Below are 72,089 nucleotides of genomic sequence, written 5' to 3' on the forward strand. Positions count from 1 at the left end.
ATTTATTTTATAACAGGAGATAGAAAAAAGGCCTTAAAACAGAGTTACTTACTACACAGTTGTCCTGGGGTGACTGTGATGTTAAATTGTATTCCCATTCATCCACCTAGCCCAGAAATAAGTTTTGTATCCTTAAAACTTCATCTCAGAATAAAAGTGAGTGGAGAAAAAGCAGAGTCTGTTATCAGAGACTGTATTTGCTCCCCCCGCATTCCGGGATGGGGTTTTGACTACAGCACAGACAGACAACAGGAGAGAGATCACCTTGGCTTTCCTGCTAGCCGAAGCAGAGAGGTCTTCCTGGACTGTTTTCTTTCCCTTTTCTTGGAATGGTTCAAACCTGCTCTGGACTAGGGACTCAGGGGAGCACCAGGAGCTTGCACCCATGGATTACCGGGGGCCTAGCCTGTGCATTGGCATTTTCCAGCACCAGAGGGACTGATAACAGAGCAAACACCCACAAGAGGGAGACCCTCTGAATTTGTCATCTTGTCAGAGCAGCGAGAGGTTTTGTAATTTGGTATTGTCCATTCTTGTGCTGGGTAGTTCTTTGCCTATTAAATAAACATGTTTTTTCTACTTCTCTTGGAGAAATCTCTTCCTGAACCGGTTGGGGGTTGGGGGAAGGGACCATGCAGGTTTGCTTCCCAGAGGGGGCTCCATTGGAGGTTTTCTCCCAAATTTGCCCTAAACCAGGAGAACAGTATAAAACAAAAAGAACCCTACTCGTAGATTACATAAAACAGTGCACCATATCAAGGTACCTATATTATAGCTAGCAAAGAAATAGTATAGATTAGGAGTAAAATGGAACTTACCACCGAAATGACAATAGTGTACAGAGTCCATTAACTCAAACCCCAGGTGAGTAACCACAAAGGTCAGCATCCCAAACATTGAGGAGAAGGTCCCACACATTTTGAGGAAAATGTGCAGAAGATTTCTGCTTTGTGAAAGTATGGTGTAGCTTTTATGGCTTGTAAAGTGAAGTGTCTGTCAGTGAGAAATTCCAGCTTATCTTTCCACATCTCACTTTCCCAGCTGTAGGAAAACATTTTAACAGAGTAAAAGCATGAGATTTTAGTAAAAGCCTGTCTGCACAAGCCAGCCTTTGGTATAAGCAGTGATATTAAAGGTAGTGTCCTTGAAACTCTCCTGAAGCAGAGAATGAAAGAAAAACAATATCCTTGTGTATGGGGGAAAGAATGTAAACCATATGTATTAACCAATAGTAACTTGCTAAGCCTGCAGACCCTGCCAGACCCTATAAAATTGTGCTAAAGATAGAAATAAACAACGTTCGCTATACCTCCATGAGGACTCAGTGAATAGTCTGAGCGGTTTCTCAATGTCTGGTGCCCGAACAGGGACCCCCTGCGGGCAGAGGGATTTGGCAGGTCCGTGCGCGGAGAGACGCGGATGTGAGCTGGTGGAGCAGATCTGTGCGCGGGAAGACACGGATCGGTACCGGGTAGGCGAGTCCGTACACGGGAGGATGCGGAGGCAGGCTGCTGGGGGTGACCGAAAATGGAGGAGTTGAGGAGGGGTCGTGACCCTCCCTCCACCTGTGGCCACAAAGAATGGATGGGTTTGAGGCAGCACAAACTGCTTCTAAACATTATCATTAAACTAAGTGAAGCAGTCAAGGATATGGACCTTAAAAAGCCCGTCCTATGGGTTAGAGATAATAGGCGCAGGCGCCTCCAGGTCCCGCTGCTGCCTTTTGCAGTGGAAGAATGGAAAGACATAGGAGGTTTGTGGAAGAAAATTATTACAGGGAAAAGCAAGGACACTCTGTCTCTCTGTCCAACTTGGCAGATTGTAATTAATACCTTAAAAAACAGAAAAGCGAGATATGCTGAGGCTGTGAGCCCTGTAATTTTACCTGCGTCAAAGCAGCAGCCATCTCTACCTCCCACTGCTGGGTGAGCATTGCTGTCTATTCCACCCTTGGAGAGAGGGAGGGAGAGTCAGAGAGAAGAAAATAATGAGAAAGAAACTCCACAGCAAACGCCGAAACAACGAACAGAATCTGTCAGCAATGGCAGGATATGATACATCCTGAACTATTTGCTCCACTTTTGGAGACACTTTTAACACCACAATCTTACTTAAGTTCCAACTTTACTACCCTGGAAGAAGAGAAGCCAGATATGGATTGGTTTCCACCCGAACCAGGGGGACATGGGGGAGCACTGAATTGTGCGCAGAGAACAAAGGCACCCCCAGGGCAGAGGCACTGCAGAAGAAGCTTCAAGCCCACACTGGACAAATATCAGCAATTACAGAAACAGTTGAGCAGAAACAGGTGGCTCAGACAGCTTCAAAGAGAGACAAAATAGCCAAAAAATCGTTAACTATATGGTATCTAGTTCGAAATTCATCACTTGTCACTCTATTAGGAATGGCGAGAAGAACGACACAGACTCTCTTGGGAGTCGATCAGGAGAATTTCTCTCGGTTTATTACCTCAGGTCTTTTTTATAGACCGATACGTGAAAAGTACAGAAAAGAAACTCTTATTGGTTAGTAAACTAACACATCACCATCATTGGTCAGTGGGGTTCACCACCCCTCGACCTTCTCTTGCAAGAAAACAAGGAACAGACAAACAGCACCTGCAAGGTTGTTTTCTATCTCTGAGGATTGTTTTAATTCGTCCTTAAGATTTCCCAGGCTACTTTCTCAGGCAAGACTGAGAAAGCTACGTGGCCTGCAATTTCACAGGCACCTTGCTCCCTGTTTCACAGTTAGCATCCATAATGACTGTAATTAAAAGTTGATAAGTTGCAATGATCACGATTGTTACCACCCGGCCCTGAGAGGCTTTTCATGTAACATCACCTGCTTTTGTAAAATCATGCCCTTTTCCCTCTATCTGCAAACAAGAGAAATATTGAGAGAAAGAACTGCATTTGTTAAAGTTAACCGTGTGAGGTTTTTTTCCTTTCTCTCCGTTTTTCCTCTCTGCGAGAGTATGTGGGGGATGTGAAGAAAGATAACAGCAGCAGAGACCGGCAGTGAAGTGGGCAGTTTAACCTCCCCGCTCTTTCACTAAGAAAAAGCACCAGGATAATATCCAGTTTGTTAAAAGGTCGTGATTTATTGGTTTTTGAAAATGTTTTTAGAGTTAATTTTGTGTTTTAAGTAATTATGAGTTGATGCAGTTGCAGTTTTTAGAGTTTTACTAGAGAATTTATTGTGATTCTTTGAAAGTTTAAAAAGCACCTTTTTAAAAAGTGTTTGAGGTGAATATTAACAAAGTAAAAGTTACCTTGCAATAATTAGTTTTGAAACCTAATGTTAAAATATTGAATGATTTACAGCTACTAATGAAACAACCTTCCAATTAATGTTATCTACAAAAGAGATTTATGGTTTAAAAAATAAATAGCTAGGAGAATTTTACTGTAGAAGACAAAGTTAAGTTAAAGCATATATTACCCATTTGCTTGTTTTTTCCACAATTTTAATAAGGTAATTTCAATGTGAGTCCTTTCGTTTTAAAAAACATATATAACAGCATATATACCAATTTTGATTTTGGGTTTTAGTTAAAAAATTGGACTTGATGTTTTTGAAAAGTGCTACAAAAGCTCAATGACAACTTTCCAAATCCTGTGATGTAGTGGTTTTTCTCTAGTAAAACTGCACTTTAAAATCCTAACCGATTTAAGCATATACTAGGCAAGCTTCTGTTATGAATAAGTATTTTAGTAACATTTGCAATTATTGTGAGTTATTTTTAAAGCCAAATGACATGGAATTGTGATGTATTTGTAACATTTTTATAATTTCTTATAGTGAATCCATGTTATTGTTATATTGTGTTTAAAAAGTGTGATAAATGTAACCTTGGATAAAAATTCGTGAAAGAATAAATAAGTATATAACTGGATTTGTAACAATGTAAAAATTATATAAAATATAGTGTGGCCGAAGAATTTCCCCAAACCCAGCAGTAACTACCCATTCAGGCGGTAACGACCCTAGGCGACGTTCATCAGCCTGAAAGAAAGAGCAGGACACGAACAATTAAGCTAAACAAAGAAAGGAGCCAGGTCGAGATGCCCATCTACTCCACACCGCACCGGGGCACCCCTTCCTGCAAGCCCCGACTGAAGATGCAATCAGGCCAGACAATAAGTGGAAGCCCAGCCGAGATATCCGTCGACTCTGCACCGGACTTGGACACTTCACCCTGAGAGCCCAACCGAAGATACAATCAAGAAGCACTCAGAACCTTTCACATGCGAGTGGACTCTGCCCAGTCGTCTATTGATTCAGTTCCACGGTTCCAGGAAATTCATTCAACCAGCCATCTAAACTCTTTGTTGAACAGTAACTGCTCAGAGTTTTGGCCTCAGGACACAAAATCCCTATAAAAACCCCGGACAGTCTACCCTCCTTCGTGGATTTGGGTAAATCTGTACCTCCGGGTATAGACGTCTCCCTGTCCACCCAGCGCTGCGCTGATTTATTGTGGTTTTTTCTCTCGTTGTTTGTGATTAAAATTGTTTTATAATAAATCGCTTTTTATATTAACCCTATTTTGCCATTGCATTTATAACAAAAAGTATATGCCAAACTTTTAGTTGCCTTTTTGTAATAATAGAGTAAGATTAAGTTGTTTTTATCTCATATAGAGTAAGTGTTAATAGAATTAAGCAAATTCAAGTTTCATTATGTTTAAGTTTGAATGTTTTTAAGTTAAGTTTTATAACTTAGATATTCTTTTAAGGTTTTGTTATTTCCTTTTGTTAAAATTAATTTTTACCAGGTTCCAATATTGTTTAATTTAAATTGTTTTATGTTTTATGGGAGACACTTGTTTAAACTGCAAAGTATAGTTATTTTTCTAGAGATGAAGATGACTACAACTGAAACAGCTGTCATAGAACTCTGATAAACACCTCCTTGTGGATAGACGTATATGCAGCCTGTGACACCCGTGACTTTATTGGAAGTTCAATTGGTTGTTGCAATATCTGCAGTTTTTGTCTTTTATAGCTTTCTTATTTTTCAGTGTTTCCAGAATTCCAAGAAAATGTACCATTGCTGAGAGTCGGCTGCCATGGGAGAGGCTTCAGATTAAACCAACTGCTGCGTGGTTTAATTGGTCTGTTACTTAAGGTTTCTGAACATTTGCTTTGTACAAATGCATTTTAACAGTTTGCTGTGCTGTAAGCATCTCATAGCTGCTACTATTGAGAACCTTACTTTAAAAATGAGTTAAGAGGCATCTTTCCAGTTTAAAGCCTAGGCCCTGGCCAAGCCTTGACTTTACCTGGACAGAATGTTTGCCAACAGATCCAGATGTTTTTTGCACATAATCAGTATTTGAGTCACTTTCTGACTTTGCAATTTGACCCTATTAATATGACAGCTGGATCAATTTTGATGTGGGCTTGGAGAATGATTTCCTGAGGTGGTGATTCAGTCCTTCACTGATTTTGTTGTGTGTTTGCAGACAATGAGATGGTGGTGCAGTGTTTTAGTGGTTAATGGTAGTTTTATATTACATGTGTTATTAATAATGCTTATGATTTATTGATTTTTAACTGCCATAGGTATTTTTTTATTGTGTATATGGTTTTCTGTTAATGTTGGTGTACATGATGGAAGTATATCTTTTTATTTTATTTTTTTTTAAAAAACCAGGGGCAATTGATGACCTAAAAGCATTTGATTAGCGCAATATGTGTATTAAAAATTTGGACCACAAGAATGAAATATTTACATCAAAGTTTTAGAAAGATCATATAAGCTGAATTTACAATTAAGTGTACCACAGCTAAGTAAAAATAATTTATTAACTGCAAGGGGACAAGTGCCTGTGTTTTGTTGACAGGTTCAACAAGGTCACCTGTTCATCTGACCATATTGTCTGCCTCTGAAAACATGAGACCCAGTAAACAGAGAAGTCACCATACAACCTTAGAACTCGAGACAAGATCAGCAGTGGAGCTGCCAGGACACAGTTGTGTCTGAAAACTACACAGACATTTTGCCAACAGAAATTTTATGTTGTTATTATGATGTTGTGTCTCTACCAATTTTTTTTCAGTTTTTAACTGTTTTAAGATGTAGAAGGATGTGAAGAACAATCTGAACATCGATGCCCTCAGTCAGTCATCGATCAGCTGCCTGTTGACATCACAAGAGCAGCAGACGTTCCAAGACTGAATCGTGTTAAATTATAGTCTGTTTGTCAGAATAATTCTGTAAAACATCTAAGACTATAGAGACTCCATCTAACTGTATATAAAAGCAAATTGTAATTGTGTTTTTACCCTTTAAGCAAATTGCTTTCACGCTTAGACTGCATAAATACCAGAGCACATGTTAAAAGTAGTTAGATAATAGTTTAGGATACAGAGTTTAGCTTGTATGATAATTGTTATTTGTAGGTTATTCACAAGGTTAGAAAAGAAATTAGTATAAAGTGTAAGTATTCCACCTTCAGGAGTTATTGCGAGCATAGCTGTAAGTTCATTTAACTTTAAAGCTTTAGCTGTGATACTGCATGCATGGTGTAATTTGTGTGGAACAAACTGCTTATGGTAATTGTACTGTGTATAGTCTCAACTGTCTGGTAGCTAACATCCAAAAGCGACAGAACATATGGGTCACTCTGGCACACTTGACAGGCCAAAAATCAATGTGTCTAAGTCTAGCCACACGTAGAGGTCCTTTTCGCACCTGTCTCATAGGAGTCCCTGAATGGGATCCTCAAACATTTAAAAGTTTAGTTAGTAATGAAATTTGATTGAATCAATTGGCGATGTTACGAGAGTGCAATCGCACTGTTGGCTTCACGTCAAGACAAATTGAAGCCTGCTTGCAAGCAAAAATTACCAAAATTGTCAGTGTTGCCATAGGGCCACTCAGAAGAATTGGATTTGTTAGGCTCCACCAATACCTCAGATGGATGGATGATGTTTGAACCCCCGACAAAAAGCCACTCCAAGAAAGTAATGCAACACTGGGCTACAGTTAACCCTATAGTTGACCTCATTACTAACACTGAAAGTAAAGCTTTTTATTCACAGTGCAATCTCACAGGACGATCACCAAGGTGATCACCTAGTTCAATATTCTTAATTTGTGGAGATAGAGCATTGAATGGAATTTCTGCTAGTCCACATGGAGGACCCTGTTACCTTGGGAAACTTACTTTGTTCCCTCCAAACTTACACCAATTGCTGAATATAGCTGGTAAAATAAAAAACATCAAACGGTCAAAGTGAAGCCTGAATGAATTACAATGTGATGATGTTAGAGACTCAGACTTTTGGAGTCGTGGTATAATATGGCTAGCCTCCTTTTTTACTCCAGGAGCAGCTGCTGCTAAAGGCTTCTCAACTCTAAAAAGGCTCCCTTGCTGGACCAGGAAAGAACTGAACTTAACATCAACAATGTTAAGTGAACTTTCAGCCGATGTGAGTAGTGTATGTCATGCAGTATTACAGAATCGAGCTGCAATTGACTTTTGCTCTTAGCACAAGGACATGGTTGTGAAGAGTTTGAAGGCGTGTGCTGTTTGAATCTTACTGGTCATTCAGTTTCCATCCACACGCAACTAAAACAGCTACAGAATGGGTTACATGCCCTGAAAGAAGATAGTGACCCCATTGGAAGTTGGTTAGCCAACTGAAGCATTACTGTATGGTTAAAGTCTCTTGTTCTAGAAGGGGAATGAATTTTACTTATGGTGTTAATTGAGATAGTGATTTTAAGTTGTATGTTATCTTGTCTCCATAGAGGTGTAAAACGAATTGCTTCTAAAGCCTTTCTTGTGCAAAAAGAGAAAGGGGGAATTGTAGTAAAACATTTTAACAGAGTAAAGGCATGATATTTTAGTAAAAGTCTGTCTGCACAAGCCAGCCTTTGGTATAAGTGACAATATTAAAGGTAGTGTCTTTGAAACTCTCCTGAAGCAGAGACAATGAAGAAAAACAATATCCTTGTGTATGGGAGAAGGAATGTAAACCATATGTATTAACCAATAGTAGCTTGCTAAGCCTGCAGACCCTGTCGGACCCTATAAAAGTGTGCTAAAGATAGAAATAAACGATGTTCGCCATACTTCCATGAGGACTCAGTGAATAGTCTGGATGGTTTCTCAATATCCAACAAGATGTTTATTGTCAGATAAAATCATCAATTCCATGGTGCCAAAATAACTCACTACAAGAGAAGCTGTCCTGATTGAGTTATTTCATCAAGGCTCATGTGAGACTCATGTGAGGGGCAAGATGCCCTGAGTTGTTTCATCAGCTGACAAGCAGCAGATATGTCCTTCTGTCTTGGTTTGAACATCAGGTGTCTGCTAGGGAGGGCAGAAGCCTCCCTTAGAATGAAAAATGTAAACCTCCTCCCTCTGAATTATTATAATTTTGAAATTAAGGGGCTCGTAGACAAAGATATGAGAGTAGGAATAACAGTTCTTTACTAGTATGTCTAATAAAGCAAACAAACAACAACTACAGCATTAACAACAAACAGAACCAGGAACCCAGTGACAGCCTTCTTGGCCGCAGGCACTTTCCCCTTTGGTGCAGTTCTGGGCACAGCTGGCAGGGGTGCTGGTGCTCCCAGTGGACAGGGCAGGTGGGTTGATTCCCCTGCGGCTGCAGGGGGCGCTGTGGCATGGGCTAGGGGAGCACACGGTAATGGCAGCTTTGTACAAGACAGGGAAGGATGAAAGAAAGGCTTTGCTTCACAAACACCCCTGGGGCAGTGAATCCTGGTGTTCCAGCAGGACTTACAGAAACAGCAAGCTGGGCCAGAAGGAATGAGCAAAAAATCCTGGGGTGGTAGCAAGATGTATCAGAAGCTCTGTATCTGTGCCTGGAACCATGGAATGTCTCGACAGGCAGGAGGTGCAGGGCTACAGTGCAGTGAAAACTCAGAGCAGTGACGAAGAAACAACAGGGATGGGATAGCAGCAGCCCGGCTTCCAGCAGGGCAGAGAGGGGTGAATCCAAGATCCTGGGCACCCGAACAGATGAGGATAGGTCTCTCATTTAGTGAGGTAGGGTGTTAATAAGGTCCCAGTCCAACAGCTGCTCTTACGAGCAAAAGTTCACTCACAGAAAGGTTGAGGCAGTACAGGACTGGGCTCTGGTGGTGACAGTGAATTTTCTTTGCAGTAAGCAACAGCTTTCCTGTCCTCCAAAACCCAAAGCGAGAGCCCTAGCAGCTCCCCAACCCCTATCTTCTTTCCAAATCTGCAGGTATCCTCTCCCCTTTCCTCTGAGTTTGGCCACTCTTTTGTTTTTCTTAAGTACCCATAAGTACCCAGTAATTAGTTTCCTAGCAAGTTACAGAAAAAAAATCCATAAGTACAAAAAAAACCCCAGACCCCAACACCTTCTGAGGGCGAGATGTCCTGTTACACAGACTAATGACAAAAGTCCTTTTTCCCACACAGAATGTTTTTCTTCTGTCTTTTAAAATGTAGTCGAGCTGAATAATAAACATCTCTTTGGTCTGTCAGGGCCAGTTTCGCCTTGACATTCCTCAGGTAGAATCTCAACTTCTACTTCACCGAGTGCTTGCAGCACTACTGTTGTTGCTTTCCTCACCGCTTTGAGGGAGTTTTCTGCAATTAAAGCATTACATAATTTAATGTTCAGAGGGAGCGAGATTTTCTGTAAAAGTTCAAAAAGTGCACCATGTATAATTGTGACTGAATGTTATACCCCTATGTGAGTCTGTTAAAGGTGTATTGCACTCCCTTCCAGATGAGTGTGAACTGAGCCTTGTATTCTTGAGTGGAGTCATAAAAAACATTTATTTTACATCTAGGATTGCCATCCATTGTTGCTGTTGGACATGATGCAGAAGTGTGGATTCTATGCAGCACACCAGAATGAGTTGCTAGGAAAGGCCTTTATTTCCCGAACTTTTCAGCCTTTTATAGGGTATTACGCTACAGGTTTAACATGATTGGTAAAGGGAACACCACCTCTTGTCCCATTGGTGGGACAAGAGAAAAACACACTAACCACAGCTGTACAGAACTGTTTTGAGAAAATGAAATTGTTTACAAAGGTAGACCTTGAGCGAGAGATGCTCTCAAGGGACTTTCCCTTGGGAACAGATCAGCCACTGCCAGGCTGTAATTCTCTCAGGCTCAGAAAAATCAGGTCTACAACCCATGAGTGGGATGCTGTCTGTAATTGAGTTACCAGTTCCACACCATTTAGCACAGCAGCAGTTAAAGGCACAGTATTGGCATACAATTGCCTGTAATAAACCATAAACCATTACTATGTTTGGCTGTTTCACCAGCCAGACAGGAGAGTTATAAGGGAAACATGATGAAGGGATGATACCTCTTTTCTCCAAAACTGTCGCTGCCCCATGAATGCCCAAGCACATAGTAGTCTGCTTGTAGTGTGACAGTTAGGTTTGCAATATTAGGTACTACAGCTGTTAGTCGGGCAAAATCCGTCAGAATTTCAGTGTCTTAAGTTGCAAAACAAGATGTAACTAAAAGTGTGTATTCTATTGTCGCTAAAGGACACAAAATTATTCACACAAACACTTCTCAGTGTTAGAACAGGAAAGAACCAACCTTTATTCTCTGACTCCAGTATTTATATATTCTTGACAATGACCAGGGATTGGATAATTGTTAACACCTTCCCAAACACACTGGTCATGCGAAACATCCATCAAAAGACGTTTCTTAGAAAGAATGTGATAAACAACCTATGTTTCTAGAACTTTCATGGGAAAGTAACTAAAACTATGAAAACATTATCAGAAGGTTTTTGTTTTCAGGGTGACATCTCACCCTTGCTCCTTTAAAAAAGAAAAAGAAAAATAAACAAAGAAAAACAATATTCTAAAGAATCAAAAAAGAAAATAAACAATGTTCTAAACAATCAGAAGGCTCTAGTTTCAGGGTGATAAGTCACCTTTTCTCCATTACAAAAAAAAATTAAATGAAAACTTTGTCAGTGTCTGCTTGTGGAGGGGCCATCGGAGTGATCACTCATGTCATCTGCATCTGAGTCATCATCCAAAGGCCCATGCATTTGATGACTTTCAATTTGGTCATGGTCTCCAACATGCCCGTTGGCTGGATTTTTCCTTTGCGGTTGCAGGTCAGGACGAATGCACTTTGCAGGTACTTAGCATACCCCAGTATCTGTGGATACACACGCATACCCGTGGCCCTAAGCGATAAGGTCATAGGGACCTTCCCACTGTTTGGTGACTAAATTCCTCACTCGAACCTTTGCTCAAGGCTGATGCATCTCATCCAAAGCCTGAAATGAAAGGTAATGATTCAACATGACCAGGTTATTTGAGTTCTGTGGCACTGTGAGGTAAGTGATGGTATATAAAGCTTTTTCCAACCGACCCTGCAGGGTTTCACCCTGCATTCCCAGTTTTTGCTTCTGTAGAACTTGTTTTAGTGTACCATAAGCACATTCTACAATAGCTTGACCTGTTGGAGAATGAGGAATACCAAACTTGTGTGACACACCCCACAACTGCAGGAACTGCCGTACCTTCTGAGAGGTGTAAACAGGACCATTATCGGTCTTCTGTCACGATCCGCAAGGTGGGATTCGTGATGTGGTTCTTTTAGTTGGTCTTAGAGTACAAAAGATTATCAGCAAACCAGGGACTTAAACAGCAAAACACACTTTGTTGAGTGTTCATCAGCACTAATATGCGATAGAGGGAAAAGAGGAGAAAGCAAAGCATAAGAAAAGAGAGTAAGGGGATTATAGCTACCAACGTCGAAGTCCACTCAGCTGTCCACCGACACAGAGTCTTCTGTTCGTTGGGGAGATCTCAAATGAAAGTAAGTTTTGGGGTGTATTTTATAGTCTTTTACAAAGCAAGGGGCACAAAGCCAAAACCAGAGGAGATTGATGACCATGATGAAGAGGCCCATTGCTCAGGGGGGAAAGCGTGGGGTAAAAGTCTCTACTTGCCAGTCGGAGCGAAGGCAGTGTACCGTGGTAGCACAGCAAGCACACCTGCAAACAATCACTTGGCAATCATCCACCTCAACCAGGCCAGAGCCCCTGTACTGAGTCCCTTGTGATGTTCAGGGTCTCTGCTGCGGTTGTGAGACAGATAGGAGAATCTTCAGACTGTCTCTTACATCTTCACAGCAGAAGGTATGCTTAAGACAGCAAAGGCCTGCCTCCAGTGGGCAATAACATCGTGGGTCTTTCTTCTGTGTGAGCGGACGCCCACATTGCAGAGGAGAAAGTGTCCACACTGACGTGCACATACCGGAGCTGGCCGAACTCGGCAACCTGGGTGACATCTGTCTGCCAAAGCTCCAAGGCCCTAAGGCCCCTGGGGTTTACACCTGCAGGCAAAGGTGCAGCAAGTACATGACAGTCGTTACAAGACTTGACAATGTCATGGGCCTCAGCTGATGTCAACTGAAACTGCTTCTGCAAAGTATGTGCATTCTGGTGGAAAAATCCATGCGATGCCTTGGCCTGCGCGTCTGTATCAGGCTGAGGTGCAACCCTTGCCAGGTTAGCCAACTTGTCAAGTTCTCGTGTTACCTTCTGCAATGAACCCTGGCAAATTGGTATGACTCCTCACATGAAGAACGTAGTACGGATGCACCCGGGCCTGAATGGCACACCACAGGGCCTTCAGTAAATAAAACAAAGCAGGATTGCTGACTTCCTTCAAAATTGAATGACCCAACCACTGGGCTATGTCGGCCACATAGGCAGAATCTGTGACCAAACTGAAAGGTTCCTGGGAAAATTTCTGAAATGCCATGACAGCAGCCTGTAATTCCACCAATTGGGATGACCCATTCTCATGATCTTCCAAAACCTGCCACTCAGATCCATCCTTCCAGGTAGCAATGGCCTTCTCAGTCCTCCCCGAACCATCAGTAAAGACAGTGGGTCCTTGCAGAGGCTCCTGACTATTTTTAGGGCGCAAAGAAATTTGAGTGAATTTTGCCACTTGCAACAGCCTGTGGCTGGTCAGATGATAAGTGATCTGCCCAGAAAAGTTTTCCAGAGTACTTTGCATGGAAATACTGTTTGCAGAGCTCCAGTCAAAGTCTTCCCGCAGTACCGTGTCGCTCTATTTGGAACAGTGAGAAGAACGACACAGACTCTCCTGTGTGTTGAACAGGAGAGTTCTTTCTCTCTTAAGGTTTATTACTTCAGATCTACTTTTATAGACCGATACGTGAAAGTACAGAAAAGTAAAACTCTTATTGGTTAGTAAACTAACACATCACCATCATTGATCAGTGGGGTACACCACCCCTCGACCTTCTCTTGCAAGAAAACAAGAAACTGACAAACAGCACCTGCAAGGCTGTTTTCTATATCTGAGGATTGTTTTAATTCCTCCTTATGATTTCCCAGGCCACTTTCTCAGGCAAGACTGAGAAAGTTATGTGGTCTGCTATTCCACAAGCACTGTGCTTCCTGCTTCATAGTTAGCATCCATAGTACCGGGAGCACAATCCTTGTGGAATCCACACCCATCAATTGCAAACACCATTGCCAGCATTTGATTATTAAGCAAGCTATCAGTTCAAACAATGCAGTTGCCGTCTTCTGTGGCTGATGGGGCAGGAAGACCCATTCCAGGACATGCAAGGGATCAGACAATTAATCATTCCATTGGCCAATGATACCTGTGGGATGCAAAGCTGGAGTGGTAATGAAAACAGTGACATCAATGGAAGGATCAATGTGATAGACCTGGTGAGCAGAAACTGCTGGCTGAACCTGCTCCAGCACCTGCCGTGCCTCTGGGATCAGTGTTCGAGGTGACTTTAAATCAGTCTCCCTTTAACAGATCAAACAAGGGAGACAGCTGTGTCGTGCTCAGTCCCAAATATGGATGCAACCAAGTGACAATACCCACCAATTTTTGAACATCATTCAGTGTCTTTACTGACTGCACAAATTGCACCTCCTGGTGTTGGACTGTTTTTTCCAAAATTTTGACCCCCAAATATTTTCAAGAATGTTGTTGCTGAACCTTTTCTGGAGCCACTTGCAGCCCGTGAGAGTGCCAGGCATTGATCAGCTGAGGCTGTATCCTCAGCAGTTCATCCTGGGTGGACACAGCCACCAATATGTCATCCATATAATGGTAGAGATGAGCATCAGGAGACTGCTTGCCAACTCCAGACAGGGCTCGAGCCACATACCATTGGCAAATGGCTGGCAAATTTTGCATGCCTTGCAGCAAAACTCTCCACCGATATCTCTGTGCAGGCTCAGCATTATTGACAGCTGTTGAGGGTTAAGTGTCTTTTTTTGTTGTTGTTGTTGTTCTGGCCTGCCCGTGTAATTTTTACCCATTAGCTGCAGAGACAACCTAACTGTGGGTATTTAGTGGGTGCTCGATAAAAGACAAAGAATGGCCGGGCCCAGGGGGGGAAGGGGGGCAGGAAAGGAGGGTGGGGACAGTTTTTGGATGGCTTTCTTGAGCTTCAGGAAAAGACGTTCGTTTGCTAGGTTACGGAGCTGCTGCAGTAAAGAGAAGGGAATTTCGCCATCACCCAGATGGAGCTGCTGCTTCTTCTCCTTCTCCCCTCTTTGTTGGTGGCCTCACACCCCCTGTCCTACCAGGACGTGTGGCAGTGCCAGGCACTGCTGCGGAGCTGCTGATACACCTCATCCACTGGCCCAGGATCTCAGCTCATCCCTGCTATTCCAGCCAACTGTTCCTCAGAGCCCTGCAGGAGCACTGGGACTGCCCGCCCGAAGAGTTTGTGAAAACAAAGTTTCTCCTCCATCCCGTCTCAGCCCAGAAAGCTGTCACGGGGTCCCTGGTTCTGTTTTCTTGTTAATGCTGTAGTTATTGTTGTTTGTTTGCCTGGTTATACTAGTAAAGAACTGTTATTCCTGTCCCCAGATCTCTGCCTAAAAGCCCCTTGATTTCAAAATTATAATAATTCGGAGAGAGGAGGGTCTACATTCTTTCAACCCAAGGGAGGCTCCTGCTCTCCCTAGCAGACACCTGTCGTCAAGAACCAATACATATTTTGGCGCCCAACGTGGGGCACTGAGAGAAAAAGGGCAAAAAAGGAATAACAGTTCTTAAATAACCTAACTTTTGTGTGCTGGATTTAGAAACCTTGTTAGGTAGAACCATGTTTTTTAGCTTACCCAGGTTCGGGGGGCATGTGGTCACAGCTATATTTCTCCCATTTGCTGCACCTTACCTAAATATGGGTCCTATAACTAAAGCTACTGTGGCTATTATCCATTTGTTTTGTGAGTTGATAAGGTGAAGAATTCATGGATGTTTAACGTCCTCTGGACGGCGGGCTCATGGATTCAGAGTTGTCACACACTAACTAGATGGTTTTCGGGTTACTTTAATAATAGTACCTACTGGGAGAAAAAGACAGCTGGGGAAATTTTCTCCCAACCTTTCACCCAGTTCCTTGGGCCTACCCCACCAGTTTTCGAAAGGTTAAAATCTTCTCTGGATGCTAATGACATCATACAGAGGCTGGTGTTGCTGATAAGCCTGTTCTAATTAGCCTTCAAAGACAAAAGGAGACGGGAGATGCTACTCCAGAACCAGAGACAGGGAGTGCTGCTCCAGAGCCCGGCACAACCCCAGAGACAGGGAGTGCTGCTCCAGAGCCTGCCCCACAGCTCACCTCAGAAATGAACCACCCAGAGTGGGTGGGGGTTCTGGTGAGGGAGATGCATGAGATGGGCCAGATGCTAAAGGAGTGCATTTCCTCAGCTGCTGGGAAACCCTCCCCCTGCCTCGAAGAGGGAGAGTCTGATGGTGCAGCAGTGGAACCCACAGATGTTACAACCGTCCAGGTTCCAGCTGAACCACAAGGGCAGTCACAGCCAGCAGCAGTGGCCCCTGTGGAAACGAGGAAGTCTAAGATGAAATCACAGCACCCTGTTGATAAGGATAAGAAAGAAGGGCCCTCACAACCCACAGGAGAGCCAGAAGTTGAAATCATTACTGAGTCTCTGACATATGACAGTCTCTGTAACTTGCAAAAAGACATTGTGAGGCGGGGGCGTGAAGCTTATACAACCTGGTTACTTTGGGCCTGGGACCTTATGGATACAGGCGTGCAGCTGGATGGTGGTGAGGAAAGGAATGTAAGACCCTTGACTCAGGACTCAGGTGTGAATCAGATATTCGTCAGGGAGCCAGGGCCCCTTTCCCTCTGGGAGCGGCTTTTGATGAGTGTAAGAGAGAGGTTTGTCCACAGAGAGAGAATGGAAGAGCACTATCATAGAAGGGGCTGGAAAACCATTGAGGAAGGGATCCAACAGCTGAGACAAGTGGCGGTATTAGAGGTCCTTTTTGAGAGGGGTGGACAGCATGATAATGACCCCGACAAAGTCAGGTGCACTGGGCAGATGTTGTGGAGTCTGACAAATCTAGGGCCACGTGAATACACCACTTTCATTGCAATGATTAATGCTGATAACAGCTGAGAGATGGTGAGTTCTGTCGCCACCAGGCTTAGAAATTTCAACAGTATGGTCCATGGCCCACAGCAGGCTAAGATTTCCGCTGTGATTAAAGAGCTCAAAGAGGAGATGAGGGAAATGAGGGAAGAGATGAGGAAGAGCAGTTCCCATATAGCACCAGTGCGGGTCACAAGCCCAAAACTCCAAGCCCAGAGTCCCCCAGCTAGAGAGAGAGGGTACACCTCACGAACTGAGCTGTGGTTCTTTCTACGTGACCATGGGGAAGACATGAGAAAGTGGGATGAGAAACCCACTTCTGCCCTGGCAGCACGAGTGCGTCAACTCAGGGAGGGAACCATTAACCAGAAAGGTTCCACTAAAGTGAAGGTAGCCTCAACCTCCTGTGACAAAACTGCCACATATTACAGAAAAGATGATCCCCTTGAAAGAACCTCTAGCATGCATGCCCAGGGAAGAGAGGATGACCAGTGTTAGAGGGGCCTTGCCTCTAGCCACGAAGATGCACGAGAAAACTGGGTCTTTTGGACGGTGTGGATCCGATGGCCTGGCACATCAGAGCCACAAAAATATGAAGCTTTAGTTGATACTGGTGCACAGTGTACCCTAATGCCATCAGGACATGTCGGGGCAGAACCTGTTTCCATTGCTGGGGTGACGGGGAGATCGCAGCAGTTGACTCTGTTGGAAGCCGAGGTGAGCCTGACTGAGAAAGAGTGACAGAAACATTCCATTGTGACTGGCCCAGAGGCCCCGTGTATTCTGGGCATAGTCTTCCTTCGGAATGGCTATTACAAAGACCCAAAGAGACTCAGGTGGGCTTTTAAAATAGCTGCTGTAGAGGCAGAAGACATTAAGCAATTGAACAGCCTGCCTGGACTATCAGAGAACCCATCTGCAGTAAGACTCCTGAAAGTAGAAAAACAGGAAGTACCAATTGCCACCTCGACGGTGCACCGCCGGCAGTATAAGAAAAATCAAGATGCTGTGATCCCCATCCACAAAAGGATCCGAGAGCTAGAGAGTCAAGGGGTGGTCAGCAAAACCCACTCACCCTTCAACAACCCCATCTGGCCTGTGCGCAAGTCTGATAGAGAATGGAGATTGACTGTGGACTATCGTGCATTGAATGAAGTGACTCCACCGCTGAGCGCTGCCGTGCCGAACATGCTGGAGCTCCAGTACGAGCTGAAGTCCAAAGCAACGAAGTGGTACGCCACTATTAACATTGCTAATGCATTTTTCTCCATTCCCCTGGCAGCAAAATGCAAGCCTCAGTTTGCCTTCACGTGGAGGGGAGTGCAGTACACCTGGAACTGACTGCCCCAGGGGTGGAAGCACAGCCCCACCATCTGCCATGGACTGATCCAGGCTGCCCTGGAAAAGGGTGAGGCTCCAGAACATCTGCAGTACATTGATGACATCATTGTGTGGGGGAACACGGCAATGGAAGTATTTGAGAAAAGATAAAAGATCATCCTGATTCTGCTAGAAGCCGGCTTTGACATCAAGAAGAACAAAGTCAAAGGACCTGCTCAAGAGATCCAGTTCCTGGGAGTAAAGTGGCAAGATGGACGGCGTCAGATTCCCACTGAGGTCGTCAATAAGATCACTGCAATGTCTCCACCCACCAGCAAAAAGGAAATGCAAGCTTTCCTAAGTGCCATAAGTTTTTAGAAGATGCACATTCCTGAGTACAGCCAGATTGTGAGCCCTCTCTACCTGGTTACCCGAAAAAAGAATGATTTCCACTGGGGCCCTAAACAGCAGCAAGCTTTTGCTCAGATCAAACAAGAGATTGCTCATGCAGTAGCCCTTGGCCCAGTCAAAACAGGGCCAGACGTGAAGAACGTGCTCTACTCTGCAGCCGGGAACAATGGCTTGTCCTGGAGCCTTTGGCAGAAGGTGCCTGAAGAGACTCGAGGCCGACCACAGAGATTCTGGAGCCGAAACTACAGAAGGTCCGAAGCCAACTACACTCCCACAGAAAAAGAAATCTTAGCTGCCTATGAAAGAGTTCAAGCCGCCTCAGAAGTGATTAGCACAGAAGCACAACTCCTCCTGGCACCCCTACTACCAGTGCTGGGGTGGATGTTTAAAAGAAAGGTTCCTGCTACCCACCATGCCACCGACGCTACATGGAGCAAGTGGATCGCCCTCATCACGCAGTGCGCCCATTTTAGAAACCCAAATCGCCCTGAGATTTTATAAATAATTACAAACTGGCCGGAAAGTGAAAACTTTAGTCTCACTGATGAAAAAGAGCAGGAACAAGTAACATGAGCTGAAGAAGCTCCACCGTACAACCAACTGCCAGCAGAAGAAACATGCTATGCTCTGTTCACCGATGGTTCCTGTCGCATCATAGAGATGAACCAGAAGTAAAAAACAGCCGTATAAAACCCCACACGACAAGTCGCAGAGGCCACTGAAAGAGAAAGTAGATCAAGTCAACTTGCAGAACTCAAAGCTGTTCAACTAGCCCTGAACATTGCTGAAAAAAAGAAGTGGCCAAAGGTCTACCTCTACACTAATTCATAGATAGTAGCCAATGCTCTGTAGAGATGACTGGAAAGGTAGAAAAGGGCCAACTGGCAACGCAGAAGAAAGCCAGTCTGGGCTGCTGATAAGTAGAAAGACATCGCCACCAGAGTAGAGAAACTGTCTGTGAAAGTCCGTCATGTAGATGCCCATGTCCCCAAGAGTACAGCTAATGAAGAACACCGAAACAATGAGCAGGTAAATCAGGCTACAAAAATAGAAATATCAAAGACAGACTTAAATTACCAACACAAGAGAGAGTTGTTCCTAGATCCATAGGCCCATGACACCTCAGGTCATCAGGAGAGAGATGCCACCTATAAGTGAGCACGAGACCGAGGGGTGAATCTAACCATAGACAGTATTTCCTAGGTTATCCATGACTGTGGAACGTGTGCCACGATCAAGCAGGCCAAGCGGTTGAAGCCCCTCTGGTACGGTGAGCTGTGGTCCAGATACAAGTATGAAGAAACCTGGCAGATTACATCACACTGCCCCAAACCCGCCAAAGCAAGTGCTACATGCTCACAATAGTAAAAGCCACCACAGGATGGTTAGAAACCTACCCTGTGCCTCATGCTACAGCCCGTAACACCATCCTGGGACTTGAAAAGCAGGTCCTTTAGAGGCATGACACCCCTGAGAGGATTGAGTCAGACAATGAGACTCATTTCAAGAACAGCCTTATAAACACCTGGACTAAAGAACATGGCATTGAGTGAGTGTACCATGTCCCCTACCATGCACCCGCTGCTAGAAAAGTTGAACGGTGCAATGGCCTGCTTAAAACCAGCTTGAAAGCACTGGGTGGGGGAACTTTCAAGAACTGAGAGATTAATTTAGCAAAAGCCACATGGTTAGTGAACACCCGAGGTTCCACTAACCGAGCAGGCCCTGCCCAATCTGAACCCTTTAAAACAACAGATAGAGATAAAGTTCCAGTAGTACATATGAGAAGTATGCTGGGAAAAACTGTTTAAGTTAATTCTGCCTCCAGGAAAGACAGTCCAATCCGTAGGGTTGTCTTTGCTCAGGGACCGGGTTGCACTTAGTAGGTGATGCAAAAAGATGGAGAGACCAAGTGCATACCCCAAGGGGACCTGGTTTTAGGGTGAACTACCCATGACACTGTGCTTGTATCTGTATCTGTATGTACATATGTATATAGTTATAGTAGTATGTGTTCATGTATAATTTAAAGGTTTAATATTTGATGTAACATTTTGGTATGAGAAAAAATTCAGGGTAGATAGTGTTGAGAGTTAAGTGTCTTTTTTTTTTTAATTGTTGTTCTGGCCTGCCCATGAAATTTTTACCCATTAGCTGCAGAGACAACCTAACTGTGGGTATTTAGTGAGTGCTCGATAAAAAACAAAGAATGGCCGGGCCCAGAGGAAGAAGGGGGCAAGAAAAGAAAGTGAAGACAGTTTTTGGCTGGCTTTCTTGAGCTTCAGGAAAAGACGCTCGTTTGCTAAGTTGCGGAGCTGCTGCAGTAAAGAGAAGGGAATTTCGCCATCACCCAGACGGAGCTGCTGCTTCTTCTCCTTCTCCCCTCTTTGTTGGTGGTCTTGCACCCCCTGTCCTGCCAGGATGTGTGGCAGTGCCAGCCACCGCTGTGGAACTGCTGATACACCTCATCCACTGGCCCAGGATCTCAGCTCGTCACTGCTATTCCAGCCAACTGTTCCTCAGAGCCCTGCAGGAGCACTGGGACTGCCCGCCCGAAGAGTTTGTGAAAACAAAGTTTCTCCTCCATCCCGTCTCAGCCCAGAAAGCTGTCACGGGGTCCCTGGTTCTGTTTTCTTGTTAATGCTGTAGTTATTGTTGTTTGTTTGCCTGGTTATACTAGTAAAGAACTGTTATTCCTGTCCCCAGATCTCTGCCTAAAAGCCCCTTGATTTCAAAATTATAATAATTCAGAGAGAGGGGGCTCTACATTCTTTCAACCCAAGGGAAGCTCCTGCTCTCCGTAGCAGACACCTGTCTTCTAGAACCAAGACAACAGCCAGCACCGAGAAGGCAAATTTTGGTCTGTCATTGGGATGCAAAGGAATTGTAAAGAAATATTCCTTCAGATCCACAATGAAGACTGGCCAATCAGCGGGAAGCATAGTGGGTGATGGTATGCCAACCTGCAACATCCCCATGCTTTCCATCACAGCATTACCTTTCTGGAGGTCTTGTAGCAACCTCCATTTCCCAGACTTTTTCTTGATGCAGAAAACAGGAATGTTCCAGGGACTGGTCAAAGGCTCCAGATGACCCTGGTCCAACAGTTCCTGTACCAAATCACAAAGGGCAACTAATTTATCTTGAGGGAGAGGCCACTGGTTCTCCCAAATGGGTTTGTCCACCAGCCACTGTATAGGTGTAGGACACTCTGCACCCTTCATCACAGTGGCCCCCATCAAAAATCCGTCCCAATACACACTCCCAATGCAGCCAGAACATGCCTCCCTCAGAGATTTATCTGAGAGTCATTCATAACTTAAGGTCAAACCATGGCCGTGTTTCCCTCTGGGTTCGTGATGAACACGGGGCTCCGGCTCACATAGCATTGTGCTCCTGCCAACCCCTTGACAGACATTCACACCAGTTCCAAGGGCCACTCCAGGGGCCAGTCGGCAATCTTGACAATTGTGATGTCTGTGCCAGTGTCAAGAAGTCCGCGGAGGCTAACCTCTGGCAGTGCCTCACCAGGGATGGACAGGGTACACGCCCTCTCGGGACGATCTTTGGCAGTCAGAACAGTGGTCCAGTGAACCTGAGGCGGCCCAGTGGACCCGAAGTTGCCATCTCCCCGTAGCCGGTTCTCAGCTCTGCGAACACAAGACTTAAAAGGCACAAGTTGAACAGCCTGGTTCCTGCAGGGATAGTGACAGGGGGTTGAGCATAGAAACTGTGGCATAAATTCGTCCCGTGAAATCCGAATCAATGATTCCCAGGTTCACAATGACACCCTGGGCAGTGGTACTAGACTGTCCCACAAGGAACGCACTCATGCCCTCACCCACTGGAACAAAAGCATCCAAGGGAACCCTGTGCATTCTGCAAGAGTCTAAAACAACCATGTCTGCTGTGCAGACATCAAGGCCTGCTGATCTGCAGGTGCTGGCTATGAGCTGGCCAAGCAGACCTCCTTTGGCTCCAGTGTGTGAAGAGAGGCTTGTGTCTGAGCGTGCCTTGCCGTTGCACTCTGCTTCCTGATTCCCGAGCACAACAAAGGCTGGCCATTGGCATGAACTATCGCCTTGCACACATTCACAGCATGATTTGGCTTTCCACACCGAGCACATAAAAACAAGGGAGTTGTAACCCCCTGTACTTTCTTTCCCTGTTTTCTGCTGGCCTGAGCATTTCCCTGCTTTCGCTGCCCCATCCAAGCCGGCTGCAGAACAGCAGCCACAGCGACCATCTTATCATCAGTGATACCTACCTTTACACAAACCTGTGCCATTTGCGCTAGCAAGAGATCACCAGGGAGCATCCCAATGATCTTCCTACATTAGGCATTACAGTTACTCCTCGTGAGGTGCTTGAGCAAGAGCCGTCTCGCCTCGTGATTCTGCACCTGCATCTTTACAGCAGTCAGCCTATCTGCAAATCGCAGAAAAGATTTGTCAGCCTGCTGGACAACAGTCACAAAGGTCTCCTTTGGGGCGACCATTTCTATAGTCTGCACTAATGCTGCCATGCTCGTCTCCTTGCATGGATCAAGCATAAGAGGGTCAAGGCCAGTCTGTCTATTAACATCAGTAAAGCCGTCCGTACGCAGCAGAACATCAGATCCAATCGCACGCCTGGGATCTCGCTGACCCAAGTCAGTATTCTTCTGTACTATTTGGCATGCCAACTGAGCCCATTGTGATTCAAAAATATAGTATTCAACTGGCTTAAAAAGAACATGAGCCAGACTCCGGATGTCATATGGCAACATTACATCACCAACAAGAACTCGCAGTGCTTGCATGACTTGACTGGACCCTAACCCATGTATTTCACCCTTCTCCCGGGGATTCGTCAGGGCCTGTCGCTGTAAAACATGCAATGATTCACACAGACACAGCTCCCATATTACAGGGAAAAAACTGTTTTTATTCTTACAACTTCAGTATTTATAGATTCTTGGCAATGACCAGAGATTGGATAGTTAGGTTGCCACCTTTCTAATCACACTGGTCATGCGAGACATCTATCAAAAGACGTGTATCAGAAAGAATGTATACATATCTATGTTTACAGTCACTGTCCTGGGAAAGTGCTTAGAAATTATGTAAACAAGATCAAAAAGCTGAGTTTTCAGGGCGACAAGGGCCTTCCACGATAATGGTTGATGGGTTCTCTGAATTGCATCCTGAATCGCAGGGAACGCCTGATAACCATCTGGAAGAATGGCCGGGCCTGCTATGTTCTATCCCATGGACCCCCCAGAGACGGGCAGACACCTGGCTGGGAGCCACCGCAACAGCGCTCGGCATCATGGTCCCTGCAGCACCAGCAGTGTCAGAGAATTCATCTCTGCCCTCCAGGGAGATGTTTTTGGAATCACAACCAGCCACCTCATCAACCTTGGCTTTCACAGTGCATGATTCCTTGGCCACACTGTCATTTGGCAGGGAGATAAATTCCATAGACCAGCTGAAAAAGCCCAACCAGCCCGGGGCCCTCTGCCCCTGGGGGTCATTGGCTTCTTAACCGCCGTGCTTGCGCCAAGAGTAAAGAACACAGGGCCCGTATCTGCTGGGGCCGACGCAGCCGTGGGAGACGGTAGTGGCAGCCCCGCCCCAGCCGCAGGTCTGGACGGTGCACAGGAACCTGAGGCAGGACTAGGCAGACCCAGCCTGGCGCGTTCCTCCCCCAGCGTGGGGGTGGAATGAAGTGCAGGGAGGGACGCTGCCCACGGAGCTGCTGCACTTCCGCGCCCCGCTGCCAAGGGTTGTCCTGGGCTCGCGGGGGGATGACATGGAACCGGTGGAATCCAGCCCAGCCTCCTCACCCCACCCAGCGCCCCCCCCCCACGTCCAGTGAAGCAGGCACTGGAGGGGAGGCATCCGGCACAGCCCCCAGCAGGTTCCCACCATTGACACGAAACCAAATGTCCGGCACTGGCCACTCCGTGAGGAGTGGCATGAGCGCCCCACCCACTGGGACAGGGTCCAAGAGAAGATCAATCAAACCCTCATCCTCCGGGACTGCCCCTGCCTGCGCATGCAGGGCAGCCGGCTCGGAGCCCGGTCCAGCCCTTTCAACTTCCGGGGGATATGTTACAGCCTTGCAGCAATGAGGGCATGGAATCAGCACCAACTCCACCTCCAGGAATGGCGCTGGCCCACTCCTCAGAGGCTCCCCACCTCACAGTGCTAGAAAAACACACAGGGAAGGTGACTCCGACTCGCTCTTCAGCCTCCTGGGCACTGGGCAAGGCGGGGCCACTCCCACCAGGTCTGTGGGACTCTCGAGAGCCTACCGGTTCGGGGGGGGGGTGGGGGGGGTGGGGGGGCAGCTTGCTGGCTGCCCAAGCTGTTGTAGTAAAGTTGTTAGAATGTTGTTAAGTTAGTTTATGTTAGTAAAAGATAGCTTGAAATGTATCTTTCCCCCTCTTTTAGTTGCGATTTCCCCTCCCCTGTCTCTTTTCCTCCCGGCTCTTACCGGGAGGCATGTTAACATGGTTACTGAAGTTTTTTATCCTCAGCTCCGCGGCAAGAAGCCGGATAAAGTAAAGAAAAAACCCTGATAGCATTTCCAGATGCTTGGAGTCTCTTTAGCCTGGAAAGCACGGGGGTGATAGCAGAGACACCCTTCTTTCCAGCATGAGAGCTTGTAACTTTGTTTTTCCAGTCCCAGAATGCCTCTGAGCTACAGAAGCCGAGAGGGTATTCTTACTTTCCCTTTCTTTCCCTCCTGCATTGCCAGGAAACCATGCCCCCCCCCCCCTCCCCCTCTGCCCCTCTGTGGAGAATACTCCTTTACCTTTGTGGGCATTTGAAGAAGTTGGTGTCTGTTATTTCCTTATCTTAGTGAATGTAACCTTGATTTGTAGAAAGTTTGTAAATGTACTAGCTGAGAAAAATAATTGGTTTTCTCTCTGAAGTTCCCTCCTTCTGATAAACCCTGTTAAAAGAAACTCCCCGACCCCAAAATCTTTTGTCTCTCTCCCTCTGGATTCCCCTTCACAGAAATAAACTGGGGAATGCAACCCAGGGAAAGATTCCACCCCTTATTTATTTCTTTGCTCTTTTGATAGACTTGACTTCCAGAAGTAACTTAGAGATCCACAAATCCAACTGGTACTGGCTCGAAACCAGAGTGAAGAGAAACCTCATCACTGAGCTAAGCTGGGCCACTCTGGGGGTTTGAGTCACAAGCCACCCCGGGGGAGCTGACCTCCCAGTCCGAGATACAGCCTTCCTTCAGCGCAGCAGCACTGGGGGAGAGAGAGAACTCTGCCAAGCTCCCAAAGCTAGAATTCATCCCATCCCCTTTGTCCAACTCAGAGAAACCTCCCACTGAGTTGTCAGAAGAGGACCCACAGCTCTCCAGAGCTCGGTCACATTGCCTTCAGGTCACTAGGAGTTCCGCTATTTCCGCATTACACCCTACAGGGACAGCCTGAATTAGGGAATCTCCTAACAAATCCCAAGCTTGCTTCGAAAAAGCTTTCTGAATGATAGGAAAAAACCCTTCATGCCAGCCATGATAATACAATCCCTGAAAAGCATCCTCTGAGACATCAATCTGCTTCCTATCCAGTAAACCTCGCCAAAATTCCAGTACCAACGCATCAGTTGGCGAGGACCTAAAAGAGGCCATTTCAAAGAAGAAGAGAGGCAACTCACCAAAACTACACAGCAACTTTTACCTGCAGTACATGTCAAAGGTCACCAGATGTCGCTAAAGGAGACGAAATGATTCACATGAGCGCTTCTCAGAACAGGAAAGAACCAAACTTTATTCTCTGACTCCAGTATTTATACATTCTCGACAATGACCAGGGATTGGATAATTAAGTTATCACCTTCCCAAACACACTGGTCATGCGAAACCGACCATCAAAAGACGTTTCTTAGAAGGAATGTGATAAACAGCTTACATTTATAGAACTTTCATGGGAAAGTAAATAAAACTATGAAAACATTATCAGAAGGCTTTAGTTTTCAGGGTGACATTCTATTACCATCTGCTAAAACCAGGTGTGGCAGTGTTCTTTATATCTTCCAAGACCCATCCACCTTCCAGAAGGATATCTTCTGTTAATGGGTCATTAAGTCAGTCACTGCATGACTGATGAAATTACATCATCCCATTGTGAGATGCTCCACCCCGGGGGTAGGAGCCAAGCATTCCTACCTGTATATAATCCGAGACAGAACACCACAGACAGCCTTTTCCCACTGGATTCACAGAGGAAAAACGGGACCCATCTACACCACCGGACTTTCAGAGGAATACACCCTTCTACAGGATCATTGCTTCTACAAAACCACATTTGTCACTCCAGGAGGACTGCAGCCACTATTTAATCAGACTGCTATCAACACCCTGACTAACAGAGTGTCAGGTTGTATTCTGATTCTGTCAGTGGTTTGTTGTTTTTTGTGCTACTGCATTTTTATTTTAATTTTCCTAGTAAAGAACTGTTTTTCCTATTCCCATATCTTTGCCTGAGAGCCCCTTGATTTCAAGATTATAATAATTTGGGGGGGGGTGTACATTTTTCCATTTCAAGAGAGGTTTCTGCCTTTCTTAGCAGACACCTGGCTTTTTCAAACCAAGACATTCAGAAATTACACCTCAAGATGCAGCAAAAAATCCAGCACTGTGATATACCAGCAGTACTCAAATCAGGGAGAAAACTCCCTGCAGTCTCTGGATTTCTTTAAAGTTTTAAGTTGATGCCTTTTTCACTAATCCTGAAGTCATGAGCCAGACACAGCTAGGGTGATAAAAAGGGGTTACCTTTATAAGGATCCTTAGGTGCAGACTTCACCATGTGGAAAATGCCGAAGATACACACACTGCATAATGCATATACAATTTTTATAGGTTTTGCAAATTAGCATATCTGACAAGAATCGCCAATTAGAATTATAACTGGTGATTTAATTCCACTCCAGTTCTAGTACCTTCTAAATTCTCTCCCCTCAGATGAGAGCTAAACTTTGTTTATAAAAATATGTATCTAAGAGTTGGTCTCAACCTTGGTTGCCAGTGTCAGGAAAATTAATCCACAAACACCAGAGGTTTATGTCCAAAAAGGAGACAGAGGAGTCCTTTTTCTTTATTCGAATAAAGGGAGAGGCCATGGGGCATTCCCCTGGGGTCTCTCAAATTTTTGGAGGGCGCAGCCTCCTTTTTATCCTAATTCCCGGCCACTTGTCCCTTCTCCCTTTCCCCATAGGCTGAGGTACTTGAGAGGTACAGGCTTCCCTGAACGCCTAATACTGGGATATCTTCCCCCCCCCACCCCCAATGCATAATCCCTTCTTAACTTTTATGGAATTCATAGTGTTCTTTCAGTGCCTCTTTGATCTTCTACTGGAATCCATCCCATTGTTTCTGTTGTCTCTCACTGATAGCTACACCTTATCAGCTGACCCACAGCTTGTTTGTAAAGACAAGCTCATCATTCCTCTCACCAGGAAAAAACAAGATAAGAAAGGAGCCTTGGACCCCCAGCTTGGAACCTTTTGAAATCTGTTTTGTCTTTCTGCCTATTGGGTAGGCAAGGAAAAGTACAGGAGCTAGCTAGAATACAATAATAGAGCTACAAATATATGTGTAAATAATACAGAGAATATATAAAAGAAGAAAGGCAAAAAATCAATTTGGCATATTTCCCCCCCGTTTTTAGAGACTAGCAAGACTCTACCTTGTCTAGTCTCTACTCCATATTTAACCACAGCACCGGTTTACACAACCGGCTGTCACACCGGCTATCACACAGATGCCAACTATGATTACAGATACTATGAACACTTCTTTTATGCAGGCCCAGTTTTGTAGCTGTGAAGTGAGGGTGCTGAAGACAGTCAAAGTTCAAGGTGTTATTTCTGAGAGCTACTTCATGTAAAATTTGAGTCTGCTTCTGAATTTCAGCCAAATCCTTCCTAATTTTTCCACTTTGTTCCACATAAGAACAAGTGGTGTTAATGATAGCACACACTCTCCTTGTACAGGCAGTAGGAAATTGAGAAACATTCTGTTCTGCATAACCATATGAGACAGACCATGGACTTCTTCCTGTAAGGTCGAAATTGCATCTGTAGTCTGCTGTTCAATATGCTCAATAACGGCTGAGATGTATATAGCTGCCCTCTCCAGATCAATTATTCTGAAATAGGGAATGAGAGCTCTGATTATACTATGGAAAAGTGTGGGACATTCAACAAGGGGATTAATAGTTCTTTTGCTCCTCCCGTTTAGATTTTCAATATGATCAAATATTGTTATGTTTGGAATTACTGTCCCAAGGGTACAGGCCTGATCTTTGTCTATGGACAGGATTCTCCAGGCCTTATTTTCACATACACCACCCTTTCCTGAGTGGTTGAACTAGTCTTCATGATGTCCATTCCACTTTTCTAGCAGATAAGAAAAATCTTATAGAATTAGGGCCTTATAGGCCTCTGTTCACTTCTGTTCATTTCTGTCACTTCTGCTCACCAGAAAGTACTCTGGGAAATGTTGCTATATTTTATATATTAGTAAAGGCCTGTATGCACAAACCAGCCTTTGAAATAAGTCGTGATATTAAAGGCTAAAGTCCTTGAAACCTTCATGCAGAAGAGAGAGTAAAGCAAAACAATATCCTTGTGTGTAGGAGAAAAAATGTAAACCTGTGTGTGTTAGCCAATAGTAGCTTACTCTGCCTGCAGACCCTGTAGAACCCTATAAAAGGTGTGCTAAAGATAGAAATAAACGGCATTCACAATTGTTTCTGTGAAGACTGGTGAATAGCTGGCGGTCTCTCAATATTTGGCGCCCGAACAGGGACACCCTGCGGGCAGGGGGGCTTCAGTGGATCCACGCACGGTGGGACGGAGCCTTGGACCGAGGTTGGTGGAGCGGATCTGAGAGCAGATAGATGCTGCCTTGGATCGGTACCAGATAGGCGGCTCGCGAATCAACGGGGGCGAGTCGCTGGGGGAGTCCGAAGGCAAGGGCGTGGTAGAAGGGTCGCAACCTTCCCCCTTGCCGTGGGCCGTAGCCATGGATGTGGAATTTGCGGCGGCAGATAAACTGCTTCTCTGCATCCTCGTTAAATGAGGCGGAGCAGCCAGGGAAAAGGACCTGAATATGCTCATTATATGGACTAATTGTCATGGGCATTTGCAGTGCCCACACTGCTTTTTGCAGTGAAAGAACGGACTGATATATCGGCTCTGATATGGGAAACGGCAATTATGGAAAAGAGCAAGGACACTGTGTCTCTCGGTCGAACTTGGCAGATTGTAATTAATACAATAAAATCAGAAAAGCGAGGTATGCTGAGGCTGTGAGCTCCGTAATTCTACCTGCGTCACACCAGCAGATGCCTTTACCTCCCACTGCTGGGCAAGCTATCTCCTATCTATGCTGCCCATGGAGAGAGGGAGGGAGAGTCAAAGAGAAGAAAATAATGAGAAAAAAAAAAAAAGTTCCACAGCGAACGCTGAAACAACTAACAGAATCTGTTCAGTTATGGCAGGATGTGATACATCCAGAAATATTTGCTTCATTTTTGGAGTTGCTTTTAACATTACAATCTTATTTAAGTTCCATCTTTACCACCCTGGAAGAAAAGAAGCCAAATTTAGATTGGTTTCCACCCGAACCAGGGGGACATGGGGGAGCACAGAGGTGGGCACGGAGAACAAAGGCACCCTGGGGGTAGAAGCAGCGCAAGAAAAGTTCCAAGGCCATGCTGATAAGCTGCAGTGATCGCCGTTGTTAGCACTTGGCCGTGAGAGACTTTTCGTGTAACATCGCCTGCTTCTGTAAAATCGCGCCCTCTTTTCCTCTATCGGCGAACAACAAGAGAGATTGAGAGAAAAAAACTGCATTTGTTAAAGTTAACTTTGTGAGGTTTTTTCTTTTCTTTCTCTCCGTTTTTCCTCTCTGCGAGAGTATGTAGAGAATGTGAAGAAAGATAAGAGCAGAGCTGCAGCAGCAGCAGGGTGGGCAGTTCACCCCCCCGCTCCCTCTCTAAGACAAAGCACTGGGATAGTATCCAGTTTGTTAAAAAGTCATGATTTATTGGGTTTTCAAAATGTTTTTATATACCATTTTAGAGTTAATTTTGTGTTTTAGGTAATTATGAGTTTATGCAATTGCAGTTTTTAGAGTTGTACTGGAGAAATTATTGTGGTTCTTTGAAGGTTAAAAAAAAAAAAAAAAAGGAAAAAAAAGAGAAAAAGTATTTAACAGAAGTTGCCTTGCAATAATTGGTTTTAGAACCCAAGGTTAAAACATGGTATGATTTACAGCTTCTAGGAAAACCTTCCAATTAGTGTTATCTAGAGAAGAGATTTGTGGTTTAAAAAATAATTAGTTAAGAGAAGTTTACTGCACAAGACAAAGTTAAGTTAAAGTATATATTATCCATTTGCTTGTTTTTTCCACAATTTTAATAAGGTAATTTTAATGTGAGTTCTTTTGTTATATAAAACACATATAACTGCATATATACCAATTTGGATTTTGGATTTTAGTTTAAGAATTGGACTTAATGTTTCTGAAAAAATGTAAATGTAGTACTTTTGAAAAGTGCTACAAAAGCTAAATGGCAACCTGCCAAATCCTGTGTTCTTGTGGTTTTTCTCTAGAAAGATTGCACTTTAAAATCCTAACCAACTTAAGCATATACTAGGCAAATTCCTGTTATGGATAAGTATTTTTAATAACATTTGCAGTTACTGTGGGTTATTCTCAAAGCTAGATGACATAGAATTGTGATGGATTTGTTACATTTTTATAATCTCTATAGTGAATCCATGTTACTGTTATATTGTTTAAAAGGTATATATCAAACTTTTAGTTGCTTTTTTGTAGTAACAGAATAAGATTAAGTTATGTTTTTATTTAGTATAGATTAAGTGTTAATAGAACTAAGAAAAGTCAGGATTTATAATGTTTAGGCTTGAATGTTTTTAAGTTAAGTTTCCTAACTTAGATATTCTTTTAAGGATAAGTTTATTATTTCCTTTTGTCATAAATAATTATTGTTAGGTTTAAATATTGTTAAATTTAAATTGTTTTATGTGTTATTGGAGACACTTGTTTAAATTGCAAAGTATAGTTATTTTCCTAGAGAGATGAAGACAGCCACAACTGAAACAGCAGTGATGGAACACTGGTGAACACCTGCTTGTGGATAGAAGTGAATGCAGTCTGTGACACCCTTGACTTCACTGGGAGTTCTATTGGTTGTTGCAATATCTGCAGTTTTTGTTTGTTATAGCTTTCTTATTTTTCAGTGTTTCCAGAATTTTAAGAAGATGTACCATTGCTGAGGATCAGCTGCCATGGGGGAGGCTTCAGATTAAACCAACTGCTGCATGGTTTAATTGGTCTGGTACCTAAGGCTTCTGATAATTTGATTTGTACAAATGCATTTTAACAGTTTGCTGTGCTGTAAGCATCTCATAGCTGCTACTGTTGAGAACCTTGTTTTAGAAATATGTTAAGAGGCATCTTTCCAGTTTAAAGTCTAAGGCCCTGGACAAGCCTTGACTTTACCTGGATGGAATGTTTGCCAGCAGATCCAGATGTTTTCTGTACCAAAAGAGTATTTGAGTCAGTTTTTGACTCAACAATTTGACCCTATTAATATGACAGATGGATCAATTTTGAAGTAGGCTTGGAGAATCATGTCCGGAGGTGATTATCCAATCCTTCACTGATTTTTTTTCTCTTTCTGTTTTTTTTTGCTAACTATGGGATGCTAGTGCAGTGTTTTAGTAATTAATAGTAGTTTTATATTACATATGTTATTAATAATGTTTATGATTTAATTGATTTTTAACTGGTATAAGTTCTTATTAATTGTGTATATGGTTTTGCGTTGATGTTGATGTTTATGACAGAAGTACATCTCATTTTATTTTTTTTTAAGAAAACGGGGGAAATGGATGCCTTAAAAGCATTTAATTAGTGTAGTTCATTAACTTCAAGGAGAGAAGTCTCTGTGTTTTGTTGGCAGGTTCAAAAAGGTCACCTGTCCATCTGACCAGACTGTGTGCCTCTGAACACGCGCGATCCAGTGAACAGAGATGTCATCACACAGCCGTGGTACTTCAGACATGGATCAGAAGTGGACCTGTCAGGACACAGTTGTGTCTGAACACTATACAGACAGTTGCCAACAGAAATTTTATGTTGTTATTATGATGTTGTGTCTTTACCAATTTTTCAGTTATCCTTTGTTTTAAGATTTAGAAGGATCTGAAGAACAACTTGAACATCAAAGCCCTCAGTCACCGATCAGCTGCCAGCTGACATCAAGGGAGCAGTGAACATTCCAGGACTGAATTGTGTTAGAGACATTCTGTAGAAGATCTAAGAAGTGTAAAGACTCCATTTAACTGTATATAAAGCAAATTGTAGTTGTGTGTTTACCCTTTCAGCAAATTGCTTTCACGCTTAGACTGCATATATACCAGAGCACATGTGTTAAAGGTAGTTAGATAATAGTTTACGATAAAGAGTTTAGCCTGTGTAGTAATTGTTATGTTAGTATAAAGTATAAGTATTCCCCCTTCAAGAGGTAGTGTAAGCATCTTTGAAAGTTCATTTAACGTTAAAGTTTTAGCTGTGAGTTTGCAAGTATGGTGTCATTTACATGGAACCAACTGCTTATGGTAATTGTGATGTGTATAGTCCCAACCAACTGTCTGCTAACTAACATCCAAAAGCGACAGAACATATGGGTCACTCTGGCACATTGAACTGGCCAAAGGTCAATGTGTTTGGGCCTAGCCACCCCTGGAGATCTTTTCGCACTTGTCTCAAAGGAGTCCCTGAATGGGATCCTCCAGCATTTAAAGGTTTAATTAGTAACGAGACTCGACTGAATCAATTGGCAATGTTGCAAGAGTGCAGTCGCACTGTTGGCTTCACATTAAGACAACTTGAAGCCTGTTGGCAAGCAAAAATTACCAAAGTACTCAATGTTACAACCCTCAGAAGAATTAGATTTGTTAAGTTCCACCAATACCTCAGGTGGATGGATAATGTTTGAACCCGACAAAAAGTCATTCTAACAAAGTAATGTAGCACTGAGCTGCAGTCAACCCTATAGCTGATCTTGTTACTACCACTGAAAGTAAAGCCTTTATTAGTGGTGCAGTCTTACAGGACAATTACCAAGGCGATTACCTAGTTCCATCTTCCTAATCTGTGGAGATAGAGCATGGAATTAGATTCCTGCTAGTCCACATAGAAGACCCTGTTATCTTGAGTAATTAACTTTGTTCCACCCAAGCTTACACCAATTGCTGAATGTAGCTAGCAGAGTGAAAAACATCAAACAGTCAAAGCGAAGCCTGAATGAATTAAAGCCTAGCCACTCTAAAAAGGCTCGCTTGCTAGACTAAGAAAGAATTAAATTTAATATCCACAATGTTAAGTGAGCTTTCAGCCGATGTGAGTAGTGTATGTCATGCAGTATTACAAAATCGAGCTGCAATTGACTTTTTGCTCTTATCACAAGGACATGGTTGTGAGGAGTTTGAAAGCATGTGCTGCTTGGATCTTACTGATCATTCAGTTTCCATCCATAAGCAACTACATCAGCTACAGGATGGGTTACATGCCCTGAAGGAAGATAGTGACCCCATTGGAAGTTGGTTCGCCAGCTGGGGCATCACTGGATGGTTGAGGTCTCTAGTGCTAGAAGGGGCACGGACTTTACTTATAATGTTAATCAGGATGACAGTCTAAGTTGTATGTTATCTTATCCAAAGCCTGGTTTGTGCAAAAAGAGAAAGGGGGAATTGTTGCTATATTTTATATATTAGTAAAGGCCTGTATGCACAAACCAGCCTTTGAAATAAGTCGTGATATTAAAGACTAAAGTCCTTGAAACCTTCATGCAGAAGAGAGAGTAAAGCAAAACATTATCCTTGTGTGTAGGAGAAAAAATGTAAACCTGTGTGTGTTAGCCAATAGTAGCTTACTCTGCCTGCAGACCCTGTAGAACCCTATAAAAGGTGTGCTAAAGATAGAAATAAACGGCATTCACAATTACTTCTGTGAAGACTGGTGAATAGCTGGCGGTCTCTCAATACCAGGGAACTTCTCTACCTCAGTGTAAGAGATGGTCCGAAGATTTTCCTATCTGTCTCACGACTGCCGCAGAGACCCTGAACATCACAAGGAACTCGGTACAGGGGCTCTGGCCTGGTTGAGGTGGATGCTTGCCAAGTGATTGTTTGCAGGTGTGCTTGCTGTGCTGCCACTGTACACTGTCCTTGCTCCGACTGGTGAGTAGAGACTTGTACCCCACGCTTGCCCCGCCTGAGCAATAGGCCTCTTCACCAGGGTCATCAGTCTCCTCTGGTTTTGGCCTTGTGCCCCTCGCTTTGTAAAAGACTATAAAATACACCCCAAAACTTACTTTCATTTGAGATCTCCCCAATGGACAGAAGACTCTACGTCGGTGGATGGCTGAGTGGACTTCTATGTCGGTAGCTATAATCCCCTTACTCTCTTTTCTTATGCTTTGCTTTCTCCTCTTTTCCCTCTATCGCATATTAGTGCTGATGAACACTCAACAAAGTGTGTTTTGCTGTTTAAGTCCCTGGTTTGCTGATAATCTTTTGTACTCTAAGACCAACTAAAAGAACCACATCATGAATCCCACTTTGCGGATCATGACACTCAGCTAGGTAAAAACTAGCTAAAAGCAAAGGAGAGCTCTGTCCCGCTGTCTGTTCATGGTGCAGACAACACAGTCCAGGAGCAGGATGCGAGGGAGTGAGTGCTGTTTCTGCAAACAAACTCTGCGCTTCTTCTTTTCCCCCCTTTGCTCTCAGAGCCAGTCTTAAAGGTGCAGAACTTAATATGTAACATGAACAAGGTGATTTGGGATACAAGCATCATAAAGTCACCCCAGGACACACAGGAAATTCAACTACAAGATAACATGAAGAAATTGACTGTGAATGACTGGGGTTTAGATGAATGGCTTAAGGGATGGGGAATAACTGGATGATTGAAAGGTGTCCTAGAGGGAGCTTTGTTATTACTATTAGTCATTATTATATTGCTTTGTATTATTCCATGCATAATAAAATTGGTGACCCATTAGGTAGAAAATAGGGTAAAGAGGGTTTGGCTGATGCAAGAAGAAGAAGGGGGAATTGTAGCTATGTATCTGAACAACTTAGGACATAGTGTGCTCCAGCCAAATCATCTGTAGAATTTCTTATCATATCCTCTGGAATTTTTCAAGGTTGCTGAGACATAAATTGTTCTAAAATAAGAAAGAAGAGGCTGAGAAACAGAAAAATAAGACCACAAGACCCAGATAACAGAGGGTGGTCAGCCACCTGGACCTTAATGAATCATATGTCCTGAGAAGTTTGTGCTGAAAATGTGGACAGTATAGAGGCACCAATCAAGTAATGCGTGATTGTGTAAACAGTAGTTTTAGAATCTATAAATAAGTGCATAAAGTAAATAATAAATGGCTTTCAATGTAATTGTCGAGATGCAACACTGGTGATTGAGTTCTTTCCCCAGGACTGAGACTGATGACAGAGAGGCTGTTTTCTCATGTTTGGACTTGGTTGTTTATTCTTTCCTTAGCTGTATTACATATATACAGAGTAAAAGGAGCTATATACATTAAGATAGAAAGGTGCAAAATGGCTAACAAAGAACCACTTCAAGGTCCTTTATATGTCAATTTGTCCAATTAACAAATGCCAAGTAAATTATTTTTCTTAGTGACCCAATGACCCGACACCTGAGTGCTGCACTGTGGCATTTTCTATCCAATCACTTATTATTACCCAAAAACCCCTAGAAGAAGAAGATGAGGAAGGAAGAAGGAGAAAGGGACAACACCCTAAGACCTCCATCTTCTCTCTTATTTTCTAAAATAGCTTAAACCTTAAACTCTAACTTTCTCACCCAGTGACTTAAGAAAACTCTAACTTAGACACATTCACAGTTTCTCAACTTTAAAAGCTGTCTCCATGGTGTTATGTGAAACTCAGTGCTCTCTTGGGTGTAAGAGCCAGGCATCACAGATAAGGGCACATTTCCTGTGCCTCCCACCTAAACAACTTAGCTTGCAAGGGTCACTGTCCCACCATTTAATATAGACCCAGCCTCCAGGCTGGAAAAGATGAGCAGGTGTGTCCAATCCTACTGGTCTAGACAACATGATGAATCTCTGGAGCTTCTGCAAAGTGAAACTTAAAGCCATTAGGTACTTCTGTAAATAATTTCTACCTTTCACATGAATTTCTCCTGGGATATGTGGAACCTGATATAGCCTGCCATACAGTATTTCATAAGGACTTATGTTGTCCCTCTGCCTTGGTTGTATGCAGATTGTCAGTTTGGCTATAGGCAAGGCCTGAACCCATGCCATGGATATTTCTTGACAGATCTTACTAATCTGGGTTTTAAGGGTTCCATTCATATGTTCAACTTTGCCTCTTGCTTGGGGCCTCTATGATGTGTGCAGGTCCCAAGTAATTCCCAGAATCCTGCTAACTTCCCAGAGCACTGTTGCAACAAAATGTGGTCCTTTATCTGATAACATCCCCAAGGGAACCCCGAACCTTGGAATTATATGATTGAGCAAAACTTTCACTGTGGAGGAGGCCCAGTCCTCTGACAGGCATCTGTGGCATCCTCCCTAGAGATTGATCCCCTAAGATAAAACTGCCTAGTCACTGTGACTATGCTGTGGACCCCTCCCTGCCTCAAGACCCCATGTTATCTCCCTGTTAACTATTGGTCATCTTACCCCAGTTTCAGACTATTGGTCCCCTTCCTGATTCTCCCCTTTCCTATAAAAACCCCAGCTTTTACCCAGTTCGGGGTTAGACCCTCACTGGCCCCCTTCTCTGAAGCCTGCATTAAAAGACTCTCTGCGGAACACCACATGGTCTTTTTATCTCTTGTTTGCGTTGGCTGGGGTAACCCCTGTGGGTACGGAGGAGCCCGCTGGGCCCAAGATCCTGGCTCTCCCCTGGAGAGGAGATACTTCTCTGTGTGAGAGACACAATGTGTCGCTCCCAGGGGTCTTTGAGTTAGATATGTTAAACTGTTGTGCTTTATTGGTGCTCTCCCCTGCTGTCCCACCCCGATACAGGTATCTCGGGCTTCCCCCCGCCCCTCTCCTTCCCCATAAATATCCCGGGTTTTCCCCTGTTTGGTAGATTCGCTGTTACTGGCACCCTTCACTGGAGCTCTGCCTAAATAAAGGCTTGTGCTTCGGTGGAACGCTGGACCAGCTATCTCGTCCCTGCTTTTTGTGTTGCCTGCCCGCCACCGCCGCCGAGCCGAGCCGAGCTGAGCTGAAATCACTATACTATTACTGAGCTGAGCTGGAATCACTCAACTGCTCGAAACTGCTCACATGCGCTTCGGGCCAGCCTTTCTCAAGGCTGCCTCTGGAGAAGTCACGGTGCTCCGGGCTTTCCGCCGCTGCCGCGGCAAGTGGCGCCCAACGTGGGGCTTTGAAGAAGCCCTGAAGAAGTGTCCGCCCGCAGTTTTAGCTGCGAGGCAAGCCGCCTTTGGAGCCGCCCCGCCTCGAGGAAGCTTGCTTGCGTTCTAGCAAGAAGCGATCCAAGAGGCTGTGGCCGGGACCCTCGCTGACCATCTGGGGCATGGAAAAACCCCTGAGGACCGGCCTCCAGGTGACCACTTACACAGCAGCATTTTTTTTCGCCCACCGGCATCTGCCGAAGAGAAATTGTAAGTGTATCCTGTGAAAGGTTTTTTCGGGCTTTTTTTTTCTTTGCTGTTTTACTGCTGGGTGGGGAGTGAAAAAGGATGGGGAATCAGTCCTCTGTACGGGGACTGACCCCACCTGAGAGGGACTTTTATATCCAAGTTGTAACTACCCTAAAAGCAGGAAATTTTAAGTTTTCTAAAGGGGATTTAAAAAGATTTATTCATTGGGTTTTTAAACATTTTAGAATTAATTCAGACTCTGCAAAATCAGGAATTTTTTGGGATAATGTGGGAAGAAAGTTATATACAGTTCAAGCTAAAGGGGATTTTTCTGTTGCAAAATTTTTTCCTGCGTTTCAAAATATTATTTTCTCATTGGAAAAAGAGGGGAAAAAAAGAAGAGGGAGTTTTGGGTCCCCAGTTAAACCCCCCAACCCCGTCAGCCCCTCCAGGTGTCCCCGAACCCCATTCCCTATCTGAGAGTCAGTCGGGAGGTGGATGTTGCCCCCAGGCACAGGGCTGCCGCCGACTCCCTGACACCTCCCTACTGTCTCTCTGCCCGAACCAGGGCAGCAGTGGCCTTGCCGCCCTGGGTCCTTCCTCTACCCTCTCTCCTATGCCCTCACACCCGGTTGTGTCCCCCCCAATTCCTAGTGTTAGCACAGCTGGCGCTGGCCGCATGGCCAGCCCCGCCATTTTGTCCCATTCCCACCCCGGTTTTCCCGCCTTCACCCCTTCTCTTCCTGCGGCGTCCTGCTCCCCCTCCCCCCCCACTGAGTTGTTGGGTGTACCCGCGTCGGGCTTCCCCCCCCATCCATCGGGAAACCCCTCCCCGTCGCGGGCCCTGCTCCTGTCCCTTTGTGCAAGGGCCCCACCCCCAGCGGCGCTCCCACTCCAGGGACCCAGTGCCCCGGAGGTCGGAGCAGCTCCGGCTGGAGCGGGGCCACCCCGGCTTCCCCACACAGCCACAAAAGGAACAGCTCTAGACACCTGAGCCGGCCCTGCGCTGCCAGCAAGCACGCCCCATCCCCACTAGGAAATGAGAGCAGTGAATCTTCTTATTCAGATTCTGAATATGAAGACCCCTGGGCTGAGGTGCGGAGGGAAGCCACACGGGCAGGAAACTCAGCTCTGTCCCTAAAAATACTTGCCTTTCCTGTAATAATGAGGAGAGACAGGACAGGGGCACAGGTTGCTGCATGGGAATCCCTTCATTATAGGGAACTGCAGGAACTTTGCAAGGCTGCAGAGGAACATGGCAGGGGTTCACATTTTTTTAAACACATGCTGGAAGCCGCCTTCTCTGCCCACGTCATGGACCCTCATGACATCAAAAATGTTATGAACTGCCTTCTCTCTCCAGCAGAATACATGTTGTGGGAGAGGCAGTGGAAGAAACATTTAAAGCAGTTATCAGATGTTTATGCAAGAGATGCTAACAGACCCAATTTTACTTTAGAGCAATTAGCAGGAGAAGGAGATTTCCAAAAGCCCCGAGATCAGGCCCGGGACCTGCCTGAAGCAGCTTTACAGGATATAGCTAATGCTGCTAAGATATCTCTTTTTACCACCCCTGATGATAAAGTGCCAACACAGTGCTTCACCAATATTAAGCAAGGGGCAACTGAGTCTTTTATTAAGTATATTGATAAGTTAAAAGTGGCCATTGAAAAGCAGATAAAGAGCCCACAGTCACAAAAGGAATTATTAGTAAAAATAGCAATGGCCAATGCTAATCTGAAGTGCAAAGCAGTTTTGCAAGCCCTCCCTCTGGACCCAGAACCAACCATAGATCAGATGGTTGAAGCTTGCACCAAACACTCCTCTGCCTCAAGTGAGAATACAGTGGCACTTGCAGTGGCTAAAGGAGTGGCAGAAAGGATATCTGGAGCTTATGCTGCAGACCCCAACACAAATCGTTGTTTTAATTGTGGTGAGCCTGGACATTTTTTCAAAGACTGTCCAGAAAGACATTCTATACAACCTCCAGTCCACCAACGGTTACCCAGACAGAACTGGCATTCGGGAAACTTCAAGCAGAGTGCGGAACGGCCCCGTGCTTTGACATCAAATCAAATGCCGCACTGCTCCGCCCCTCCTGCCAAACCCACCATCCTGCCTCCATGGGGACCCTGATATTAAGCCCAGCAGGTAGAGCGCTTCAGATGGGAACCCGGTGTCAACTGGTAACTAGACTCTCTTTACATATGAAGGGTGACTGTATTTACAAAGTCCCCACAGGGAAACGTGGACCACCAGGCGGTCCCTCTAACATCTTAATACTTGGGGATCCTACCAACTGTCCAGAACAAATTCATACTGTTCCTGAGGTCCAGACTATATACCCTGGAGATGAAATTTCCATCTCTCTGACCTGCATAGACCCTCCTTATTATTTAAAGGAACAGACTCCTGTGGCACAGGCCTTTTTACTTCCTAGTGACTGCCCAGATCATGTTCCCCTCAACCCCAGCGCTATGTGGACACAGGTTGTGGGCTCCTGCAAACCCATCGTGGACTGTAGCCTGTTTTGTTATGGGGAAAGGATTCAGCGCCCAGGAATGATAGACACTGGAGCAGATGTTACCATCATCGCCCGCTCCGAGTGGCCAGACAATTGGGAATTACAACCTGTAGCAGGCATGATTTCAGGAATTGGAGGAATGACAGCCTCCATGAGGAGCAAACGGAATATTGTCATCGAAGGACCTGAGGGACAAATGGCAACCATCAGGCCATTTGTGGTGAGAGCACCAATCACCCTCTGGGGACGGGATCTCCTGTCCCAATGGGGGACTTCTCTGCAGATTCCCAGCAGGGATTTTTAGTCGGGGTCACTGAGAAGCGCGCGACACCTACCATCCCCCAACTCACCTGGAAACAGCACCATCCAGTGTGGGTTGATCAGTGGCCCCTATCTGAGACCAAACTGCGCGCACTGGAAGCCCTTGTGGAAGAGCAGCTTGCCAAGGGCCACATCACTGAGTCCAACAGCCCTTGGAACTCCCCTGTCTTTGTCCTACGCAAACCAGGCAAGGACAGGTGGAGACTCCTTCAGGACCTCCGGAAGATCAACGAAGCCATTGAGGATATGGGACCCCTCCAGCCTGGCATGCCCTCCCCTTCAATGCTCCCCCGGGATTGGAAGCTGGCTGACATTGACATCAAGGACTGTTTTTTCAACATACCACTCCATCCTCGGGACGCTCCCAGATTTGCATTCTCATTTCCCTCTCCAAACAGACAAGCACCTTTAAAAAGATACCATTGGCTGGTCCTTCCTCAGGGGATGAAAAATTCTCCTACCATCTGTCAATGGTACGTGGCCCACATCCTGTCACCTGTGAGGACCCTGTTCCCAGATGCCGTCATCCTCCACTACATGGATCACATCCTGGTTTGTGCTGCTGACGATGACTATCTGCACCGGACTTTACAAAAAACTATCCAGACAATTGAGGACGCTGGATTTGAGATCCGTGAGGACAAGATCCAGCACACCTGCCCTTGGACCTACCTGGGACTCCAGATCCGCGAGCAGACCATCGTGCCCCAGCAGCTGACCATCAAAGGCAACCCCAAGACCCTGCGGGACCTACATCAGCTCTGCGGGTCCATCAACTGGATACGCCCTCTGCTTGGAGTAACAACAGAAGTCCTTGCACCCCTCTTCAACCTGCTCCGTGGCAGTGAGGCCCTCGACTCACCACGCTCCCTCACGCCGGAGGCCCGGGAATCCATCACCAAAGTCCAGGAGGCCCTGTCTTCACGACAAGCCCACCGCTATGAGCTCAGCCTGCCCTTCCAGCTGGTTATCCTGGGTAAGGCCCCGCGCTTACATGTGCTCATTTTTCAATGGGACACTGCATTGAAGGATCCTCTCCTTATCATCGAGTGGATCTTTACACATAACCAGCCCACTAAAACTATTACCACCCCGCAGGAAATCATGGCTGAACTCATTAAAAGAGCTAGAGTCCGTCTCCGTACTCTTGCAGCCTGTGAGTTCACCTGCATCTTCCTCCCATTGGCAACTGGAAGTTTGGAGCCTTTGCTCCAAACCAATGAGAGCCTTCAGTTTGCTCTCGATAGCTATTCAGGCCAAATTTCTATACACCCACCTGGCCACAGACTTTTCAAAACCACATTTAATTTGGTCCCCAAATCATTACAGAGCAAAACACCGCTCCAGGCCCTGACGGTTTTCACAGATGGCTCAGGGAAATCCCACAAGTCAGTCATGACTTGGAAGGACCCCAGGACACAGAAATGGGAGTCTGATGTCCAAGTGGTCGAGGGATCACCACAGATTGCTGAGTTAGCAGCCGTTGTCAGAGCTTTTGAGAAATTCCAAGAACCTTTCAATCTGGTGACTGATTCGGCTTATGTGGCTGGAATAGCTATGAGAGCAGAACATGCGTTTCTAAAAGAGGTCTCTAACCCAAATTTATACCAATTGCTTTCTGAATTAGTATATCTTATCTCTCACAGAAAGCAACCTTACTATGTCATGCATGTGAGGGCGCACACAGACCTCCCAGGTGCCATTGCCGAAGGAAACAGGAGGGCAGACGCCTTAGCCATGCCTGCTGAGGCAGCCAATGTCCCTGACATTTTCGCACAAGTGAAATTGTCCCACCAGTTCTTCCACCAAAACGTGCCTGCACTGATGAGAATGTTCAGACTACCCAGAGACCAAGCTAGAGCAATAGTTGCCACCTGTCCTAATTGCCAATCGTTCCAAATACCAGTCGTTAACTCCGGGGTTAACCCCCGAGGACTGAACAGCTGCCAGATATGGCAAACTGATGTCACTCACGTCCCGTCCTTCGGGAGAGTCAAATATGTACATGTCTCCGTAGACACCTTCTCTGGTGCAGTGTTTGCCTCAGCCCATGCAGGAGAAAATGCCAAGCACACCATCCAACATTTTCTCCTTGCTTTTGCTACCCTGAGAGTCCCAGAACAAATTAAAACAGACAATGGACCTGCTTACACCTCTCACAAATTAAGAGACTTTTTCAATGAGTGGGGGGTGAAACACACCACGGGCATTCCTCATTCTCCCACAGGGCAATCAATAGTAGAGAGAACCCACCAAAACCTAAAAAGAGTCCTTGATCACCAGCGGGGAGGAACAGAAATCATTCCCCCCATTGAGAGGCTCTGTAAGGCTCTATATGTCATGAACTTTCTAAATTGCTCGCCTACTGTCTTAGTTTAGGGCAAATTAGGAAGGAAAACTCCAAATGGGGATTTCCCCAGGGAAATGCCCCTCCCCACTAACTGGTCCGGGAAAAGAAAAAAAATTCCTTAGAGCGAAGTGGAAAAAGCTGTTTATTTAACAGAAATTGAGTAATATTAAATAATAAAACCTCTTGCTGTTCGATGGGATGGCAAGTCTAGGAAGAAAAGTCCTTTTCATGTGGTGTAGCTCGGCTCGCTCAGGTTCTTATCAGTCCCTCCGGCGCTGGAAAGTGCCGAAGCCGAGGCCCCGGTGGGCCACAGGCGTGAGCTCCCGGGGTTTGGCTGGGTGTTCAGTCCAGAGCAGGCTTGCACAGATCCAAGAAAATTGGGAAAAAAACAAACAAAGGTCCAGGGAACTCCTCTGCCTCAGCTAGCTAAAACTAACTAAAAGCCAGAGAGAAGCTCTGTCCCGCTGTCTGTCTGTGCTGCAGACACCACAGTCCAGGAGCGGGATGTGTGGGAGTGATGTTTTTCCTTAACACAAACTGCGCGCTTCTTCTTCCCCCTCTCTTGCTCTCAAAGCCAGTCTTAAAGGTGCAGAACTTAATATATAACATAAACCAGACGATTGGGGATACCAGTATCATAAAGTCACCCCAGGACATTCCACCCCTTATCCCCATATCGTCAACTTATTATCAAAATTAATATATATATATTTTAACCCTACAACACATACATTATATACAGACAAGGGCATTTATTCATGATTTTCACTTAACCATCAGATCTCCTTGAGGTACACATTGTGTTGTTCTATCTTTCCGCATTATCTACCATGTGCAACCCGGTCCTTGAGCAAAAACAACTCCACGAATGGGTTTGTCTGTACTTGAAGTAGAATTGATCCAAACTGTTTTTCTTAACAAACTTTTGAGATGTACTGCTGGGACTTTGTCTCTGTCTACTTTATGCAGGGGCTCGGATTGGGCTGGGCTTGCTCGATTGGTGGAACCTCGGGTATTAACTATCCAGGTGGCCTTTGCTAGATGTTGCTCTCAATTTTTGAAAGATCTCCCACCCAACGCTTTCAAGGTAGTCTTTAACAGTCTATTGTACCTCTCTACTTTTCTTGCAGCAGGTGCATGGTAGGGGATATGGTACACCCACTCAATGCCATGTTTTCTAGCCCAGCTGTTTATAAGGTTATTCTTGAAATGAGTCCCATTGTCTGACTCAATCCTCTCAGGGGTGCTATGCCTCTAAAGGACTTGCTTTTCAAGTCCCAGGATGGTGTTCCGGGCAGTGGCATGAGGCACAGGGTAGGTTTCTAACCATCCAGTGGTGGCTTCTACCATTGTGAGCACGTAGCGCTTGTTTTGGCGGGTTTGGGGCAGTGTGATGTAGTCAATCTGCCAGGCTTCTCCATATCTATATTTGGACTACCGCCCACTGTACCATAGCGGCTTCAACCTCTTGGCCTGCTTGATCGTGCCCCACGTTGAGCGCCAAAAAAACTGTATTTGTCTTAGTTTAGGGCAAATTAAGAAAGAAAACTCCAAATGGGGATTTCCCCAGGGAAATGCCCCTCCCCACTAACTAGTCCAAGAAAAAAAAAAAAATTCCTTAGAGAGAAGTAGAAAAAGCTGTTTATTTAACAAAAATTGAGTAATATTAAATAATAAAACCTCTTGCTGTTCGATGAGATAGCAAGTCTAAGAAGAAAAGTCCTTTTCATGTAGTGTAGCTCAGCTCGCTCAAATTCTTATCAGTCCCTCCAGCGCTAGAAAGTGCCGAAGCCGAGACCCCGGTGGACCACAGGCGTGAGCTCCCAAAGTTTAGCTGAGTGTTCAGTCCAGAGCAGGCTTGCACAGATCCAAGAAAATTGAGAAAAAAACAAACAAAAGTCCAAAGAACTCCTCTGCCTCAGCTAACTAAAACTAACTAAAAGCCAGAAAAAAGCTCTGTCCCGCTGTCTGTCCGTGCTGCAGACACCACAGTCCAAGAGCGAGATGTGTAAAAGTGATGTTTTTCCTTAACACAAACTGCGCGCTTCTTCTTCCCCCTCTCTTGCTCTCAAAGCCAGTCTTAAAAGTACAGAACTTAATATATGACATAAACCAGACGATTGGGGATACCAGTATCATAAAGTCACCCCAAGACACCTACAGAGCCTGACCCCCCTGTAATACGGCACTTCTCTAACTCAACTCATGCCAAACTCACAGAGAAACCGCCAGTGCTGATCAAGGATCCTGAATCACAACTGACATCGGGACCTTTCCCACTGATTACCTGGGGGAGAGGGTACGCGTGTGTATCCACACCATCAGGACCTAAGTGGCTCCCAGGGAAAAATGTGAAACCTTATTTAGGCCCTACAAACCCTGCACCAGATTCAGAACTTTCAAAGTCTCCTGAGACCCACACAGGTCCAGAAAAACAGCAGCCCACTGCAGCCTGGAAACGGAGATGTCATCGGAGTCCACCGAACCGACCTGCCACCAGACCAACAACCAGACAGAGGCCAAACCGTCCTGCTACCAGGGCCGCAACGAGACGACTGCCAACGCCACGCCTGACACTGTGACAGTACACAAGTCTTCTTAACTCCCTCCCCCTTCCCCTTCTTGCCCTCGTTGCCTAGCCCAAATTGCCAGCTTACACCAAAGTGCACCTCTGTGCTGCTGCTGGTGTCGGGTCATGTGTCCCCAACACACAGAATAACCTTGCTTATAATTGTTTGGGGGGTTTTTTGTTTTGTTTTTTTTTTAAAGTGGGGGGAGACAGGAGAGGAAAGGGAGAAAGAAAATAGCTTCCCCCCCCTCCAAAAATCAGAGCTAATCTTTTATGTCCTGTTGTAGAAAATGGAGAGCAAAACCATCCTTGAGTTCCTGATGTTCCTGATTATCTGGATGCTCCTGAAAACATCAGCTGTGAATGCCTGGCTAGTAGCACAGCCCCAGGAGAACGTGTGTATCACCCTCTCAAAGACGCTCCAACAAGACCACATGTGCTTGTCCATGGGCAGCGCCACCAACCCTCTGTCATCCTGCCTTGTAGGGATTCCTTTAAAGCCCCATGAATATCCTTTCACAGGGAAAGAACCCAACCCAGTAGACACTTGGGATGAGTGGACAAAGATCTTGCCCCATGCACCGGAGGAACCCCAGAAATTAGAGCTTTTGGGATCCTCCAAAGCTACCTATTGCATAAATTTTAGTTATCACCCAGTAGCCAGTGCATGGCCTGCCTCAAAATACCAAAAGGCAATTAAATCAAGGAAAAATGTGACTCCCAACAGTAAAATTTACAGTCAGTCCAAATGGTGCAATTACACCAGCAGTACACGATCCACCTCCTCTCACTATCCCAGAGTGCTGCCGCGGGGAGTGTTCTTGATCTGTGGGGGTAGAGTGTGGGCAGGAATCACTTCCCGACTCCGGGGAGGTCCTTGCACGCTTGGACAGCTTACCATCCTCACTCCAAATTCAACTCTAATACATGATTGGCTGAAAAAGAATGAATTGGCCTGCCAAAAGAAAGATCTCGCCCAATTAGATGAAAATTGCAATAGCCAAATTAAAGATCGGTCCTACACAAAGAGGGTGGTGATGTCAGCATTTTTGCCGTGGATGGCTGCTGCTAAAGCCCTTGGTGAGCCTTCTCACCTGGAGTGTTGGCTTGGTAAGCAGGCCAATCGGACCTCCTCTGTCCTGAGTGACCTCCTGACAGATGAAGAGACTGTTAGGCATGCTACGCTACAAAACCGAGCTGCCATAGGCTTTCTACTCCTGGCCCATGGACACGGCTGCGAGGAATCAGATGGTTTGTGCTGCTTTAACCTCTCCAGCCCCAATGAAGGCATCCACGCCCGCATCCAGACTCCAACATGCAGTCCAAAAACTCCAGGCTGAAAAGGAGCCCCAGTGGCTTGAAGACCTTTTTGTGAGCTGGGGACTCGAGAGATGGGTTGCCTCCATCCTCAAGAACATTTGTTGGGTTTTCTTGATTGTTATTATCTTCCTAAGTATGTTTTCATGTTTTAAGAAGCTATCAGCTAACTCTCTAGGGGATGCCTTTTTAATAAGTAAAGAAGTGGGAGTTGTGGGTACGGAGGAGCCCGCTGGGCCCAAGATCCTGGCTCTCCCCTGGAGAGGAGATACTTCTCTGTGAGAGAGACACAATGTGTCGCTCCCAGGGGTCTTTGAGTTAGATATGTTAAACTGTTGTGCTTTATTGGTGCTCTCCCCTGCTGTCCCACCCCGATACAGGTATCTCGGGCTTCCCCCCGCCCCTCTCCTTCCCCATAAATATCCCGGGTTTTCCCCTGTTTGGTAGATTCGCTGTTACTGGCACCCTTCACTGGAGCTCTGCCTAAATAAAGGCTTGTGCTTCGGTGGAACGCTGGACCAGCTATCTCGTCCCTGCTTTTTGTGTTGCCTGCCCACCGCCGCCGCTGAGCCGAGCCGAGCTGAGCTGAAATCACTATACTATTACTGAGCTGAGCTGGAATCACTTGACTGCTCGAAGCTGCTCACATGCGCTTCGGGCCAGCCTTTCTCAAGGCTGCCTCTGGAGAAGTCGCGGTGCTCCGGGCTTTCCGCCGCTGCCGTGGCAACCCCTGAATGGAGCTGGCTGGGCTGAACAGAGCTGATCACAGAGCAGAAATCGCTACTAAAAGAGTTGATCACCGAAGCCTTTGCCTGTGCTCCAAGGGTTATCCCTGACTGGAGGCTGCCTGCAAAACCCCGGACGGTGGCTCTGTCCCTTGGGACAGCCTATCTGGGCTTGTTGTTGGCAGAAACTGGGGGTCAGACAGGCTGCCAGGACCCAGCCAGCAACATTTCACCATCTCCCTTGCTGTGTTGGTGCAACAGGGGTAAGCCTCAGGCCATCCACTAAAGGTGCCAACCAATACCAATATATACCTTTATCCCTCTGTGTGGTATCTTAGCAAAATCTATTTGCCAGTCATCTCCAGGGACGTCTCCTGGTTTTGTTATTCTTAACACAACTCTTTTGCTCGTGTCAGGGTTGTTTCTACAACAGATTTCATACTTACTTGTTATAGATTGTACAATATTAGTCATTCCTCTCCCTATTACTACCTTCCTTGCATGTTTAAAAAGATTTTCTGCTCCCCAGTGGGTACTTTGATGCTCTCACTGTACTCTTTCTCAAAGGAGCAGGGGTGGAACTACAACCTGTCCCCTTGGGGTGACAGCCCTCCCACTTTCTTTAACCTCAGTCTTAAGGAACTTAATTAACTTGGAGTGTCTTTGATAGTATTTTGGGGCAAACTTTGAAAAATCTATCTCTTTCTATGGTATGATGCCTAGAGAGGCTGACCTGGAACATAGGCTAGACAGAGTTAGAGGAACAAAGTAGGTATTTATTAAAAGGCCTTTCCAAGGATGAACCTTGGGCAGTACAAAAGCCTGGCTGGGGCTCTGCCCAAGGTGGACCCAAGATGGATGCAAGATGGACCACTGGTCATGAGTTTTCACACTTTTATTTTGGTCCATTTACATATTTGGGCCAATTGTCCAATTAGAGCTCCAGGTTATGAAGTTCCATCATCCAGATTTTCTCAATTCAATTCGCTGTTGTTTATGCTTTTGGGCCTCAGGCTGTAATGGTTGTCCTTGGTTCTCAAGATGGAAAGGGATTGTTTTGTCTAACTACCCTGTGAAGAGAAATTAGCACTTTATATGAAGTTCAGAGTTACAGACTAAGGCAGTACAGAATCTGAAAAATATGAAAACTAAAACCTAAGGCATCATTTCCCCCTTTAGAGGTTGACAAGGCCTTTACCTTGTCGAGTATCTATTCTAAATATCTACTAATAATAGGTATTCAATAACAGATAAGTGTCTAACAATGGTAAATAACTAACAATAATAAACATCTAACAGTAAACATCTAACAACAGATAAATAATAGTAAATAAATATAATACTTGATAAATATCTAATAACAGTAAATATCTAACAGTAAATAATAATAGACAAATATCTAACAACAGAAAAGATATAATAATAGATCAATATCTAACAATACTAATAATAAAAAATTATAATAAACAGTAATAAACATCTAACAGTAGTAATGTCTTGTGATATTTAAAAATCCCCCCTGCCCTCACCCTGGGGAAGGCGCCCGCCCAGCTGCGGTCCACGGGGGGGGGGAGTTTTATAGCAAGGACTAGAGATAACAGACAAGGAGGCTCTTTTCTTCCCGGGACAAGGTCCCAGCTTTTATCAATATGGAGTCCTGGGCGGAAAAGAGGAAGAATCTTGTCCCCCACTGGCTTTTGAACAGAGGGAAAGGGGGTAGGGAATAGCAGGTTACAACCAATCAGGAAAAACCAAAGGGGAGGAGTGAGGGGAAGGAACTAACACACCACAGATCAGAGGGGAAGCATCAGGAGTATACCACGTAATCATAATGCAATACAGCAGTCTTGCAGTCAGATATCATGCAAAGAAGAATAATGATTATTATGAACAGTTCTTTAGGCACAGAAGAGGAATAATTTAAAACGTTTTCATCTGCATTAGTCTCTGTTTTTACAGTTGTTTCAGTAGCAGAAGACTTCTTAACTCTGGAGTAGTGAATCCAGGGTCCTTTGCCAGCAACTTTGACTGCAGTGATGTCAGCAGGACTTGGAATGGTCCTCTACACTTGACCTGTAGAGGATCACTGCCCCACGACTTAACATAGACCCAGATGTGCAGGTGTGTCCAGTCCTATGGTCTGGATAGTACAATGTAATTCTGGAGCTTCTGCAAAGTGGAACTTAAAGCCATTAGATATCTCTGTAAATCAAGTTTCTCCTTTATGTGAATTTCACCTGGAATATGTGGGATCTGATAGGGCCTGCCATACAGTATTTCATAGGGACTGATGTTATCCCTCCACCTTGGTGGTATGTGGATTCTAAGTAAAGCTATAGGCAAGGCTTGAACCCATGTCATGGATGTTTCCTTACAAATTTTGCTAATTTATTTTTTGAGAGTCCCATTCAAACGTACAACTTTACCACTTGCTTGGGATCTATAAGGTGTATGCAGATCCCAAGTAATTCCTGTGAAAAACGAAGTTCACTCCTGTAAATTTTAAAAAGTTTAATAAAGACAATAAGAGACATAAAATAAAGCAAAGAGTTAAAACGGCCGGGTGCCTTGGCGCGCTGCCAAGAGCACACCTGGTATCCTATGGATACCCCTTTTATCCCATCCTTGCTGTGAGGGGTTAATGCATATTCAAGCATGTCCCCTCCCTGGTTCCGCCTTCTTAGATCATGCTTTTGCACAGTCTCAGTTTCTGCTTGTCATCATAATTTTTTTGCTGGTCATCATTATTCTTGCTGGTCAGCATTCTTTTGGAGTCTGGTTTCCTTTTCTCTGCAGATGGTCAGTTATTGATAAGAGTCTGGGCCCCTCATCCTTCTTCTGAGGGCAGCTGAGCTTATCTTTCCCCCCTGCCCACGTCCTGGTACCGGTTTTTTGATAACAGTTTGCTCTCCCTTTCCTGCTGCTGATAACAGCCTGTTTTCCACAGCTTGATCCTCCCATTGTCTTGCCTTGTCCGGATGAAACATATCTTTATTATTCAGAATTCCTATCTAAGCCTATAACTTACTAAGAGAGAAAAGAATATAGTGAAAGCATATAATATATATTTATCAGAATAATTGTGAAAAGCCAATATTTACAACATGAATTCACAACATTCCCAAAATCTGGCTAACTTCTTTACCCACTGTTGCAACAAAGTGTGATCCCCTATCTGATTGCATCCCCAAAGGAACCCCAAACCTTGGAATTATATGACTGAGCAAAACTTTCACCACTTGCTTGGCTGTGTTTGAGCAACAAGGGCAAGCTTCTGGCCATTCACTGAAGGTGTCAACTAATACCAGTATGTACTGGTTTCCCTCTTTGCGTAGTAACTCTGCAAAGTCTATTTGCCAGTAATCTCCAAGAAGATCCCCTGCTTTTGTTACTCCTAACACAACCCTTTTCCTTGTGTCAGGGCTGTTTTTCAGGAGATTTCACATTTACTCGCTACAGATTGCAAAATGTAAGTAATTCCCTTTCCTATTACTGCCTTTTTTAGATGTTTCAGAAGACTTTCAACCCTGAAATGTGTTTTCATGTTCTCTTTGAGCTAACTCCCAAAGGATCAGGGGTGGGACTACAACCTGGTTTGCTGGTGTAACAGCCCATCCACTTTCTGTGATGTGAGCTTTAAGAAATTTAATTAGTTTGTGGTCTGCTTGGTCTTATTTTAGGGTAAACCCTGACAAATCAATCTCTTTGTGCAATTTCTGCGAGAATACCTTTTTCTGCAATCCCTCTTGCTGCTTTATCAACAAAGCAGTTTCCCGATTCTGGAGTGTTTTTCCCTTTTTGGTGACCTCTACAATGCATTATAGCTACTTCTGCAGGGTTTTTAATGCTCTCTAAGAGGGCGAGTATTTGTCCAGCATGTTTGATTACCTTGAGCATTCAGAAGTCCTCTCTCCTTCCAGATGGCTCCATGGGTGTGGACAACACTAAATGCATATTTAGAGTCAGTCCATATATTTACCTTCTTTCCTTCTCTCAGGTCTGGGGCTCTTGTCAGTGCAATCAGTTCAGCTTTCTGTGATGACACATCTGTTGGCAGTGATAGTAAAAGATTTTAAAATCTTAGAAAATTTGGGGAGTTAGAAAGTCAGGCTTGGCAAGCCCTGCAAAAAGTAGGCCCTGGGAAATGTTAGGCCTTATGCTTACTAAGATCATGTGAAACTGCACCTGTGTAGTCAGTATACGATAAATGATATAATTGTTAGATGTGATTAGATAAAATTATTGTTTAAAGAATCATGAGAAACTATGTTAGGGGTTTGAGTGGGATCATGAGAAATCCATGTTTGGGTAAAATCAATGCATACAATAGAACAATGTAAGTTTAATAATTAATATATAAGTTATATAACGATAGAGTATAAAATATGTTTAGCTCAAAACCAGGTCGGGTCAGATTTGGGTCTATGTACCCCTGACGCCCAGAGCTCTTTAATAAAGGCACCTTCATATAATCATTCTGTGATTATGTGTTCCTGAATGCTAACAGCAGGGCCTTTGCCTCTGTCACCTTGTCCTGGGTGGTCACTGTATAGTCTGTCATCCCTTTGCCATTTTTCATGAAGCTTCTCCCATTTGTAAAAAGCTCCCAGTCTTGATTTTCCAGGGTTATGTCCTTCAGGTCTGGTCGGCTAGAATAAACCTCTTCAATAGTCTGTAAACAGTCATGTTCAGGCTCATTGTCAATTAAGGTGGAGGACAGAAACATGGCAGGGTTAACAACAGAGGTTGTTTTCAAGGTAACATCATCCTGTTCTAATAACAGTGCTTGGTATTTAAGTATCCGGTTACCAGAGAACCAATGTCCTCCCTTTTGTTCAAGTACAGCTGCCACAGCATGGGGTGCATATACTAGAATATGTTGTCCAAGGGTGAGTTTTTGGGTTTCTTGGATCAAGATGACAGTGGCTGCCACAGCCTTCAGGCACCCTGGCCAGCCTTGGGCAACATTGTCTAGCTGTTTAGAAAAGTAGGCCAACTATGGATGCTGAAAGCAGGCAGGGAGCACAGAACCTGTGTGAAACTAAGTCACACAAGGTTCTCACTCTGACCTGAGAAAGCATAAGGAGGAATCCAAACAGTCATTGGAGAAAAACAACAGCCTTTGAAGGTGTTGTTTGGATCCTTGTTGTTTACTTGCAAGAAACAGTCAAGGGGTGTAGCACCCAATTGACCAATGGTGGTGATGTGTTGGTTTAATGACCAATGAGAGTTTTACCTCTCGGACCTTCTCGGATCTGTCTATAAATGAAGATTGGGAATAATAAAACTTGCTCTCTTGGGCAACCCAGCTAAGAGAGTCTGTGTCGTACTTTGCCATTCCTAATATAGTGCGACAGGCCACAGCCTTCCATTGGTTCCTGAGGTTCTGTGCTCGTACCCCCAAAGCCACATTCAGTTACTCATAAGTAAAAAGTTCAAAAGGTTTAGTTAAGTCTGGCAGTCCCAGTGCTGAAGCTGACATTAGAGAGTGTTTCAGCTGTTTAAAAGTTGCTCTGGTGTTTTCAGTCCATATGATAATTCCTTCCTCGGCTGTCTTTAATGCTCCATATAGGGGTTTTACCAGCATTCCATAATTTGCTATCCACAAACAACACCAACCTACCATTCCCAGGAAAGCTTCTATCTGTCTTATGGTATGGGGCTCTGGGAGTCTACAGATGGCTTCTTTCCGTTCTTTGCTGAGCTGTAGGTGTCCATGGAAGATCTCAGGTCCCAAGTAAGCTACTGCTTCTTTAGCAACTTTTGCCTTATCTTTAGAAACTCTGTAACCACTCAGTCCCAAGAAGTTTAATAAACTTATGGTAAGTCGTATACAGTAATCTCTGGTTCCAACCGCAATCAGGATGTCATCCACATACTGAAGAATCACTCCTTCTGGCTCCTGCCTTTTCCCAGTCCTCTAATTCCTTTGCTACTTGGTTTCCAAATATTGTTGGGCTGTTCTTGAAACCTTGGGGTAAAACTGTCTGAGTTGACTTTTCCTCCTTGTCTTGGGATTTTCTCACTCAAAAGCAAAAAGGTCTTGACTGTTTTTATGCACAGGAATGCAGAAAAAGGGAGCCTTCAGGTCTACAACAGTAAACCACCCTAATTCGTCTGTCAGAGTGGTCAAAAGGGTGTAGGGATTAGCTACCAGTGGGTGAATGTCTTCTGTAATTTTGTTAATTGCTCTTAAATCTTGTACTAATCAATAACTCTTACCATCTGCTTTCTTAACAGCTAAAATAGGGGTGTTGAATTTGGACTCACATTGCACTAATAAACCATGTTGTAAGAATTTTTCAATTATAGATACCAGTCCCATACGGTTCTCTAATTTCAATTGGTATTGGGTTTGCCTTACTGGTGGTAACATCTGGTTTGAGTGTAATACTCGCTGGTTCTGCTCGTTTGGATCTTCCTGGGATATCAGTGGCCCACACTGTTGGATTTACCACATTCTCAACTTCAGGGGGGATTTCACCAGATTTTTCCTGTATAAAAAGTGCAGCAACTTGGACAAATTTAGATTCAGGAATTACAACTCTTACAACTTTTCCCTTTTTAAATTTAATTTCGGCTTCCAATTTTTCTAACAAATCTCTCCCCAGCAATGGGTGAGGGGAGTTAGGCATATAGAGGAATTGATGGGTTACCCAGTGTTTCCCTAGTTTGAATATTAAAGGTTAGAAGAAAGGCCATGTTTCACTTACCCTGGTTACCCCAACAACATGTACAGCATCATGACTCAGTTTCCCTTCTAAGGTATTTAACACAGAATTTGCCACTCTAGTATCTACCAGAAACTCAAGGTCATCTTTCCCCAGCTTATCTGTAACTGAAGGCTGTGCTGAGGGTAGCCTGCGGTCCCCATCACTCAGAGCCTGAGCCACTTGAGGTTTGTACTACTGGGTGTTGGGGGACTGAGGATTTTTCTTTCATTGCTGGACAGTCATTCTTCCAATGTCCTCATTTTTTACAGTATACACACTGGTCCTTCTCCATAGGGGAAGTTTTCTTGGATGACTTCTCTTGAGTTGCCTTCTTACTAGGTTGGGATTTAATTCTTTCTGTTGGGCCCCTATCTTGAAACACCTTTCAGGCAACCTCTACCAGTTTATCTATGTCTCAAACTCCCTCTATCTTTTGTAGCTTTCTTCTTATATCATTTGAAGCCTGACCCATGAACAGTAAAACCAGATGTGCTTTACCACCAGATGTGCTTTACACAAGCTGAGTCAAGATTTAAATCTGTATATTTGATGGCAGGTTCTCTTAACCTGTTTAAAAAATCAGTGGGCAATTCATCATAATTTTGCTTTACTTCGTAAATCTTTGACCAATTTATAGCTTTAGGGATACCATGTTTTAATCCATATACCACAAGGCTTTGATATTGTTTTAACCTCACCATATGTTCTGGTATATTTGGATCCCATCCGGGATTTTCAAGGGGGAATATCTGAGTGACAGTGCCTTGGAGCAATCCATTAGCTATGCTCCCTTCAACTGATGTTGTGATGGCTTTATTAACCATTCATCTCTCAGTGGGATCAAGTAATGTGTCTAACATAGAGTTCAAATCATCCCAGTCAGGGTCTTGTGAGTTAATTTCCCATTCTACTAATGTTGCCACTTTATCTAGGTTGTCTTTATATTTCCCCACAGTAGTTTTCCACTGCTCTAGCTCGATAAGGGAGTATGGAACTGTCACTCTATTGGGAACGGTGAGAAGAATGACACAGACTCTCCTGTGTGTTGAACAGGAGAGTTCTTTTCTCTTTAGGTTTATTACTTCAGCTCTTCTTTTGTAGACTGATACATGAAAGTACAGAAAAGTAAAACTCTTGTTGGTTAGTAAACTAACACATCACCATCATTGGTCAGTGGGGTACACCACCCCTTGACCTTCTCTTGCAAGAAAACAAGAAACTGACAAACAGCACCTGCAAGGCTGTCTTCTATCTCTGAGGATTGTTTTAATTCCTTCTTATGATTTCCCAGGCATCTTTCTCAGGCGAGACTGAGAAAGTTATGCGGCCTGCTATTCCACAGGCACTGTGCTCCCTGCTTCATAGTTAACATCCATATGGAACCTTCATGTATATTGGCCCCTGATTGCCCACTTCCTGCCTTAACGAGTCTTGCAAAACTGGTTCTTTTGGTCCTTCTCCTTTATCTTTTTTTTGACCTAGTGCATTTGGCAATTGGACCACATTCTTTGATGGCTCTCCTGGAGTGACTTTTGTCGCTATCTTTCCCTTTCTTCACCTATTAAGGGCAGCAATGATCTCATCAATCTCATCCTGCTCCTCCTCGAAGCTTCTTGAGCAAGAGCTGACTCTGTTGTAGCAAATAATCTAGTTCGACTAGTCTCGATCCTAGAAACCACCATGCAGGATTTACTGTGACATTGGTCGTGGGCTGTGAGTCTGTGATCTTTGATGATGTCATCCCCTGAGGCAGCTCCCTGGCATCCAGGGTTGCTATGGAAACTCACAGGCCTGAGAGCCGAAGAGCCGCCACTCCCCCTACTGGAGTTTCCCTCTCCACCCTCTTTGTAGAAGGGTCTGCCCCCCTGCTCCTCCTCCAAGGGCGGTGCTGAGGACTGTACATGCTGGCTGTCACCTCTCCTCGCTCCTTCCCCTTTGGACAGTGATGGCGGCAGTGGTCGTGTCCATGGCTGCCAAGTCCCGTCTTTCTTCTCCTTCACTGACTGGGACCCTGCCTGAGCTGTGCCTGCCCCCACCCTCCCTTGTTGTGATGACAGTGGTGACAACAGCAGTGAGGATGTCAGGGGCAGTGGTGGCAGCAGCAGGACCGCGCCCTGACCTGGGCCCACCGCGAGCGTGTCTGGGACTGGACCCGCCCTCATGGAGAGGGCAACTAGATCTATCTCTGCCTTTTTGTTTGTTGCTAGGAATTGTTGATATGTAAGATCATAAAAAAGCCTAGCATATTCTAATTCATCAACGTATCTGTCTTCATGTATACGGGAAATCCAACTTGATATTAATTTCTTATCAAAGCTACCAAACTTAGGTCATGCCTCAGCGTTATTAAGTTCTTAAGTAGGCCAGATCTTTTCTGAGAGTCTAAGTTTGGATTTAAAAAAACATTGATTCCCCACCAGTCAGGTCCCCCCACTTTTCCAATATTAACCCCAAAGGGCTATCTCTAGGGATATTACTATTCAGCATTCACAGGAGAATATGCACTCTATTTTACTATTTAGAAGTAAGAAAGTCTGGGGAGATCAAAAGAACCAGAGAGAGCGAAAGCGAAATAGCAAGCAAAAACAATTACAATACAGAATTACAACTCCTGACCTTTGGAGCCGTAGCGCTTGACCTAACTCACTGCGCCACCACTGGCCTCAAGCTAATTCTTATCACTGCAATCTAAAGCTCCGCTTTTTCAGAAGGCATCCCTTCCTAGCAGATGAGACTGAGACCAAATGTAAAGCACCTCCACCTAGACCCCCGGGGGTCTTTCCACCCTCAACAAAACTACAAGAGATCTGTCAACACCTAACTAATTTGCCAAACAGAATACCCCTTTATTCAATTACTCATGTTCCTCTGTGTTAGGTCCAAGGGTTCTTGGGCTCTGATACCTTCTAGACTGCATCTTGGGACCCCCCCCCAGGAGTGCTGGCAGGAGTGGGGGGGCAGAAGCTGTGTGTTGCTCTGGTCCAGGGGGTTTTCCAGATGCTTTCTGTCTTGGCAGAGTTGCCAGAACTGATGCCTTGAGAAGGCTGACTGTTGAGGGTTAGGTGTCCTTTTTTTGTTGTTTTTGTTTGTTTTGTCGTTCTGGCCTGCCCGGGGAATTTTTACCCATTATGTGCTGGGGCAACCTAACTACCGGTACTTAGGGGTGATTGACAACGGACAAAGAGTAGCCGGGCCCAGGGCGGGGGGGGGGGGAAGGGGGCAGAAAGGGAGGGTGGGGACAGTTTTTAGCTGGCTTTTCTTCGGCTTCGGGGAAGGACGTTCGTGTGTGCTGGGGCGTGGAGCTGCTGCGGTGGAGAGAAGGGATTTTCGCCATCACCCAGACGGAGCAGTTGCTTCTTCTCCTTCTCCCCTCTTGGCTGGTGGCCTCGCACCCCCTGCCCTGCCGGGACGTGTGGCAGCCACCGCCGCGGAGCTGCTGATACACCTCAGCCACCGGCCCAGGATCTCAGCTCATCCCTGCTGTTTCCAGCCGACTGCTCCTCGGAGCCCTGCAGGAGCACCGGGACTGACTGCCCAAGGGGTTTGTGAAAAACAAAACCTCTCCTCCATCCCATCTCAGCTGAGAGAGCTGTCCCGGGGTCCCTGGTTCTGTGTTCTTGTTATTGCTGTAGTTATTGTTTGTTTGTTTGCCTGGTTATACTAGTAAAGAACTGTTATTCCTATCCCCAGATCTCTGCCTGAAAGCCCCTTGATTTCAAATTTATAATAATTCGGAGGGAGGGGGTCTACATTATTTCATCCCAAGGGAGGCTCCTGCTCTCCCTAGCAGACACCTGTCTTCTAGAACCAAGACACTGACCTAGAACAGAGGCTAGACAGAGTTAAGAATAAAGTAGGTATTTATTAAAAGGCCTTAAGGGATACACACCTTGGGCAGTACAAAAGCCTGGCCAGGGCTACACCCAAAATGGTCACAAAATGGTCACAAAATGGATGACTGGTCATGAGGTCTCACATTTTTATAAGTTTTGGTCTATCTGCATATTGAGGTTAATTGTCCAATTACAGCTTCAGATTATGAAGTCCCATATTTCTTGTTTTCTCTTCAGTCCTCCATTGTTTATGCTTTTGGGCCTGAAACTTGTAACAATTATCCTTGGTATCAAGCTGGAAAAGGAATTATTTTGTCTACCAACTCTGTGAAGAGAGTTTACTGACAATATGAAGCTCACAGCTACATATTGTTACAGATGACAATATAATATTGGCTTTTGCATTTATAGATTAACTTTTTTTATCATAAGTATTTTGATATAGTACAATTTATACTTAATTTTAACTGCTTTTGTATAGTATAATCTGTCAATATACACTGTATAGTTTATATGAATGGTAATGTAATAAATACATTGTGTCATAGGCATTAGAAAACTGTTAAAAATAGAGACTAAAAATAGAGACTAAAAATACCTCTATGTAACCAACTTAAAGAATGGTGCAAAAACACTAATTTTCTTTACATTTGTGAACTGAGGCATAAGCATCCAGAGTGTAAAATAACAGGATAGGAACATGGGAAGACCTTATCTATAGAATATCCTGCAGGCAGGTCAGAGGTTAAAAATCAAACAAGAAGAGAACCTGGAATATCAAGAGTTCCCAAGCAAGTTTGAATAATAAAACATATGAATATGCATGAGCCTCAGGAATGATACAGTATAAAGACAAACTGTTTCAAATTTACGGTGTGTACTTTGGCTGTTTGCCAGGAACACCCCAGCACTGGACTTTTGTCTCTTATTTTATTCCCTATTAAACTTTTTAAAAATCCTTGTGATAAATGAACTTATAAAAATTCGTAGAGATCTAAATAAATATATTTGTAGCGATAATAATATAAAATATAAAGTACAGTGTGGCCCACAAGTCCTTCCCAGATCTAGTCGCGAATTCCCACTCGAGAGATAACGATCCTAGCCGGCGCCCATCAACGGAAAAGAATGAACAGGACATGGGCCATCAGGCTGACAGGGAAGGGCTCAGACGAGATACTCATCACCGGACCTGAACACCCCGCCTTGCAGGCCACTGTTGGGGAAGCAATCAGGCAGACAAAGGAAAAAAAAGTCCAGCCGAGATATCCATCAGCTCCAACCCGGATCCAACCATCCCATCCAGATGGCCTGAACCAAAATGAAATCAAGGAACACTCAGAACTTCTTTACATATGAGGAGACTCTGCCCGGACGTCTATTTGACTCTATTCTCCAACGCCAGGAAATCAATTCATCCAACAATCAAGGACCCTTGGTGAATGGTGCCTGCCTGGAATTTGGCCTCAGGACACAAAATCCCTATAAAAACCCTGGACAGTCTACCCTCCTTCGTGGATTTGGGAACACCTATACCTTTGGGTATAGACCCCTGTCCACCCAGCGCTGCGCTGTTTATTTTATTGTGATTTTTCCTCATTGTTTATTTTTTTTTATAAAAATTGTTTTATAATAAATTGTTCTTTTATTTAACCCAAATTTGCCTTTGCATTTATAACAGATTGGTGCCGTGACTCGGATCGGAGAAACTGCGGGGAATCTCACTGCCCAGGACGGGTACCCCTGCTGATTTTGGCGGCCTGGTGAGTTGAGAGCCCCCGTAGCTCGTTCCGACGTCCGAACCAAATTTAGGCTGAGATAAAAACCACAATAAAAAGGAAAAGGATCCGGATCGGAGAGCTCGGGAAGGCACGGAGCCTTCGGGAAGCCGCGACTTGTTTTGCTCTTAAAACGTCTATTGTGCACAAAGACACCCACGCAGGAAAATAGCTGTAAGTACTGCTGGTTGAGTGGGCGATCGGGCGAGTGTGTGAGACGTGATCTGATCACGGGGCGAGTGTGGACTTCAAGGCCGCGTTTCCATCCTCCCGCGAGGGAATTGGCCGGCCGCGAAGGAAGCGATACAGAGTGAAAGTTTTTTTTTCTCTCGACACACACTCGTAAAACCTGAGGCCAAAGGGTGTCTCGGGAACTGATCGCAAGGAACTAAAAGGGGAAGGATACGTCTTGTCGAGCTCGGGAACTGGTAAACCCTTTTAGTTAACGGACCCAGGTAGAGGTCCAGAAGAGGATCAAAAGTACCGATTACAAGAGACCTCAGCTCAGCTCGCTGAAGGGTGAGTATCGGCAAATTTTGATTCCTAGAGTAAGTACACAACGCAGAAACGGATACCGACTCACAGAGAAGTCGAAGAAAGGTAAGAAAATATATTTGCGAAGTATGGGGCAGAAAAAGAGTAAGCTTCAAAGAAGAAGCACAGGGAAAAATTCCTCCGATCAGGGGGAGGAATCACCAGACATCCCCCTGGAAAGTCCCTTGGGGTGGATGCTAAAACACTAGGAAGATTGTCCCCAGAGGAAGGGGAAATCAAAGGAAAAATTGATACATTATTGTATGGAGGTTTGGGGAGGACAGGAGTTGAGAAGTCACCTCACTTGGCCAGTGTTAGGCACATTTGAAAAATGGACGTGTAATAAGTTATTCTCCTATGTGGAGAACAAGGTCCCCTCAGATCCTGAGGAGAGGGAATATGCTAAGCTCTGGGTAAACGTCAGAGTAGGGCTATTCCAAATAAAACAAAAAGAAAAACGTGAGTCGAGAGCTGAGTCCTGGGAACCCCTCGATCACTTACCACCCCCATATCGTGGACCGGCGGGACCTTCCTCTGCAGATCAAGTGGTGCCTTCAGCACCCTTGGGCCCCCAAGACCAACCCACTGAGATACGTGTGTCTCAAGCGGGAGAGTCGGGGCCAGCAGCGATGCCGGCAGCCCTTCCCCTTTCCCCGCCTGTAAACACCGTAGCCACAGCAACCTCCTCGGAGGTTTCTCCTGCACAAGGCTGGGGATCACCCTATCCGTCCTTGCCGGTCCAGCCGCCACAACCGGGACCCTCCCATACAACGGAGGGGATCCCTCCCTTCAGCCGGGTGGCGGCAGAATTCCCACAATTGATAACGGGGAGGCAACCCACAATCACCAACTCCCCTCCCGCAAGTAGAACCCATTTGAGAGCGAGAATGATGGATAATGAATGGGGAGAGAGTGAAGAGGGGCACCGGTTGTTCCCTCTTAGGGAAGTACCGACGGCCCCGGGAGTGATCGGTTTTGTGAATGTACCCCTTAACTCTGGAGATGTAAGGGCATTTAAAAAGAGATGGGGCGGTTGTTGGATGACCCTTTTGGTGTGGCTGAGAGGTTAGATGAATTTTTAGGGAGTAGTATCTATAACTTTGACGATCTTATGGCAATCCTGAGATCATTGTTTAATCAGGAGGAAAGAGAGATGATTAAACAAGCCGGTATCAGAGACTGGGACAGACGCAATCCACAGGGGACGCCAGGTAACCAGAAATGGCCTAGTGTAAGCCCGAGCTGGAATGCACAGACGGAGGAAGGCAGACGGAACATGATGGATTTAAGGAGCATAATTGTACAAGGTATAAGAGAAGCGGTCCCTAGGGGCCAGAATATTAGCAAAGTTTTTGGAGAGTGTCAAGGGAAAGAGGAACCACCCACTGAATGGATCGAGAGATTACGGCGAAGTTTACAGATTTACTCTGGGACTGACCCGAACTCTCCTGTGGGGGAGGTTCTGTTAAAAACACAATTCGTTGCTAAATCTTGGGAGGACATTAGGATAAAATTAGAAAAGATCGAGGGGTGGCAAGATAAAAGCCTCCAGGAGCTCCTAAGGGAAGCTCAAAAAGTATACATGAGGAGAGAAGATGAGAAGCAGAAATTGCAGGCTAAGGTTTTAGTAACTGTAGTGAAAGAGGTCCAGAAACAAGAGCAGATACAAGGTAAGTTTAAAACACTACCCGGAAAAAGTCGAGGTTCTCACCGGGCAGTCCCGGCCCCAAGGAGAGAACCCCCTGAATGCTACTACAGTAAAAAGGTAGGACACGTTCAGCGGAATTGTAGACAAAGAATAAAAGATGAGAAAATTTTTCAGGAGGATTAGGAGTGTCAGAGGCTCTTTAATTTGGGGACCGGAACATCCAAGGAGCCCTTGATAAAATTAAAAGTGAAACCCCAACGACAAGAGGTAAGTTTTCTTGTGGATACTGGGGCAGAGAGAAGTACCCTGCAGAAATTGCCATACGGATGTGTGGCTAGCAGAGAAAAAGTGTTTGTAATCGGTGCAAAGGGAGACCCCTTTGAAGTGCCTGTAATAAAAGATGTAGAAATAGAATCTGAAAATAAAATTTGCTTAGGGAATTTACTATTAGTGGAAGAAGCAGATTACAATTTATTGGGAAGGGACATGATTGTCGCTTTAAGAATTAATATCATGATTAAAAATTCTGAATTAGTGGTGAAAATATTTAAGTTGACTCCTAAAGATGAGGAGAAAATAAACCCTGAAGTATAGCATTCAAAAGGAGAGGTAGGAAAGCTAGATATCAAACCTATCAAAATAGAAATCGAGAACTCTGAAGACCCTATAAGGGTTAAACAATATCCCATCCCGATGGAGGGGAGAAGGGGGTTGAAACAAATAATTGATGACCTCCTAAAAGGGGGTACTTTAGAACCTTGCATGTCTCAACACAACACCCCCACATCCTGGCTGTAAAGAAGACGGATGGCAGCTTCCGATTGGTCCAGGACCTATGAGCGGTAAACGCTAAGACCCGGACTAGATTCCCGGTGGTGGCCAACCCCTATACTTTACTAAACAGACTCTCACCAGAAGATGTGTGGTATAGTGTGATTGATTTGAAAGATGCTTTTTGGACTTGCCCTCTGGATGAAAGGAGTAGAGATTATTTTGCATTTCAGTGGGAAGACCCAGATACAAACCGTAAGCAACAGCTAAGGTGAACGGTCCTCCCCCAGGGGTTTGTGGAGTCTCCAAACCTTTTCGGACAAGCTTTAGAACAAATGTTAACCCAATTTGCTCTTGAAGACAGGACAGAACTTTTGCAGTATGTAGATGACTTGCTAATAGCTGGACCGACTGAAGAGAGCGTGAAGAAAAGCACGATTGCCTTGTTAAACTTTCTAGGAAAGAAAGGTTTGAAAGTATCAAAATCCAAGCTGCAATTCACAGAGCCTGAAATAAAATACCTCGGACATTAGATATCTCAAGGAAAAAAAAAAAAAAAAAATTGGACCCAGAAAGGGTAGCAGGCATCCTTGCATTGCCTGCACCAAAAACAAAAAGGCAAATTAGACAAATTCTAGGGCTCTTGGGATATTGCAGGCAGTGGATTGAGGGTTTCAGTGAAAAAGTGAAGTTTTTGTATGAAAGATTAAACACTGACAGGCTGAAGTGGACTGAACAGGATGAGTCTAATTTCCAGAAATTAAAAACTGTTCTTATGACTACCCCGGTACTAACTCTACCAGATACGAATAAAGAATTCCAGTTGTTTGTGGATGTGAGTAGACAAACAGCACAGGGAGTCCTGACTCAAGAATGGGCAGACAAAAGGAAGCCTATAGGCTTCAAAGATCTTAGATCCAGTCAGTCGGGGTTGGCCTACGTGTTTACAAGCAATTGTAGCAGTGGCTCTGTTAGTGGGAGAAGCGAAGAAAATAACTTTTCCTCCCCTGGTAGTTTACACTCCCCACGACGTGAGAAACATATTGCAGCAAAAAGCAGAGAAGTGGCTGACTGATTCCAGGCTTCTAAAATATGAAGCCATCTTAATCAGCTCACCCGGTTTGAAATTGAAAACCACTTCTGCACAAAATCCTGCTCAGTTTCTATTCAGAAAAATTAGTACATGATTGTTCTGAGGTCATAGAGCTGCAGACCAGATAAGTTACATCAACGCAAACTGTGATTGTTTTCCATTTATACATTTTAAATGTGCTTATTGTAAAATTTGAGTAACCCACTGTTGGGGAGAGTACAAGTCTAAGGGATTGTGTACCGATTGTCTGACTAAAGAACAAGAGCTGACTAGTCGTTTCTTAATACTTGTCACCCGGGCGGGGTTTTTAGAACTTGACTCTCCTGAGTGGTACCTGCTTTTTCAAAAGGGGATTAGAGGTAAACTAGACTCCAAGGCAGAAACTTTAGAAATTGAGTGCCGAAAGACAGTCAAGGTACCGTGCAGAACAGACAAGATTAAGTCGTCTCGGTGGGCTGCTTTCAAGAGAAAGTACGCCATTAAGACTACAAGGGCCCCTGAAGAATATCCTTGCTGCTGAGAAGATGGTAATCCCCGCCGTATATTTCTATACGGGCGAAGGGCAAGGCAGAGGGATACACCGGTGGGGAATCCTGACTGTCCTGAGTCTAGCCGTGTGCTTAGCAGAGGGAATGATTCCCGAGGTACCTCTGGGGGAGCGTCTCCTGGGGAAGTGTGAGCAGTGTCGGACTGCCACAGATACCAGACGAATAATTAACTGTCCTCCGGAACATTGTTTGTCTAACAGCAGTCAGTATAATCTTTGTGAATTAAAGGGGGAGGTCTGGTGTTACCACTCAGGAGCAAGTTTTAAGAACAGGCAGTCTAAGACTCCTATGAGAAGAAAAACCAAAGCTACCCACTTCAAGTATAAGAGAGAAGTGGGAATGCTTCCTCCAATTCCAATCTGCAGCCAATGTAACAAAACTGTCTGAATAGGAAGAAAAAGACAATCCACCTTTTAGCATATTATAAAATCAACCCTTTGTGTTACAATAAAGCAAACTTAAAAATGTGTACCATAGGGGGGAAAGTGTATTGAGAAGGTAAAAATTTAAAACATGAAGAAAAAGCCTCTTTTAATAATGAACCGATAATTCTTGATTTGTTAAAAAGTGATAATGACCGAGTATGTTTGCAATTCGACCAAGTGTTCTGCTTCTCCAGAGATGAAGAAAGGGATAGACCCTGAAAACAAAATAAACATAACCTGTCACAAGAATATTGTGAGAATTCGTTAACAGACTGGGAAGAAAATCAATGTGAGTGAAAATTATAGTCCTTCCCCAGTAGAATTAAATAAAATAACACGAATTTTTAATGTGATGGATTATTAGGTGGGGGACTGTGATAAATGAACTTATAAAAATTCGTAGAGATCTAAATAAATATATTTGTAGCGATAATAATATAAAGTACAGTGTGGCCCACAAGTCCTTCCCAGATCTAGTCGCGAATTCCCACTCGAGAGATAACGATCCTAGCCGGCGCCCATCAACGGAAAAGAATGAACAGGACATGGGCCATCAGGCTGACAGGGAAGGGCTCGGACGAGATACTCATCACCAGACCTGAACACCCCGCCTTGCAGGCCACTGTTGGGGAAGCAATCAGGCAGACAAAGGAAAAAAAAGTCCAGCCGAGATATCCATCAGCTCCAACCCGGATCCAACCATCCCATCCAGATGACCTGAACCAAAATGAAATCAAGGAACACTCAGAACTTCTTTACATATGAGGAGACTCTGCCCGGACGTCTATTTGACTCTATTCTCCAACGCCAGGAAATCAATTCATCCAACAATCAAGGACCCTTGGTGAATGGTGCCTGCCTGGAATTTGGCCTCAGGACACAAAATCCCTATAAAAACCCCGGACAGTCTACCCTCCTTCGTGGATTTGGGAACACCTATACCTTTGGGTATAGACCCCTGTCCACCCAGCGCTGCGCTGTTTATTTTATTGTGATTTTTCCTCATTGTTTATTTTTTTTTATAAAAATTGTTTTATAATAAATTGTTCTTTTATTTAACCCAAATTTGCCTTTGCATTTATAACATCCTGAAGAGTTACTCTTTTTCACAATACCTAGGCAGCACAGAATCTGAAAAATATGAAAGCTAAAACTTAAGGCATCAACGTCTTCACTTTTTCCTTTTCTCTGACTCATGAGAGAATTGGTGTTCGTAGGTTTGTTTGTTCTCAAGTTCTATTAATTGAAAGGTTTTTATAGAGCTCCACAGTGCTGAAAGATTGATCCCATCCGGGCTCTGCATCAGGGAATCGCTCTCCGTGCCTCGCTCTCTGCTGGTTGCATGGTCTCTGCTGGCACCACTCAAGCCACACAGGCAGGCTACTCCACTCTGGGCTTTTCTGAAAAAAGAAAACTGCTGCCACCCCCCTTGCCCTTTTGCCTGCAGCATGGCTGGCTAAAAGAGGTTAAGCAAATAAAATTCATTGCGAGCAATGCAGAGATAGCAGTGGCCATGTGACGCCTCCCCAGCTGTGTGACTCTGGCCCTGCAAATCTCAGTTGTGTGCCCACTCCTGACCGCATGGTTGCTCACTGCTCCTGGATGGCCCCCCCAGAAATATGATCCCAGCTGCCATGGTGAGAAGGGGCCCAGCGGCCCTCTCCATGAAGGGGCCTAGCCCCACCAGGAAGGGGGCCCAACCTACCTGTGAGGACAGGGCCCAGGGGGATCCCCAGGAAGGGGCTATGAGGCCCGCTCACCACGTCTCAGAGGGCAGGGAGAAGAAAAGAACTTCTCATGTTTTTTTCATTCTTAAATATGTTATCATAGAGGCATTATCACCTTTTCTAATTGGGCCAGCCAATATGTCAATCATCAGAGCCTTTAGGGATTGGCTCTGCTGGGCATAGTGGAAGTCTCGAGGAGCTTCTCTCTCAGAAGCAGCCTTTGTGGCTTTTCTCCGCCCCTACTAAAAACCAGATTGTGTTAACCTAACACATTCCACCCCTCACCTCTATGAATCACATATTTAAGAATTATAATCAAAATTACATACAACATAGTCTTAGAACAACAAAAAATTACTAAATTAAACAGGAGAAAAAAGACAAACCATCCCTACACCAAATCTAAGGCATAATCACAACTGTTACAAATACATATTATAATATTGTCTTTTTGCAAGTATTAAGATGAATGTTATATGTATAATGTTAGAATGGCTTTGCTGTGTGAATGTAGTTTTTTATTTTCTCCTGCTATTAGCAAAAATTTAGGCATAAGTGGTAGTAGTCGATATAGTATGTTTGAACTGCTTGCCGGTTAGGATAACCTCCAGTGAACAGATGATGGGGATATGGCTGCTATCAACACTCACCACCTGTGGAAAGAAGGAGCCAAAGCCCAAAATAAAAGATGATAAGAAGAGGATTAAAACCACAAGCCAAGAAATGCACATGCTCTAAAAAGGCGGGTCCAAGGAGTGGCCATGCAAAATAGTTCCAGGAAGATGTAAACCAGTTAATAGAAAAGTTTGACTATGCATAAAGTCTATGAATATGCATCAAGGTGCTGCAATAGAAATAGGATATAAAGGGTGTTCCCAAAACACCAGACATGCTCTTGGCAGAGTGCCAAGCACTCAGCCATTAGTATTTGTTTTATTATCTGTGTCTTTTATTGTCTTTATTAAACCTTTTAAATTTTACCAGGAGAGTGAACCTCATTTTTCACAATTGGGAGCTTGTCCCTGATGCAGCAACTCACCCCGAGGACCCAGGAGATTCTGAGCAGGGGAGGTGCCCCCCCTTGCCAACTTTGGTTGTCTGCTTTGGCTCTTCTGGCAACATCGGTGATTTCAGGGCAACACCTGTAGGACAAGAAAGAGACAAGTAAAGCAAAGCAAAGAGAGCTCCCTCAAGAAGCACTGCAACAGCCCCACGATTTCCATATATGGAACCTGGATAAGAAATAAGATTGGTAAGTATTGTTCAGGGGGGCGAATATGGGGGGATGAAAGTGTGTGAATGAGATGCAAGCTGGTTATTCCAGACCTGCGACACAAGTGAGGAGTCCCTAGTACTGAGTTTCCATATTTTTGTGAGAAAAACAGCCAGGAGCAGGACAAAGCGCAAGATAAAAGGAGTGAAACATTCCCCCCGAAGCAACTGGGACTGGGTCTCAGGGAGGGGTTAGACCCCTTGAAGGGAGGGAGGCAGGAGTTTTCCTAGTCCAATTTACTAGGAGACAGGACAAAAAGGGGTGGGATCCTGTTGTAGTGCATTTTAAAAAAATTATGGTATGTCCCAGGGGAAGAACTCACCCTTGGTTTTGTATAATGTTAGTCCCTACCTAACCTCCCTTCCTTTTTCCTTACCCCATTGGCTGTAACCCCCCTGTATCCCCTGACCACCCCCTCCCCCTAGTTTAAGAGACAGCACCCGAGGCACCTTGGTCTCTCTCTTGCCCCGGGCAATTCACATACAATAAACCCGGGACTATGTTCCACAAGATTGAGCCTCCTTTGTCTAAATACCTAAGTTCATGCTGAGTATATTATGAGATTCTCTCCTCCCGTGTTCTGTGAAGGGTGGGCACATCCCCACTGGGGACAAGAATGGAAAGATTCCCATAATATTTACAGCAGGATCCCTTGGAAAGTTGCCAGGTTGAGGGGTTGGAACTCAGAAAGAAGCCACAGGAAGTGTGAGATACAATACGCAAGGGAATCTGGGGTTTGGCCAGCAACATTTGAGACTTTATGATACCTGTGGGTGGATACTAACAAGTGACTTGAAAACAAAGGTACCTTATTATTGTATTGTCCTGTTGCAAGTGAGAACGAGTGAGAAATATCTATCAAAGAAATAAGAGTGTGTGAATGAAAGATTTTGTAATTAGAAGTATAACTATTTTCTGGAGGGAGGTGGACTGTAATAAATCATTAGGAAAAGGATTTTTGTGCTGTGAAGGGTGGGTGATGTTTATATTGTCAAAAAGGAGTAGGTTAGAACGAAGAACGCCTGGAAAAAAATGGGACAAGGAACCAGTAAGCTGGGTTCAAGGGAAAAAGGGGTAACAAGGTACAAGAGGATATACCCCAAGATAGTCCCCTGGGAATCAAACTAGCAAATTGGGATAATGATGCTTCTGCAAAGTGGAAAGATCAAGTAAATATGATCCAATTTTGTAAGCAGGAATTGATATGCGAAAAGAAAACTCTATAACTCACAGAGTAGTTATGAGAGTAGGTATGAATTTATTCAGCCCTGAGGTGCATGGAGGATAGCTCCTCCAAAGACATGCACACCTTGGAGACTTGGCCTTCTCCTTTTATTTACAAACTAGGGCTACACAATATGCCTAATACATATTCATTTCCTAACCCCGCCTGTCCCCACTTCATATTAAAATTAGCTCCACGCCCCTTTGCGGCTGTGCACTGGTCATTGTTGGTCACTTTGGTGGTCATCTGGGCATCTTTAGGATGATTTTCTCCTTAGTTGAACTCTTCACCTCGTCCTCTTGCGCATGCTCCTTTTAGTCCTTTGACCACCTTTTGGACTGTGGTACCATTCCTTCTGGCTTAGGGGTCCAAAGAATCCCCTTATCCTGTGGTGCCTTTGTCCTCGCATCTTGTTTGTGTATTCTAGCTCTTTATCTTGTAGTCTTGCCCTCTTTCCACTCTTGTGAGAGCAGTAAGCATCCCATATGGGTTTGGCAGCCCCCTCTTCTAGTCAAAGCATTTCTTTTATGATTAACTCCTAATTTTTAATTTCTCTGTTTCAGAATGGGTAAAAGGGAAAATCAGACCTGATCATGTTTACTGGCCAAGATACGTGTCTTTTGAAGCTTGGATTTTCCAGGCTAGGAATATATTTGTGAATTCAAAACAACTCGGCTTCACTGCCAGACTCCACCCTCATTCTTCCCACTCTGGCAGTCTCAGCTTCACTGCCAGATTCCACCCCTGTCGTTCTAATTAGGAACGGCGAAAAGAACGACATAGACTCTCAAGGGAGTCAGATCAGGAGAATTCCTTAGTTTATTGCTTCAGGCCTGTTTTATAGACAGATACGTGGAAAGTACAGAAAGGAAACTCTTATTGGTTAGTTAACTGCTATGTCACCATCATTGGTCAGTGGTGTACGCCACCTCCTGACTTTCTCCTGCAAGGAAAACAAGAGGACAGACAAACAGCACCTGGCAGTTGTTTTCTGTCTCTAAGAATTGTTTTGAATTCCTCCTTAAAACTTCTCAGGCTAAACTGAACTCCGCGGCCTGCAATAATCACAGGCACTCTGGTTCAGATTTAGCATCCATACACCCCCATTCCTCCCGCCCTGGTAGTCTCAGCTTCACTGCTGAATACCACCTCTACCTCTCTTCCCTTGGAGATCTGGGCTTCTGCTGCCCAGATGAACCCTCTTCTTAATGAAGGGGCACCATATCAAAATATAAGAGGTGCAATCAAGGCTCAAAAGCAGCCCAATAATCCCTCCACTACTACTACTCCAAAACAAGGGAAGAGGGTTATAAAGACTGAAGAACAAAGGGAGTGGGATCAAGACTTCAATTTATTCCCATTACGAGAAGTACCTATGGGAGGATTTCAAGGGGGAACAGGATTTGTGAATGCTCCTTTAACCTCTACAGAGGTTAGGAATTTTAAAAAGGAAATTAAAGGGTTATTAGAAGATCACATAGGTACAGCTGAACAACTGGATCAATTCTTAGGTCCCAACATTTTCACTTGGGAAGACATTCAATCAATAATGAAAATAATATTCTCCCAAGAGGAAAGGGAGATGACTAGAACTGCTGGAATGAAAATTTGCGAGAGAGAATCAACAGTGTTCATCAGGGGACCAGAAAATGCCAATTGTACCTCCTAACTGGAACCAAAATGAAGAAGCAGGGTGGGGACATATACATGATTATTGTAATCTGATAATCAGGGAGATAAAAGAGGGAGCACCTCGAGGGCAGAATGTCAGAAAAGCTTTTGAGGGACAGCAAGGAAAGGAAGAAACTCCAACTGAATGTCTAGAGAGGCTTCGAAAGAATATGAAACAATACTCTGGAATAGACCCCTAGTCCCTAGTGGGGCAAGCCCTGCTAAGGGCTAATTTTGTCATTTGTGCCTGGCCAGATATTAGAAAAAAACAGGAAAAAATGGAGGACTGGCATGATAAATCATTAAATTATTTGTTAAAGGAAGCTCAAAGGGTTTATGTGCGCAGACATGAAGAAAAAGCCAAAGTGGAAGCAAAAATTATGATAGCCACTATGCAAGAGAGTACCTTCCAGAAGAATCTAAATCAGGAACCCCCAGGTACTACTCCTAAACACTCAGGGTTCAGAAACAGGGAAAATGGAAAAAATAAAATTCCAACACTGTCAAAATTCCAGAAGCAACCCACGAATACCTGTTTCTATTGCAGGAAAGAAGAGCACTATAAAAGGGAATGCCCTCACTTAAGGAGGGATCTGAAAATATTTCAAGAAACACACCCAGAAGAGGAATGGGGAAGTCATGGGCTCTATTTTTGGGGGGATGAATACCATCTGGAGCCTTTGATAACTTTAAAGGTAGGCCCTCAAGGGGAGGTACTAGAATTTATAGTTGACACTGGGGCAGACTTGTGTGATGAATATTCCAAAGGGATGCGATGTAAGTTGTCAAGATGAAGAACTAGGGATGGGACCACCTTGCTTTGAGATGATTTATTGCTCAAGTAGCCAGATAAGATATCAGTCTCAAGGTGTGAGATTTAGAGGAGCAACAAGTCAGTCATAGATCAAGGAAGACATGAGTTTCTTCTTTGCACAGCAATATATAACATTTTAGCCCAATAGGCAGTTGACATGAAGCTTGTTTTCACTTATTAACCTATCACCTTTGCTTAATTTTGCTGCACTGCCTCTCTCTCCTAGCCAATAAGCTGACAAGTCACATACTCATGCACACCTCTACTACAGTTTCTAGATCTCTAACTTACTCTATAACTCACACTATTACAGCTTAAACTTCAAACTATTTGAACTAATATCT

General features: G+C 44.6%; 1 protein-coding gene across 1 annotated transcript; it reads right to left on the reverse strand.

Moving 5' to 3' along the window:
• Positions 1–27,884: 27,884 nt before the first annotated feature.
• Positions 27,885–29,203, reverse strand: LOC148183391 (syncytin-1-like). Its single transcript, XM_088061463.1, is given in 4 exon segments — positions 27,885–28,020; positions 28,022–28,157; positions 28,160–28,531; positions 29,113–29,203. Coding segments are annotated over 4 exon segments (735 nt in total).
• Between the last annotated feature and the right edge of the window lie 42,886 nt (positions 29,204–72,089).

This window comes from Pseudopodoces humilis, chromosome 12 (genome assembly GCF_049639895.1).
Source record: "Pseudopodoces humilis isolate 2021_Gansu_Grassland_sample_001 chromosome 12, ASM4963989v1, whole genome shotgun sequence".
Lineage (NCBI taxonomy): Eukaryota > Metazoa > Chordata > Aves > Passeriformes > Paridae > Pseudopodoces > Pseudopodoces humilis.